General features: G+C 37.8%; 3 protein-coding genes across 6 annotated transcripts in view; all 3 read right to left on the bottom strand.

Moving 5' to 3' along the window:
• Positions 1-4,679: 4,679 nt before the first annotated feature.
• Positions 4,680-24,787, bottom strand: ENAM (enamelin). Of its 2 annotated transcripts, XM_015814644.1 has the most exons (8): positions 24,742-24,787; positions 19,179-19,247; positions 19,044-19,088; positions 17,895-17,936; positions 13,332-13,649; positions 11,428-11,469; positions 8,264-8,305; positions 4,680-7,932 (listed from the first exon to the last, which is right to left on the bottom strand). In XM_015814644.1, the coding sequence occupies exons 2-8, from the start codon at positions 19,230-19,232 to the stop codon at positions 5,362-5,364; spliced, it is 3,114 nt and encodes a 1,037-aa protein (XP_015670130.1). In that variant the 5' UTR covers positions 19,233-19,247; positions 24,742-24,787; the 3' UTR covers positions 4,680-5,361. The 2 variants fall into 2 exon arrangements, with proteins under 2 accessions (XP_015670130.1, XP_029139734.1); XM_029283901.1 differs by lacking the exons at positions 19,044-19,088; positions 19,179-19,247; positions 24,742-24,787 and adding an exon at positions 18,810-18,820.
• Positions 24,788-36,374: 11,587 nt separating this feature from the next.
• On the bottom strand, positions 36,375-52,285 carry AMBN (ameloblastin). Of its 2 annotated transcripts, XM_015814645.2 has the most exons (11): positions 52,179-52,284; positions 48,920-49,030; positions 47,727-47,777; positions 46,457-46,504; positions 45,093-45,209; positions 43,871-44,110; positions 42,698-42,736; positions 42,468-42,527; positions 40,792-40,836; positions 39,326-39,367; positions 36,375-37,325 (listed from the first exon to the last, which is right to left on the bottom strand). In XM_015814645.2, the coding sequence occupies exons 2-11, from the start codon at positions 48,989-48,991 to the stop codon at positions 36,849-36,851; spliced, it is 1,191 nt and encodes a 396-aa protein (XP_015670131.1). In that variant the 5' UTR covers positions 48,992-49,030; positions 52,179-52,284; the 3' UTR covers positions 36,375-36,848. The 2 variants fall into 2 exon arrangements, with proteins under 2 accessions (XP_015670131.1, XP_015670133.1); XM_015814647.2 differs by lacking the exon at positions 46,457-46,504 and having other exon boundaries at positions 52,179-52,285.
• Positions 52,286-65,234: 12,949 nt separating this feature from the next.
• AMTN (amelotin) overlaps positions 65,235-72,089 on the bottom strand; it is a 17,595-nt gene continuing 10,740 nt past the window's right edge. Inside the window, exons 7-10 of one of the 2 annotated variants that reach the window (XM_015814648.1) lie at positions 70,598-70,693; positions 69,275-69,310; positions 67,438-67,464; positions 65,235-66,640 (exon numbers count right to left, since the gene is read on the bottom strand). In XM_015814648.1, the coding sequence (XP_015670134.1) occupies positions 66,206-66,640; positions 67,438-67,464; positions 69,275-69,310; positions 70,598-70,693 (594 nt within the window). In that variant the 3' untranslated portion in view covers positions 65,235-66,205. The remainder of the gene's footprint in view (positions 66,641-67,437; positions 67,465-69,274; positions 69,311-70,597; positions 70,694-72,089) is intronic. The other variant, XM_015814649.1, reaches the window with a different exon arrangement.

Consider the following 72,089-nt stretch of genomic DNA (forward strand, 5'->3'; position numbering starts at 1 on the left):
AAGCGCTAGCTGGTGCAGGTTGGGGAAGCTCGTCTCCAGAGCGTGTTGGGCAGGACAGAGCTGTCTTTTGGCTGCTAGTTAGCATCTGGGCTCAATCCAAGAAGCTGGCACTTGTCTTTTAAATCCTACTTCAAAAAATGGCTATGCATACTTTTGGTTGATATGCCAGATGTGTTCAATAACTGGAAATTCAATATTTTTGAACGGAGTGTGATTTTCTTCTAAGTAAACATAGGATGATGTTAAGGCAGCAGTAGTTTTTATCTGTTTTTTAGATGGCACTTAACTCCTTTCTCCCTTGATTAAATTTTACATTAAGAATCCCCCCTTTTTTATCTTTTATCAAAATCGTATGTTTGTTTGGTACAATACAGGTAGCCCTCGACTTACAGCAGTTCATTTAGTGACTATCCGAAGTTATAACAGCGCTGAAAAAAAGTGACTTATGACCATTTTTCACACTTATGACCATTGCAGCATCCCCACGGTCAGGAGATCAGAATTCAGATGCTTGGCAATTGGTTTGTATTTATAACGACTTCAGTGTCCTGGGATCACGTGATCCCCTTTTCGTGACCTTCTGACAAGCTAAGTCAATGGGGAAGCCAGATTCACCTAACAACAGTGTTACTAACTTAACAACTGCAATGGTTCACTTAACAACGGTGGCAAGAAAAGTTGTAACGTTCACTTAACAACTGCCTCACTTAGCAACAGAAATTTTGGGCTCAATTATGGTCATAAATTGAGAACTACCTGTACTGCTAGGTATATGATAGCTGGGCTGCAAACAATCAGACTACCACTAGATGGTGATTTCTGTGCTCCTTATTGCCATCTAGTGGTCATCAAAATATTTGGTATAGTACTGTACGTATACTTTCTGCTCATCTGCGGTCTTCTTTGTGATAAGGAATGTGTCCAAATACGATAATGGAAGGTCAGTACTTCAGGTTAAATTCTTATTAGATATGCATCATTCCATTGTTCAATAACTGGTCAAGATAAGGCATAAAATGCCCATATTTTGTGAATTATATTTGGTGCAAAAGAGGGGAACAAGTGAATCTTCCCATCTGTCCAAGGCAAAACTGCTAATGGTGAGAGATGATGGAGCAGCCAGAGATATCTGAAATGCCATAGGTTCCATCCCAGATTTAGAATACAGATTTGGGGGAGAAATGTTTACTCAGAGATGCTTTTGAGTGTTTACTCAAGTTCGAACGATATTAACTTGGTTTAATTTCAAGTGCAAACATCAGATATTTGCTGACATGCCATCTTGTGTTCGTTGAGTGTCCAGAATTTATCGGTTTATTGATATTCTGAGAAAGTTGGGTGGAAAGTCCATCAAGAAGCCCTTTCCCCCAATGCCTTTCCCCACGCTTGCCATTATAACGAGGTTATTGACCACAGCATCTTTCAGAAGCTTTTAATTATAAAAGCCTAAAATAAATAAATAAAGGTAGCCCTCAACTTATAACAGTTTGTTTGGTGACTTTTTGAAATTACAACGGCACTGAAAAAAGTGATTTATAACCCTTTTTCACACCTATGACTTTTGCAGCATCCCCAGGGTCACCTGATCAAAATTCAAACTCTCGGCAACTGATTCATATTTATGACGGTTGCAGTGTCTTGGGGGGGTCACGTGACCCTCTCTTTTGTGACCTTCTGACAAGCAAAGTTAGTGGGGAAGCCGTATTCGCTTGACAACTGTGTTACTGACTTAACAACTGCAGTGATTCCCTTAACAACTGTGGCTAGAAAAGGTCATAAAATGGTGCAAAACTCACTTAATGACTATCTCATTTAGCAACAGAAATGTTGGGCTCTATTGTGGTCGTACATCGAGAACTACCTGTACACAGGCCTACCCTTGGCAGGAGCTTTTCAGGTAATCCTATTTCATTAGAATAGAGCTACTTGTCTTCATTGACTCTCTGTACAAGAAGACAAGAGAGAGAGAAAGCCTGACACCCATGGCTTCTGGACTTCTTTTGAACCTCTTTTCCAGCTATGGTAAAAGGGTATTTTCTTCTGTGATATAAAGTAGCACATGGCATCTCTGCACCTGTGTTTCTTCTCTTCCTCTGTGTCTCACTCAGTTTGTACACTGGGATAGCAAAGTGAAGGCAGCATAGACCCTGCCTCACTGGAATGGGACAACTCATCATGGCCAACTCGCCGTGGACGACTCCCCACAGGACAATTCAACAAATACAAAAGTTAAATTAATTGCAGTGGAACCATGGTTAATAATAATAATAATAATAATAATGATGATGATGATGATGATGATGATGTTGTTGTTGTTGTTGTTGGAAGGGACCTTGGAGGTCATCTAGTCCAACCCCCTGCTCAGGCAGGAAACCCTATACCATTTCAGACAAATGGCTGTCCAGTCTCTTCTTAAAAACTTCCAGTGTTGGAGCATTCACAGCTTCTGGAGGCAGGTTGTTCCACTGGTTAATTGTTCTAATTGTCAGGAAGTTTCTCCTTAGTTCTAGGTTGCCTCTCTCTTTGGTTAGTTTCCATCCGTTGCTTCTTGTCTTGCCTTCAGGCGCTTTGGAAAATAGCTTGACTCCCTCTTCTTTGTGGCAACCCCTGAGATATTGGAACACTGCTATCATGTCCCCCCTCGTCCTTCTCTTCATTAAACTAGACGTATCCAATTCCAGCAACCGTTCCTTATATGTTTTGGCCTCCAGTCCCCTGATCATCTTTGTTGCTCTTCCCTGTATTCTTTCTAGAGTCTCAACAACTTTTTTACATCGTGGTGACCAAAACTGGATGCAGTATTCCAAGTGTGACCTTACCAAGGCACTTTTCCAACACCAAATTTGTTCCCATTCTATTTAGTCTTCAGAGAATGGTCTTGATGCCTTCTACCCTCTTTATAAAATTTCTTTCTAATGTTTTTTGGGCTTTGAAAGAACAACAAATGTTATATTTCATTCCCTACTTCTTGCCTCCTGTTGCCCAAGAGAAAATGTTGATATAGCCTGTCCATGATCATACATATCCAGAGCAGCATGGTATTTTTTGTGCATGATTGCACGCACTCTTAAACTTAGCTTGAAACAATAAATTCATCTACCTTTTGAGGTGGGGAGATGTTAGTGCAAATAGAAAAAAAAATAAACATATTCATCATTCTGCAAAAGGATGAAAGGCTTTCCTTGTGAACAAGTGGACCAGAGGCAAAATGGTTGCTGAGCTCAGGCAGGTCTTAGAGAATGATGTGTCTCTCTGGTTTTTATGCTTATACTGTTAACATCAACTTCATCAGGCTATCTTATATGTTAGTTGAAAGGAATAGAACTGAGGAAGAGAATATCGTGTATGCTTGGTGGTTGGTGAACTGATATAAGGAAAACAGCCTAGTTTTAAATACCGAAAAACCAAAGAGATCATTGTCGATTTCAGAAAAGGCAGGCACAGCCACACTTCTCTGTGCATTAATGATTCATCTATGGAGATGGTTACCAGCATCAAATCCCTGGGTGTGCAGCTAACAAGTAGGCTGGCTTGGTCACTCAACAGTGACACTGGTGAAGCGGGCACAGCAGCGCCTTCATTTTCTGCGTTGCATGAGAAAAGCACATCTTCCTTCCCCTACCCTTACCACTTTCTACAGGGGGACGATCGAGAGCATCCTGTCATACAGGATCACAGTCTGGTTTGGAAGCATCACTGCTTCAGACAGGAAGGCGGTGCAGAGAGTGGTGAGGATGGCCGAAAAGATCATTGGCAGTTCTCTCCCTCCCATCCAGGACATAGCACAGAAGCACTGCTTGAGCAGGATCCATAAGATTATCTGGGACTCTACACGTCCTCTTCACGACCTGTTTTTCTTGTTATCTTCTGGGAGGAGGCTTCATGGTATCCATAGAAGAACATCCAGATTCAGCCATAGTTTCATTCCATACAGCATTAACCTTGTGAACTCTCAAGCTTCCTCCTTCCGTTATACATTCAAGATGGGGAATATTTAATATTCATTTGTTATGTATATGTAGGGGTGTGGGTCTATACATATGTTGTATATAGTATGTTTAGGTGTGTGTCATGTATGTGTTTCACTTTGAGAACGGGCAAGTAAATTTCATTTTTGATGTGTGCCGTTGTGCCCACAGTAAAAAAATGACAATAAAGATTGTCTTGTCTTATCTTGTCTTGTCTTGTCTTATTTTTAAATATTCTTTAATTGTCTTCTTAATGGTAGGAAGGATCATCAATGGGTAATCAGTTTTGCATTTTTTCAATTCTTTGCATGTACACTTTGCTTTAAGGTGATGTCTTTAGGATTATATTACATTATCAATAATAAAATAGAGAATACTGGTTCCTTGGAAGATGGTTAGTTAGCTCTGTTCCTGTAAACTCATCTTAAATCCTGCTGTTTTGAACATAAAACTAAAAAGATAACGACAATTTAATTGCCATCTCCTGGTAAAAAGCAGCACAGGCACATGAAAGGAAGAATTCTGCCCATAATGAATGCATTTTAATGTCAAAGAGCTTCAGAAAAGGAGTGAAAGTGCATTTATTTTAACCTAGTCATTTGTGCTCCAGCAAAAAAGAGTACAAAGTGTTATCATGTGCTGCTGTTTTTCTTTCTGGATAAACTGAGAGCAGAAGCACATGGAAAGATTTGCATAGACATAATATTTTGCTTGTAATATTAGCAGATATATTCATCTGAACACAGAGAAGCAGTTTCTGCATGCATACATATATTTACATACAAAATCAGCCATTAATCAAGTTGATTTGAACTTAAGGTGAGATACAGACATAGTGCTGTAGTCATATTTATTTAGTTTTCCTTTTGCGATAGTTGTAAAGAAAAATGAAACACCACAAAACATATACATTGACAGCAGGAAGAGCAGGACAAAAATGTTATGGATAGACTTTATCCATTTGTGAGAAGAAAGGCAAAAGAAAAAGAAGCAACCGGAATAACATGTTAAAAAATTAAAAAAAAAGTCAGATAGAAAGTTGTCTCTTTGGGTTTGATTGGATTAACTCTCTACAACTCCCTATCCCAAACCCAATTTCCTCAAGACTGGCTTAAGTTTGGCACAAGATTGGCTTAAATTGTTGAGTTATAATGTCTAAAAGCAATAATTGCAATAATCCCAGCCATTATTGCTTTTAGACATGTAGCCCAGATAAATCTGGATAGCCCCAAATTGGAGAAATATGATCTATATGTTTCAGCTAATAAACATCCGATCTATTTTGGAACAGCACAGATGTCTGTATTATATTTTACCTACATCTGCACTCTAACATCTGCATACAGGACACTCTGTTTCTGCAAATTCTGTAAAGGAGGTTCTTTTTAATGTATCACTCATGGAGGAGTAAACAATCTGTTGTCCTTTCATTTGGTTGTCCCACCTGTTCTTCTGGAGAAGTGAGTTTTAATTGATCTTCTCCTACATCTTGAGCTAGGACTGTGCTTGTCATTGGTTGGGGTTCAGGCAGCATGATAGGTTTTCCAGGCTGCATTGAATTCTCTGCATAAAAGATATCAGAAGATTGATCCACTAATGGATCTCCAGTACTAAATATATGCTGTTTTAACCAACTTCCAAAGCATGGTGTCCACCCAAACCCTTGTGTTGCACGGTGTTCCTTCCTATCAATTTCACCAATAGCTTCATTTCTTATGCCTTGTGGCTGTGGAAATGTTAAAGTTGCCTTTTCAAACTCTCTCTTGGGCTGATTTACCTCCACAATATGAGCAAGTACAGTATGTCCATCCCCTCTGATACTATTTTTAGAGCAAAGTATACTCTTGGAAGGAAATAATCCAGTTTCATAGATAGTATCATGATCACTTGTTTGGGCTAATAGAGAATTGGAGCATGGAGGACTCTTTCCTAGATCTGCTACTTTTTCCTCAAAGTCACCTGGATTTTCTCTTTGATTAGACTTCAAAGAATTGTTCCAAATATTAGACTGAATGCCAGCTAGGTATGCAGGACGCCTGGCATACAAGGCATGGCTGCCTTCAGGATACGTTGGACTACTTTTTTGTTCCCATGAAACCGCCCTGAATTGAGGTGCAATTCTCAAAGGTGCCAGTATATTTTCATTTGCCCCTAGGGACTCACCTGCACAGCAAAAATAGTTGATAGTAGGTTGGGAGGTAATGGTTTCATGTTCTCTTGGATATCCTCCCGTATTAGGATAATTTCTCCTTCCAGGAGCATTATTACTTGAAATGGGTGCACTGATATGTATGGTTCTCCATGTATCTTCAGTATGTGTTGGGTTTCTTCTGATGTTTGTGGAGTAAGGATTAAAGTAGGATGAAGTTTCTTTGGGAGCAGATGGGTCAGCCACTTTGGGGGCCCATGTATCTCTTTCATCATAAGGTGATCTTCCTTGGAAAAGATTACTAGTTTGTGGTGGAGGGTATGGTCCAGGGTATGGCAGATTCCTCTCTGTGTGTCCATGTGTATTGCTTATATGATATGGAATATGTTCATAATGTTCTGAACCATGCACTGGAGAATGTTCTGGGATCTGTCTGTTCATTTCCTCATATGGCAAATTGCCTCTTCCATTGGCTGGATGTTCTATAGAATATTTGGGATTTATATGGTGCTCACTTGGATTATAGGGAGGATTTTGGTACTGTATATCAGGATCAGCCAAATGTTTTTCATGGGGCCATATATTTTGCCTGGAATATAGTTCATTCTCCTGCTGAATGCTTCCATGATATTCGCTTCTGTGCATTTGATCTGAAGGCAAAAGGGGCGAATAAGAGCCTCTTTGCCCCAGAGGCTCTATTGTAGGCAAGTTCTCTTTGTCATCCCATGCTCTAGGATAAAAGGAAGGAGCTTGCTGGCTGTAAAAATTCTTGTCAGAATAAGTAGCATGTCCCCTTTGATGAAAAGAATCTGGGGAATACACTGAATTATATCCTGGAGGAGCTTCTTTAACCATCTCTAAATCTTTCTGATTCCACATTTGGTTTTGTAAAGATGGAAATTGCTCTCTCTGATGATCTGGATGAATAAAGGACGGTTCCTTCCAATCATTCTTATGGGCTTCTTTTTCAAATGGAATTCCCCTTGTATCCAAAAATGTTTCTTGATGGAATTGACCATTTGACTGTTGTTTTCTAGAAGGATGATACATATCACTGTTTTCTTCTACTTTCTTTAGAGAATGACTTTCTAATGGAGAACTAGGTTGTTTATTACCTCCATATGTTGGAATTTTATTCCACTGAGGTCCTGGACCAGAGCTAGGATCAGCTCTCCAACTTGATGGATTATTTCCAGGATAATGGGATTTCTCTTGTTGCCCAAATGTGTTTGGTCTATTTTTTGCTGTTGGGTGATTACTGTTAATTCTCTGCAGATTAGTTCTGTGAACTGAATTGTCTCTATAAACCCAAGGGTCTGCTGGGTTTTCAGCTTGTATCGATGGATTTCCTCTAGAAACTAAAGTGTTGTGTCTTGTATTACCCATATCTGAGTTGGGTTTATAAATATATGAATCACGTCCCCTGGATTGTTGACTACCTGGAAAAAAATTGTGAAAAACATTGGTATTTGTAGACTTAGGTCTATAATTTGATTGATCAATGCCATTTTGTGCTGCTTCATTTTGTCCTGACATATGACCAGTAGGAGAAGGTGTTGGGATTCCATTTCCATGAACAAAATTGGCCTCATTATTTGTTGTGCTGAGTCCTGAAAGATTAGCATTCCCTCCATGGCTGGCTGGAATGGTTGAATTTGTGTCTGAAGCTGTTGAGTTTGTTGTAGGATCTGATGCTGGATTCTCCTTAGGGGGTTCTTTTTCTTTGGGTTTCTCAAAGTCTTGTTCATACATCTCTTCAGAATAATAAGGAGGCCGATTTCCTAACCCGTGGTAGCCATATCCAAAATACGGTGTCTAAAAATGCAAAGGAGAAAATGAAACAGTATAAAATGTTCATGTCTTAATCAAGTTTTTTTCTGATTGTCCGAAAAGCCAATGATTCTAAACAGATCTTGACTCCTGGGTATAATTATAATGATAAAATAAATATGATTCAATGTGCATCAAACTTAAGCATTAGAACTAGCAAACATTAAACATCGATGTGTGCAACTGATTTTCAAGGTCTCTTTGAAAATCATGGTAGCTCTTCTCAAACTATGCCCCTTGTAGCTCATATATAGATTAGTGCATTTCTTTATTTGTAGCTCATATATAGATTAGTGCATTTAATTGTTTTACTTACCCCTTCTTCATTGCTGACAGGTGGCTGTCCAAATGGCATATGCTAAGGAAATTAATAAATAAGTCAGGAAAGACTGGGCAAATACAAGACAGAAACCTTAAATAGCTATGGAATAATAACTCAATGTTTATCAGTCAAGTATACTTATTTAAGACCTATCAAGAGTCAATCTTGTCTAGTGGTTAAGATAGTAGGCTAGAAATCAGGAGTCCATGAGTTCTAGTCTGACTGTAGGCATGAAAGCCAGCTGGGTGACCTTGGGCCACTCCTCCTCTCTTTCAGCCCAACACACCTCACAGCGTTTTGTTGTGGAGAAAGTAGGAGGAGGAAAGAGTATTAAGTATGTTCAGCACCTTGAGTTACTTATATTAATAATAAAGATGGGATAAAAAAAAAATCAAGATTCCAGTCATTACTTGTTTCCCTCATATTCCTTATCTTATTCTCCCTTGTAACTTTTTTTTTTTAAAAAATATGCCCATGTATCTTCAACCTTTTCTTTGTGTATCGATATTTTGTCATCTGAACATACTAATTCAACATTGGGAAGGGAATTATTTTATAGAGTATGAGTGTGCATAGGTGTGCTATGCAAAGCTGTTCTAGATTCCCTGGTGATGATAGTGGGTGGGACTATTTGAACTACATATGAATTTGTTCTAGAAAGTAGATATATATGATAGCTATTAATCTGCACACTTTAGAGAAAGTATTGTAGAGTGAAATGCATTTTGTCAGGATTTCAGACATTACATTCTCCTCTCATCTCTCAATTTTCTGATCCCTCTTTTCAACAGTCGATAAATATTAGTACTTGGGGGAATTGAGAACATTTTAAAAATATGTTGGCAGGATCTTTACTACTAATTCATACTGGTAGTGCATTGTAGAGTCATCACTGTATGATAAAACCACAATGACGACAGAGTTTATATCACAATGATGGCTGATGGTTCATGTTTGAAGATACTGTAAACCAAAGTTAGAAATCCAGCAATGGAGTAATAAAGTATATTTTATTCTGTTTATTCATTTGTTGAAGTGTTTAGTTGAAATCTTTTCTTCAGTTGCATCACACAACTTTAAGTACTGAAGCATTTCCCTTTATTTCACTGAATTGTTTGACATTTTTAAAATGGAAAATGTAACTAAGGACAAATTTACTATGAGAATTTCTATTAGTGTTTTTTTAGAATTGTTAAGAGTTTGTTTTTCATTAGTTTGCACATTAGGAGAATGTGTGAATAAAAAACTCAATAAAACCATCAACATATTAAAAACAGAATACAAAATTCAGAAGCAACAGTGTTCTTTGCCATTTCCTTAGTTTTTCATAATAAATAAGATGTACATTTAAAGTTTCAGTACTTATTTAGCATAGATCAACAGAATTATGTGGTATGAGTTTTAGTGGAGTTTTCCAGCTTATTTAAGAAATGTTCTACAGAATATTCTTCACATGCAATTTGTCATTGCATTGATAATCACAGTAATAATGGAAAGTTCACCTGATTGGTTAAGAGAAATCTGACTGACTGGCTCTAACAGTAATGATATATAAGTAATTATATATTTATGTCTTCTAGCAGATCACATTAATTAGCTTCTCAGTGAAATATTAAAAATGCTGCAGGGACCACGTATTTTATCAGAGAGAGACTGCATATAAGCTCTGGACTGTTCTCTCCTGTTCATGATTTTGGCTTTATTATTTTGAGAATAAAAATATCTGATTGCCCAGACCAAATTAACTGAAAGTTTGAGCTAAAAGTGGCATGGAACCTTAGTTATTCTGACTTGATCGGTACTGGCATTGTAGGTGAGACTATACAGTTATTGTAGCTGGGCAACAGGAAAAAAATAACAAACTTTTAAAATTTTCCCAAGGCCACCTCTACTATAACTGGTAACAACTTGACACCAAATTGTTATTTGTCACCTAATTTCAGTAGAAAACCAAACCACTGCAATTTAGTGGCATGACGAAAGGGGGATTGTTAAAGAGTTGGCTTGGTTGCTAAAAGAGATGGTTTGATCCTTTATCACAAGAAACAATAAGTCTCAAAACAGAATATTGTCCTCCCTGATAAGACCCAAAATGTTTTGGTTGGAAGCCTCTTGGACCAAAAAGCTAGACTAAAAAAGTGGTCAGATAGCTTTGATATTGTCATAATAATTAAATGTTAGCCATGTTTCACTTGGCAACTCTAAGACTTGTTGACTTGAACTCCCAGAATTCCTCAGCCAGCCAATTTTGGAGACCCCAGCCTTAAGGTGATGTGTCCAGGATTACATCATCAATAAAGACATAGAACATACTGGTTTCTTGAAAGATGGCTAGCTGTGCTCTTTTAAATCGTCAGTGGATAATCAATGTTGCATTTTTTTCAATTCTTTGCATGTACACTTTGCTTTAAATGTCTCTAGGATTATATCATAAATAAAGAAATAGAGAATACTGGTTCCTTAGAAGATTGTTAACTGGGCTCCTGTAAACTTATCTTAAATCCTGCTGGTGTGAATACAAAACTAAAAAAAAATATGACAATTTAATTGCCATCTTCTGCTAAAAAGTATTACAGGCACATGAACGGAACAAAAATTCATCCATGTCGAAAGTATTTTAATGTCAAAGAGCTCCATAAAAGGAGCACCGACGGGGTTTACCTCCTCCTTTTTATCTTCACAGCAATCTTTCAGGGAGGTGGCATTGAAGTGAACTTCATGGCTAAAGGGGAATACAATCTAATCATTCTTCAATTCATAACTGTAACTCATTGGACACTTTCCAAATATATGATCTTCAGTTCCCAGAATACTCTCCCAGATAAGTACTCCGGACTTGAAATCCACACATCTGAAGACTTCAGGTTGGCGAAGGCCACAGTAGTGATTAGTGTTTTGTAAGAATAATGCTGGGTTTAGTTGTATTTTTGCTGGAGAATGCATGGACATGTATGTAATATTTCCAGAACAGAGTTTGAATGGAGGAAGCATTTCTCCACTAAGGTGATAGGTACCACTTACTGATTTTTATATCACCATTTCTGTCTCTACCCCTGTCTCCCCAAGTCATTTTTTTTAACAGATCAAAACCAATAAACTACAAATCTACTGTATAATCAACCGACTTCAGATTTCTACATTAAGAATAATTGACTCACCTGTGGAAAATGCCAAGGTGGTTGCGGATATGGAGGAAAGCCCTGGAAAAGAAAAGGAACCAGTTGTTATGTATTTACAACATAAAAATAATTGCACTATCACTATGTGATGAGTGCAGCACAGTAACCTTTTAAGGCAGCCTTGGGTTAATGAAATGTCTACAAAGTATTTCTGTTCCGGTAGCTTAATTCTAAATAGTATGGGCAGCGCACCAAAGCTACACAATATTTACTTCCAGGCAATAGGTGCCATTTAAGCTGATGGAACTTTGCTCCTGAAAAGACACCAAAATATTGCAGTGTGTGTGATTTACAACATGAGGACTTGAAGTTGAACACATGAATAGTATAGAGACAACTCTATTAGGTTATAACCTGAAAATCCAAATGGAACTAGGTAACTGTGATATTTATTAAGTGAACAAGCCTTGGTAAGACCACACTTGGAATATTGTATCCAGTTTTTGTCACCACAATATAAAAAAGATATTGAGATTCTGGAAAGAGTGCAGAAAAGAGCAACAAAGATGAATAGGGAGCAAAAACATATGAAGAATGGTTGCAGGAATTGGGTATGTCTAGCTTAGTGAAAAGAAGGACTAAGGGTAACCTGATAGCAAGGTGCCGATATTTGAGGGACTGCCACAAAGAAGAGGGTGTCATCCTATTTTCCAAGGCACCAGAAGACAGGAAGCAATGGTTGGAAACTATCCAAAAAGACAAGCAACCTAGAACTAAGGAGAAATTTCCTGATAGTGAGAACAATAAACCTGTGGAATGGCTTGCCTTCAGAAGTTGTGGGTCTCCATCAGTAGAGACCGGACAGCCATTTGTTTGAAATGGTGTAGAGTCTCCTGCTTGAGCATGGGGTTGGATTAGAAGACCTCCAAGGTCCCTTCTAACTCTCTTATTCTGCTATGTCTCTGCAAACTTCCCTTCAATGCATCTTATTTTATTTTTATGCAGCTACTGCATGTACATATTTAATGGAGTTTCCCAGAAAACTAATTAAATAACACAATAAATGTTTAGAAAATAAATAGTGCCAATCAGCTCCAAGATTAAAATAAGTTTGCAGAGTGGTACTTGTTTAGAGCAGCTTAGTGATCTTTTACAAATGTGTGTTTGATTTTTGATCATAAATAAATGTCACATGTATTATCTATTATGCAGCTAAGCCAAACAAAAGATTTGTTGCTTCTTACAAACTAATAAATTTATTTGACATAAGCTTTTGTGGAGTCCATCTGAGAAGATACATGCAGTATTGAGTAAATTCATTATTGAGTAAATATTATATTTTGAGAAACATCTGAGACAGGTTCTTATCACACTATGTGTTTGTGTCTCTGTGTTACATAAACACAGAAATATGTTAATTATGTTTTGGTCAGTATCAGCTGGGTTTGTACACAAAGTAGAACATAAACTTAGTTGACAAATCATGGCTGATAATTTAGCAAACTAAATTAAGCCAAAATCAAATAACCTGATGCAGTTTGGTACAAACTGAACTCAACTAATGAACAGAGAAAACTTTTTCTCCTCTCCTAATCTCTTTCTTGCTCCTCTCTTTCTCCAAATCCTCTACCCCAACCTGGAAACTTTATTTCTCAAGAATAATAATTCTTGGTTTTATTTGATGCCTTCAGGATTCTACAATTACCAGTAGCAATAGCACTTATATACTGCTTCACAGTGCTTTACAGCCCTCTCTAAGCAGTTTACAGAGTCAATGTTTTTCCCTCAACAATCTGGGTCCTCATTTTACTGACCTTGGAAGGATGGAAGGCTGAGTCAACCTTGAGCCGGTGAGAAACGAACTCCTGGCAATGGTAATGCAGAGTTAGCCTGCAATACTAACCACTGCACCACCGTGGATAATCTCAAACCTACTCATTTACCTGAGGCTGTTGCTGTTTTCCCTCCTTAGGATGCTGAAAGGGCACTTGTGGGTAAGTCTGAGATGGGTTGGTTTTTTGTGGCTGTTTTGGCAGAGGTTGTGGCTGCTGATATCTTGGTTGCTGTGGTGGTAACTGTGGCCTTTGATTGGGCTGCTTAGTTCTTGGAATTTGTTGCGGCTTCTGCTGGGGAAGCCTAGAAGCTTGATGTGCTGGTGTTGCTGATGGCGGCCAGAGGAAAAATCTCTGCAGAGGCAATGTAGGCCACTGGGAAAACATCTGTGGGTAACCTGAAGGGTAGCCATAAAAGGAACCCGCAACCTGAAATAGAAGTTTTTTAAAATTAGTGTAGAGTTTCAGCACATAGGAATCAAATGTTTGCTGTTATACCTTGTTGCTCTTCTACTGTAGTTGATTTTTGCAACACTAAGAGATTACAGATACACGTATATGTTTGGCATGGCAAAAACGAACACAGATTTGGGGCTCCTACATATCAGCTTCTATGAGTCAGCGGTGTGTTGCAGCTTTCAAAAAAGCAAATGCCATCCTAGGCTGCATTAACAGAGGGATAGAATCAAGATCACATGAAGTATTAATACTGATTTATAATGCCTTGGTAAGACCATACATGGAATATTGCATCCAGTTTTGGTCACCACGATGTAAAAATGATGTAGAGTCTGTAGAAAGAGTGCAGAAAAGAGCAAGAAAGATTATTAAGATCCTGGAGGATAAAATATATGAAGAACCGTTGCAGGAGTTGGGTATGTCTAGTTTAATGAAAAGAAGGGCTAAGGGTGACATGATAGCAGTGTTCCAATAGCTCAGGGGCTGCCAGAAAGAAGAGGGAGTCAACCTTTCAAAAGCACCTGAAGGCAGGACAAGAAGCAACGGATGGAAACTAATCAAGGAGAGAAACAACCTAGAACCAAGGAGAAATTTCCTTATAGTTAAAACAATTAATCAGTGGAACAACTTGCCTCCAGAAGTTGTGGGTGTTCCAACACTGGAGGTTTGTAAGAAGAGATTGGACAACCATTTGTCTGAAATGTTATCGGGATTTCCTGCTTGAGCAATGTCCTTCATAACTCTGTATATTCTGCTATTCTGTCTGGTTTGACCCACTTTGGAGTCGTTTCTCAACTTCTACTCTTGCATGACATGAACTGACTTTGGAATCCCCTTGAATATCACTGTCCTCTTATTTTGGCTGTGTCTACTCCACTGTTTCAATAACATGCAAATATGGCTGAAACTATTGAGTAAAGTGCTGGTTACAAAACTGTCAGCATACGATGCTGTCACCATCACAATTTGTGAGGAAAGATGGCTTGGTAGCTTTGTACCTTTCTTAGTAACCCTCATATTTCCTGGAATATAGAAAGGAGCTGCAGTTTATTTGTGGATGAAGTGGGGATAAGGAGATTTCTGTTGTTACAGGAGCCATGCCTATTTAGGAGACAGAGTGGTGGCTGAATGCCATTTTTATTTCTTCTCATTTGTTTAGCTGGATGGACCATTGATGGGCTTCTGGTAAGCAAGTTCTCAGCACTTAAAGGTCAACATAACTGAATGTAATCAGAGAGCAGTTTTGATATGTGCCTTGGAGGGTTTAGGGACAAAAATTGGGGTGATCTGTAAATATACTCTTTAACAATAACTATCCAAGAATTTAGATAGTGTCTCAAGATTCTTCTATGCAAAGGCTTCCTGGAGGGGATAACCACAAACTGAGAATATTTGAATTATATCTTTAAAGCACTTTCTAAAATAATTTTAAAAAATGATGCCATTGGCAATGTTTTATTATTTATAATATTTAATCCAATTTATAAGATACCTGATTTTTAAAAACCCTAGGTGGCTAGCAAATGAAAGAAAATTATAAATTAATCCAATTTATAAAACTTGAAAACCTTTTGGCTAGCAAGTTAAAGGTAAAAAACCAAGCATAAAAGAAGAGAACATGGTTGATGAATTTCACAGAAATAACATCACTGATTAATATTTCTATTGTCAACGCTGCTAACATCGGATGTTCTTGCTTTGACAACAGATGGAAATGCAGCCATTTTCTCTGTTGCTTTTAGAATTAGTTGCTGCTGGGAGGGGGAATAGGGATGAGAGTCCAGCTAGTCATAACAATAATAACTTAGTCGTGAGAACCCGAGGACATTGGGCCCAGAGCTGATAGTGTTTTGGCGGGAGAGCTGGGGAAAAAGCCCGTGCTTCAAGCTAATTGGGGAAAGTGATTTATGACTGTTTATTGGAGGAGGAAACTGCACTTTGTTACTTTGTATCCAGGGGAGGGGAATTTAGTTTCTGGGTTCCACTATGTAGTGCCGATACTTTGTTTCTCAAATAAAAGGTAAACAATGCCTCGAAGTTCTTTTGAAGAGTTTCATCTGTCGGAACCATGACATCTATTGCATGAAATTTTCAGTAGATATTGCAACATTTAGACAGGTATGCTTGGATATAATTATAAAAGCACTACATTGCCTGGAAGAAATCTAACATTTTCCAAGGTGGAAAGCACAATTCACACTACAAAATGTGAGTTCTGTTCAGAAGGGAAACATATTTTTTGGAAGAGATGGGTTGTGAGGAAGCCCACGTAACACAGTATGAAATTTTAATCAGTATTCTCAGTAAGGACTCTTAAGTAGATTCCTCCTGAAGCCTACATATACAACAACAACAATAATAACAATAGCAATAATAATAATAATAATAGACAAAGAAGCAACAATGGTGCATTGGAAGATCTGCAAGAAATATCATTTGCCTGTAAGCAAGAACTGGTGGGATCATAAAATAGAGAAAGTCATAGAAAATGATAAAATTAAACTGCTCTGGGACTTCAGAATTCAAACAAACAAGCACCTGCAACATAACATCCCGGACTTAACAATTGTTGATAAGAAAGACAAAAAAGTCTGGATAGTGGATGTGGCAGTGCCTGGAAACAGCAGAATAGACGAGAAAGAACTGGAGAAGATAACAAAATACAAAGACCTACAAATAGGAATAGAGACTGTGGCAAAGGCAAGCAAGGGTAGTACCAATAGTAATAGGCGCCTTGGGTGCAATCCCAAAACAACTGGAGCACCATTTGAACCATTGGCATTGACAAATTTGCCATTAATCAATTGCAAAAGGCAGCCTTACTAGGAACTGCTTCCATCCTGCAACGATATCTGTAATACCATCAAACATCCCAGGTCCTTGGGAAGGACTCGATAGGTAGACAAAAATGCCAAATCCAGTCTGAACATCTGGCTGACTGTGCGATGATTAATAATAATAATAATATTAATAATAATATTAATAATAATAATAATATTAATAATATTAATATTAATAATAATAATAATAATAATAATAATAATAATAATAATAATAATAATAATAATAATAATAATAATAATAATAATGATGATGATGATGTTGGAAAGGACCTTGGAGGTCTTCTAGTCCAACCCCCTGCTCAGGCAGGAATGTTTGAATGCTTTGTACTGGATTTAAAATAGTAAACATGTTACCAGGTTAGAACCAGAATTGATTTTAGGACAGTGGAGGCAGGTAATATCTTAGTGATTAGATGCATATTTTATTATTCAGCAGCAAGTACCAGTACTGCTTAAAACTGATGTAGTGATATTACTGGAGGACATTTAACCTGTATTTTTTCCTAGAAATTTGGATTTATGTTTAGAGTACTTCGTTTAGAGTTTCATCCTCACATTTTGCTGCTCATGGTTGCAAAGACGCCTTTCTAACCATTGTCAGGAGACACATCCTCCCGCTGTACAACATTCACTTGCAGGACCTGCTCTCGAAAACCTAATTAGGATCACAGTTGGTTAGTAGGATTGTGCAATGTAAGTTTAAAAAACATTCTCTGGGACGTTTCTTTAATAAGACTCGGTCAGTGTTAGTGACTCCTGTCCTTTCTGATGTATCCTCTGAATTAAATCCAAAGCATTGAGCAACCCTTTTTGATTAGCACCTGGACGGGAGGCGAAGAAACTTCAAGGTTGTATGTGGGCAGAAAGGTTGATATGGAAGGCAATGGCAAATCACTTTCATATTATTGCAATGAAAACTACAGGGGCATGACCAACTGAGGTTGGCTCAAAGGAGAATTTACGCTGGTACAAGTAGAATGTTATGTCAGATCATATTTCTATGTCTGTCATGCTTCAGAAAAGCTGCTTTATAATTTGGCCTTTATTACACTCCTTTTAAAGCTGAAATATTGTTTTCAGCTACTTTTGTTTATGTTCCTTGCCTCAGAGGATATGAAGAACTGGCATATTCTAGTTTAAAATAAAGTTAAAAGTAAATAAAACCTGATAAGACCAATATCATATTCTTCCTATTTTCATATTGAGTGAGCTAGAAGCTTCTTAGCAGTGATAGATTTCTCTCCAATTCTTACAGTAACTTTTCAGAAAGTAATACATTTACATTTAAATTTCAAGATTCATTTGCATTTACTGCACATTTAATTGTGTGTAAGAATGCTGGTCTTCCAAGAAGAAGAAGAAAAAGACTTACTTGTGGTGAATTTATATAGCCATATGGACCAAACTGCATCATCTGTAAGTAAATACATTTATTATATTGTGTCTTCTGGGTAAATAAGAAAATCGTTCATTAGACTGAACTACTAATGGATGTAATAGATGGGAAGGGAAACCCTCAGGAATACTATCTCCAAGTCTCAGAGAAAAGATGTAAAGAAAATGCAAAAATCAGACCAACGAATAACAGCTGTGATTACAACAGATTTAGTTGATTTTTCCTGTAACTAATATATGAGTCCTTTAACAAATGTTGATTTGATTATATTACCAGCATCTTAGCAAGAGCAATAACGTTTAGACTTATATACTGCTTTGTAGTGCTTTACACCCCTCTCTAAGTGGTTTACAGAGTCAGGATATTGTCCCCCAACAATCTGGATCCTTATTTTACCAACCTCAGAAGGATGGAAGGCTGAGTCAACCTTGAGCCGGTCAGGATCGAACTGCTGGCAGTTGGCAGAATTAGCCTGCATTACTGCATTTTAACCACAGTAACATCTTGCCTCTTATCACTTAATTAAATTCTGAAAGTCCACACATCTTAAAGTTTCCAAATTGGAGAAACACTTCAGGACCATCACCCTCAGGGCTGGGAATAAAATTTATCATTGTCCATTCAAGTCTGCAAGTTCTACAGTATTTCAGAATAGCCCAGTTGGCTCAATGTTGAAAAAACATGAAATCATAACCTTAAATATAACCACCCAGAAATAATCCTAATTCATCCAGGTTTTTCCTCTTAAAGGAAAAGGGTGCTTTCTGAATATATCAAAGTTTTATTTTGGGTTTTAGGTATTTAAAAAGGTGTGTTGGCTCATCCTCAGCTAGATTATTCATATATCTAAATGGGTTTTATTTCTCATGAGTTTTCTCTCCATAATTTTACCTGTGTTAGATAGTGACTTCTGAGTTTTCTGAAGGCAAAATATGTCCTTCACCTTTGTCCTTCCCCTTTGAGTTTCCATACTTTGTGATCTTCAAAGTAGATAGTAACTCTGATCCTCCACAACTGGATTAAGTGATGGGAGAGAAGTTAACCTGCAGGGTTAGGGGTCATTTTTGCTTGAATTAATAAATCTAAGGCCTCCTTTTCAGGGGGAAAATTGGAAAATGTACTTACTTCTTCACTTTTGCTTCCATATCCTGCCCTGCGTGGTTTGCGCAGCTAGAAAGAAGAAAGAGACAGATGGATGACTGAATTATCACAAGGAAAGAATTAAAAAATGAAATGCAATAAGTTGTCTGAAATACTCACCGGACCAGCATAAGATATGCCCACAAGGCATAAATATAGGAGGATTAACTTCATCCTTCAACTTCTCCACTAAGTAGAGATAAAACACAACAAGCAGTCCATTACATACTTATTTTAGCACAGCGGTTTTAGAGATCAAATCAGGAAAGAGTATCTTCACATATTCCTCATGTTATCATGAGAGATGTCAATGGGCTTGAAATGATCACTGGGGAAAAAAAGTTAATTCTTCTCACCAGCGCAAAGCAACCACAGTTGACTTGGTGAACTAGGAAACCAGTTATGTATTTATTGTGAAAAACTAAACTTACCACAGTAAGAAAACCCCAAAGGTTCCTCTGCTATAACTTCTGCTGACACAACACTTGAACTGTAACCTAACAGACCAAGGTATTAACTTGGCGATATCCTATACCACTTCTGGATGTTTCTTAGATAAACTTCAAAACCTTCAAAAGTATTGATTTTTCAGTAGTCCCAGGGCTTTCCAGATGTTTGTATGTATGGATATTTATCTCTTTGACACAAAAACAGACCCTTTTTTTCCCTCTTTTTCCCTAATTGTATCATTGTTGCGGTGACATTACGGTATCAAAGCTATAGGACACAGGTTGTTCTCTTCTTCCTATTTTTTCATGGTAGGTCAATAGAAACTTTGTAGCAAGGAAGAACTAACATTTCATTTCTATAGAAACAGAGTAGCAGTGTTCCTAAAAGGCACAAAAGTCTTCATTTAAAGACTTTTATGGGAAAGAGAAGGGAAAGTATGTGGTGCTCTGAATGGTGATTGGGGTGAGGGTGGGGGTTGAGGAAGCATGCATCATCCAGACTGGATAAAAACAAAAAGTGGGAGATGCAAGGGTTAAACGGAGAATGAGTTTCTAGAGTTGTGGAGAGTTCATTGACTTAATAAGACATTATTATATCAACCACAAAAATCACCTGCTTGTTTTTTTTTAAGAAAAAGAAAAATCAACTGCTGACCAATAGCTGCCCAGAGCAGCAATCAGTCACTGGAGGAAATGGAGCAAGACACTGCAGCCAATCAGACCAAGGAGTGGATGGGTGGGTGGGGCTAATATCAGAATGAAAGAGTCAGAAATCATTCACTCTAAAGGGCTTAGGGAGAGCTTATTTGGTGTCGTAATTAAGGGGTAGGCAACCTTGGCTCTTTTATGACTCGTGGACTTCAACTCCCAGAATTCTTGAGCCAGCATGGGAGTTGAAGTCCATGAGTCATAAAAGAGCCAAGGTTGCCTACCCCTGCACTAGGCTAAAAACTGGGAGACCTGAGTCCTGCCATAGTCACAAAGCCAGCTGAGTGACCTTGGGTTAGTCACTCTCAGTCATAGGATGAAGACAATGGCAAATGCAAACCACTCAGAAGTCTTGCCAAGAAAACTGCAGGGACCAGATGCCACCAGATGCCAACACTGACTCAAAGAGACAAAAAAAAAAAAGGCTCAGGTAAGAAAGTTGCAAATTTTAATCGAATCTGGAAAACACAGCTGGAGAATGAATTTGAAATTGTCTCAGAGTGAAAGTGAAAGGACATTGTTATCCATTCCTGCATTCAGGAAGCAGAGAGTAGCTCCATAGTGGCAAGGGGTCACTTTGCTACAAAGTGTTTTACCTTCTATACAAAGATTTAATCAGGTAGCTTTTTAATACAAAATGCCAGGGAAAGCACAAAGATCATGGCTTCTTTCCAACCCCTTAATAGTAGCTACACTCTGGGTCATGTGACCAGAAGGGAGGCGATGGGAGCTTAACAATGAGGGTGGAGGAAGATTGGGGGAATTTCTCTTCCTCTCCATATGCTGGGGCCTGATCCAATGTTGATTTCCTTATGTTGGCTTGTTCTGCCATACCCCATTTGGTCATATTCATTTTTTTTAGAAGGTTGTCCTGCTGACGGAGACCTGAGTCTCCAACTTTCCAACTTCCTGTTGGTTTGTAAGGAAGGAATTAAAAAGAGTGAAACATAAACACTGCAGAAAGAGAGGCTGCGTACCTAATTTATACGGGACCTATTTGCATAAAATTCAGTTTGCATTTGACCAAGAAATATTTTACCTCTAATATTTGTCTGCCTTTGACAGAGTTATAGCTCATGTAAGAGCGCCAAACAAAAGTAATATGAACTAAACTATAATTAGGGGGATATGGAGTTCCTTTTATTATGGTTGCTTTGAACAAATACCACTTTATGTTGCTACTCATTGTGTTTTTAACCCTAACCTTTACAAGAAACTCAGCACACATGCATGTAACAAGAAACCTGGAATTCTGTATTTTATTCCAATCTCCAACTTCTGCTTGCTCAGTGGAAAAATTGAATGGAAGCTTCTGTGTATCCACCTTAATATATTTGGTTTCCTAGGACTTCTAGTCTGTCATGGACAAATAGAAAAAGGTACTTCCAGGATGATAACATGGGTTTTTCATTCTATTTTCCACAGTGTCCTGCCAGGTACTGAATGTCTATCACAATGAGTACTTAGATATGACAATATAAACCCCAGAAAATAAGCTTTTCCTAATATTAAAATAGAAAATTCCATTCATCTGGAAAATGAACATGGTGGTATAAACTAAGGGTCAGCAAACTATGCCCCATGGGAAAAATCCACCTGTTTTATATGGCTATGAATGGATGGGCAGGTAATAGGCAAAGGGCAGGGCCAAAGATCAGGGAAAGTACAACTTGAGTGGATGTGGCAACCTATCAGCAACCTCCTTACTGGTGTCCAGTACTATCCAATGGCTGCCACACTCGTTAAGACCTGCCAGCTGCACCCGTGGAGATAGAGTAAGATTGAGATCTGGCCCTTTAGAGAAAAAGTTTGCCATTACACTTTGGTTCAATCCAGTTGAGCTGTACTTCAGGAGATCTGATAGTTTACTAGGCTTGGGAATCTATGTCTAAGACTCAATGGATGGATGGATGGATGGATGGATGGATGGATGGATGGATGAATATCCAAAAGTTGAGCAGACCAACCAGAATGCCTCAAGGGAATGGGGAAAAATGGGGCCTAGGAGTTACAGACATTACCCATGAAATCTGCAATTTAGAATGACTAGCAATGAAAAGATATGAGCATACCTGCTAGTGATTCTGTTTTGCAAGTGTTTCCACCTTTACCAAGAGGCTACCACATTACATTAGGCAAGAAGGATCTCTCTAGGGCTAGGTAGCAACAGCAAGAAATTATTGTATTTTCAGTTGGGATATTCAAGGCAACAAAGCTTTTTTTATTGATTCATTATCTCAGTTTATTTAGCTGTCCATCTCAAGTACATGACTCTGGGAAGCTCACAACAATTAAAATTATATAAAAACAATTATAACACACACACATACACACAAACAGTATAGAAACATTATTTCAAAAACCCTATACCCTGAGGTATAAGGTATGCCCATAACAATCGACAAAGCCACTGACCAGGCTGTATGTACATAAGCTCATTATAGATATTATGCATTTTTTTCAGTGGAATTGGAAACATGCCTTGTCCAGAAATGTCCCAATAAGTGGAACAAATTAGTTATGTCAGTTATTTTCAGTATAATTGTAACCATGTACAGTATACATGTTTGCAGTGTAGAAATTATGAGGGGAAATCCCTGTCGTTTCAACTGTGTCATGTTTATAGATACTTCTGTTCCCAAAGTCTATTAGATTATGGCAGCATCTAGTTGAGCTTGGTTGATTTTGAAAAGTTAAGCAGAGTTGGACTTGTCTAATACTTAGGACAGGGGTAGGCAACCTTGGCTCTTTTATGCTTGCTCAGGAATTCTGGGAGTTGAAGTCGAGTCATAAAAGAGCCAAGGTTGCCTACCCCTGACTTAGGACATTACTAAGAAATTCAAAGGTTAGTTGTTAGACTGGAACACCCAAAAAAAACCCATCACTGGACACTTCCCTGTTGTTGCCAAGAGAACCACATTGAGGTCAACTTGAGTCAATCTTTACCTTGAACTCCTCACCATGGAAAAGTCTCTCCCTGAATCCACAGAACTTTCATGGTTGCAAGTTTTAAAGAAAAAGCAAATTAAAAGTGAAGCCTAAACTTTGCCTTATGGTCCGTCTTCCACTTTAACTAAAAAGGATGCCCCCAAAGGTCACAGCAACACTCTACCCCTCTGCCATATTACTAATCACAACAATATGAAATCAGAGCTGCCAGTTCTTTAGTGGGTTTTGGCTTTTATAAAAATCAAGTTCTTCCCAAGAACCTAGGGTGTCATCATGTGTTGACCTAATATATATGCAGATCCAAGCAGTTGGCCTTTTGTAATTGACAGGTGGAAATTTTGTCAAAGGGCAGATTTTCTAAGTGCCATTCAAGATTTTTTGGATGGTACCCAGTTTGTTGATAATCACTAGAACCACCATGAGTGGTTTATGCCATAATTTTCAACTTAAATTTTCAGATCTTGATAGTTGATCTCCTTGATCAAGTATCTTCTTGAGCTTGATCTTCTCCAATTCTTTGTCTTCTTGTCTGCTATCCCTTGGTATTGCCACACATCAATTACCCACACTTATTATTTCATCTGAAAAGTCTAACTATCCTCTTTTAAAGCAAAGATTTCTTCCTGGTATTTCAGTTATAGATCTTCAGTTTATAATTTTTGAAATGATTTATTTAATCATGATTTCTGGAATCAAAATAGATTGTATAGAGATTATAACTAGATTCTGCAGATGTCTTTACACTATGAATCTAGGGAAAGTTGTTTTTCCTACAACATTCAATAATAGCAAAAGTGGGATTTGCTACTATCAAAATTTACAAAGAAAAATGCCACATATATATATTCAAAATAACATGTGAGAAATAATCAATGCCTCATCTGCTGCCTTGTTGCAATTTTCTACTGTCTAAAAATTTCAAGAAGTTTTAAATTTTAAAAATTAGCATTAGATTGCAATTTTCAATGCAAATAGGAAAATCTCATCAGGTAAAACCAAAATCAGTCTCGCTTAGATTAATGAAACTAATGTCTAGTTTTCTTACACTCTTTATCTTACAAATTGACATTGGCCTGGGAATATGTAGTAGGAATTAGCAAAAAACATCAGAGACCATCATTTTTGTCCTGTAACAACAAAAGAAACAGGAAGCCCATACAGCCACCATTCTAATTTCAATATTTGTAACAAATTTGGTAGGACCTGCAACATAGAGTTTATTTGCTATGCTTAAGCTTCATTTGCATACATCACCGATTTACCAGTTATCTACTTGAAGTTAATAAAGTTAATAAACATTTAATTTGTAATCATACTGAAGTAAAATAAATGCCTATATTTTCCTACAAAGTTTAAAAAAAATTCAGTTCTGGTTAGATTATGGTTTAAATTTTTAACTGGAATGCAAAATCCCAAAACATGGGATTGCAAACACATATATTTGCAAGATAATGTTAATGTCTATTCTTGCTGATTAACATTTGCGCCCATCAGAAGAGTAAATGTTTAAGTTAAAAATAAATTATAGAATAATTATAATATAATAAAAATGTAATATAATATAACAATACAATTACCTCTTTAATGTGGGGAAATAATCTTGGGATCCTCAGAGGAGTTGAGGAAAAAAAAAACACAGATAAAAATGAAAAATGAAAGAATTGGCTCTCCATTCTAAAGTCATTGGCAGGACAGCCTTTAAATGTTGTTTTAGAATCTTAGAACCAATCAAGGCTTATAAGACCTTTGACGTCATTCTGAACTCTAGCCTCCCAGCTGATACAGTCCATGCAAGATTTTGGATATGTTATTATAAGAGCTGAGAAACCTCAAAGTCTCTTATTATGTTTAATAACAAGTTGGGAGGGGGAGCTTACACTGCAATCCTTCCTATATATACATCTACTCAAACATCGCTCTACTTCAACCAGGTGGTTTTATTTTTTACTTTTTTTAAAATAGTGTTATAAGTATCAAATGAGGATTCACTAGTTGTTACTGGAGAAACAGACTTTGAGAACTATATTCATACAGGCCCTAGTATCTTGATCGGAAAACTCTCCAATAAGACATAGTAAATGTGTAATACCCTTCCTTAATATGATACCTTCTGGGTGTTTAGACTACAATTTCAGACAGTCCCATCCTGGTCTGGGAATTGTAAGAATTCCAACTTATCTGAAAGGCAACAGAATGGGGAACATGTGAATGAATGAATGAATGAATGAATGAATGAATGAATGAATGAATGAATGAATGACATACATTACATGCCAAGAACATAAAAATTAGTTGTATGTAATGTAATAGTACATGATGATAGTCCTCACTATGAATGATTAAAATACTGAAATTTGAAAAATATATGTAGTATCTATATGTGGCTGTCCTACATACACATTTTATTATATTTCAGTGTACCAGTTTAATTTGGAAATATGGGAGTCAACTACCTTTGGCTAGCCCTACAGAAAGAAAAGAAGACTCAGTGATATCTGTGGATGACTATACTTAAAAGCAATAAATCATGTCTTTTCATGAGACAGATTAGTTTAGCAATCTTGGAGATTCAGACTTCAGAGCTTAGAAGCTTTTGAAATGGAAGAATTTTGATCACATAGATCAACAAGTTAAGAGTATTCCGCACAGGTCTATTTTTAATCATACTTTCCCAGGGAAAATGTTTGCATATAATTCTCTCATGCAGAAAGAAGCAGTTAAGTGTTTACAATTGATATGCATATCTAAAAGGTTAAACTGAAAGGAATAGATCTATCTACTGGGACAGAATTTCAGAAAGACAGTTTTCATATATTACAGAAGAGATTTCATGATATTAATAATGCCTTTCAGCATCTGAAAATGCTTGCCAATTAGATAATTCGAAAAGCTATGGGTTCTTTGATGAATTTTGTCTCTGCATGTCACAACAAAAATTATGGCTTAGCATCAGTACTCGGTACCCTTTAGCAAGTTCTACAGTCCCAAAGAAGCCCATCTCTGGATGAAAATTCATGCTATTTTATAACTTAAAAGATAATTTTTATAAAATGAGGTACTGTTGGCATATGATGACAAAGATAGTCTTGAATGTAGCAATAGCTATAGCACTTAGACTTATATACCGCTTCACAGTGCTTTACAGCCTGCTCTAAGCAGTTTACAGAGTCAGCATATGGCCCCCAACATTCTGGTTCCTCATTTTACTGACCTGAGAAGGATGGAAAGCTGAGTCAACCTTGAGCCGGTCAGGATCGAACTGCCAAGCTTCTGGCAGACGGTAGTAAGCAGAGGTAGTCTGCAATATTGCATTCTAACCACTGTGCCACTGCTGCTCTTGTATCCAGTTACTTCAAGGTTGTGTTGGAAATGTGGGCCATATGAAGATTCATTTTATCATGCCTGGTGGACTTGTAAAAAAGCCAGACAATTTTGGGTTCAAATACACACAACGATACAAAGATTTTTAAAACTGAAAACAGGGTGGGTTTTTTTTTGTTTGAGACTAATGGAAAGTCAATTAGAAAATCTGGAATATTATTTTTAAATGTGATACTGCTGCAAAAGTACTACCGGTAAATGCACAAAAATGGAAAGACTTGGAAATACCCATAATGGAAGAATGGTTGATAAAGATGACAGAATTGGCAGAGGGCAAAACTGAATTGTTTGGTTAGAAAAGGATCAAACTACATTTATTATTGTCTGGAAACCTCTTATGGACATTTTGCTAAAAAAAGAAAAATGAACTTGTAATTTATGGGTATGAAGATTGGAAAGGGTAGAGCAGGGGTAGTCAACCTTGGCTCTTTTATGACTCATGGACTTCAACTCCCAGAATTCCTGAGCCAGCCAGAATTCTGGGAGTTGAAGTCCACGAGTCATAAAAAAAGCCAAGGTTGACTACCCCTGGGGTAGAGTATAGAAAGAAAAAAACTGATGTAACCTTAGAGAAGGTAAAATATAAAGATATACAATCACTGTTAAGAAGATTGCAAGCTGGTTCCACTTTATAATCTTTTCCCTTTTCTTCCCTTTCTATTTATATTTCCTTTTTCTGTTGTTTGTCCTTTTTCTGTCTACCAATAATATATATATTGGTAGACAGAAGCTACCAATATATTTATTATTATTATTTCATATATTGATGTTTGATGTTTCTTAAATTGTTATATGATATTAACTGTTACTAGGTTTGTAAGACACCCAGAGTCACATTTTATGAATTGAGTGCCTATATAAATGTGTTAAATAAATAATTAAATATATATTGTATTTGTTCATTTGTTCTTTTTTTAAAATTTGCACACCACCTTTCAAACTCAGATTTTCCCAAGACAGCATCCAACAATTTAGAACAAATACCTAAAGCATTAGGTAATTATTTCATTGTTGTTTGCTGCCCAGTGTTCCTTTTTGTGAAATGGGTGATGATATAAATTGGCTAAATAAACAAACATAGAATTATACATAGTAATTAAAGCACAGGATGATAAATAACAGTGAAGCAATAAAGCAGCACACGGAGTATTTTGAAAATTTCTCAGATTATCGTATCAAGTGATTAAAATGCCTTAGAGAATACATTTTATTTACTATTGTTACCATAGACTCCATAAAATTACCTTATTATGGGCCAAATATATTATAACTATGTTTGAGTTTTCAGAACAACTTAAAGCCATCAAACAAATGGGGGAAAGAGCTGGACAATTCACTTTTGCTCATAGAAAAGAGGCCATCACAAGTAATATAACTAGCCCTGTCTGTCTTAGAAAACTTGCAGTTGCAGCATAATTCCAATTTATTTTTGAGAACTTCCTGCTGAATCCTCCTTGGTGTAGCTCAAAGAAAAGGTAATGCAAAAGGACCTCTTCTACTCCAGAAAAGCTGTTTGCGATAGTCAAATTTTCCCAGTATGCCACTGATCTCAACACGATTAGGAAAAATGAATATACTTCCTACCAAGACAGCCTGCTCACAATTTCTTCTGCCATCTCCCACATCCATCAATTTCACTTAATCTGCCTTATTTACATTCAAGGAAAATATCCAGGTCTAACAGAACTATCTCCATTCACAGGAGGGAAAGGTAATTTCAGCTCAAATCTTTCAGTCAACTGAAGAAAAAAAAAACCCCGCTAATAAACTGGTAAACAGTTGTCTTTCTTTAAAAAAAAGAAATCATTTTGCTCTGTGCACTCACCCACAAAATAAAACAAAGCCACAACTGCCAAACATCTTATTCAAAGAGGAACGTGTGTTTTGTTTTCATCTTTTTAGAAACCTTTTCTAAACATATGCATGCTGCTTGCATTATCTAAAAGGAAAGTATGCTTCCCTATTATCCCCTACAAATGTATAGAGCGATGCTTCTCAAACTTGACAACTTCTAAGATGTATGGACTTCAACTCCAAAAATTCCCCAGCCAACCTTTCAGTTTCTTGCTGGCTGGGGAATTCTAGGAGTTAAAGTCCATGCCTCTTAAAGTTGCTAATAAGGTTGAGAAACACCTTAGAGAAGTAGAGGTACTCCTCAAGTTACAACCATTTGTTTAAAGGCTGCCCAAAGTTAGAACGGCACTGAAAAACGTGCTTATGAACACTTCTCACATTTACACCACTGCAGCATCTCCACAGTCAGGCGATCAAAATTTGGGTATTTGGCAACCGGCATGTATGTATGAAGGTCGCAGTGTCCCAGGGAAATGTGATCACCATTTCTGACCTCCCCAGCCAGCTTCCAACAAACAGTCAATGGAGGAAGCTGGATTCACTTAATGACTGTGTGATTCACTTAACAATTGCAATGATTTGCTTAACAAACATGGCAAAAAAGGTGGTAAAATTGGGACATGACTCACTTAAAACCACCTTGATTAGCAATGGAAATTGTGGCCCCAATTGTAAGTCAAGGACTACCTACATAGAAACTGAGTTGATCAAGAATCTAAAATCATACGTTGTTCAACAAAGTTGTCATCAAAGAGTTAATAGTCCTATCAGTGAAGGGGAAATTGCATGCTTCTATACCACTCCACTCCCTCCAAATGCTTCAAAACCTGCAGAGATTTCTAGATAGGCAAATTGGCCTGGAAATTTTCCCTAAATGTAAAAGCTAAGGACATAATATTGCAACTGTTGGCCATGGTGCCTGAGAATTACTGGAGACGTAGTCCAAGATTTTGGGGAGTACTTTGTTGAGAGAGTTCGGTATTGCACTGTGAACTAATTTTTTTTTAAAAAAAAATCAGGTTTAATGACTAACAGATGTATTATGATATAGGATTTTGCAGGTTAGAGGCCTTATGGCTGTCTTCCTAAAATAAATATGGTGAATTTATTTGTATTTTAAGGCACAGACAGACTGGGACCAATTTTATTGTTTTTTGGTGATAGTAGGAAGTAGTAGCAGGATCTACTGCGAAAACACTAATGGGGCAGACCCATTAGAAAAATAATAATAAATGATGCATTAATCATTAACTGCTAACCGTGATCAAATATTAACTGTCAAATATTGGACATGAACTAAGCTACCACTGGGAATCCAAGCTGGGCACCAAAAACACAATTGCACAAAGTCAAGGGAATATCTACTATTACCAATGCCGCAAAATGTATCATCAAGGAAAGCAAATCTCTTTCAACACAACCATAAGGGATTCCTAAAATCAGCTAGTTTGACATGCTGCCCCATCAGTTGCCCTTTGTTCTTCTGCTGATCTTACAGAAGAAAGCCGTAAGTGATGATTGCAGTGTCTGCTATGGGTAGATATTATAGCACCGGTGTATCATTTTGCTCTGCCTGCTTGTGTCAAACCAAACACCTGTACATAAACAACAAATCCTCTAGCCTTGAATGTGATGGGAACTCTTTATGTAGACCACATCTTCTAGTTACAACTCCCTTCAGCTTGTTAAGCCTAGGTTTAAAATTATCCATCTAAGAACAAAGCAAAATCGAAAGGTTGCTGAACTGTAATGAAAGATGAAAAGCAAATAGGAGAATCATCAGCAGAATGGGTGTAAACATCGTACTTCATGATTATTCCTTTAGGCTCAGGGGGTTGGAACTGCTTTTGCACTGTCTGAATTCTGTTCATGTTTTCTTTGTTTCCCTTCTTGCAACGTATATTTATACCAAGGATCAGAAAGTTCAGCATCATTGCACATTTTGGGGCAAGGTTCTGGTCTGGACATTCACTATCATGTGATGTCTGGCATTTAATGGAAGGGTCAGTGTTTTGGGGGAAAACACAATTCACAGCACATTTTGATTGCAGGGGTTGTTTTCTCGTGGAAGGCAGAAAATATCATGGAAGCAGACGTGCAGATTCCCAGATGACTAGTTCAGGATTTTCAGAATTGCATTCTGGAGAAAGGTAGGGTTCTTCAGTGTGAAGACCCTTGTCCATTTGTAATGGACAGGCTTCCTTATTGTCTGTGTATCCCTCTGAAATAGGAAGTCTTGGGGGGAACACGGAAGACGCCATGGCTTAATAATCTTTCCCTAGTTATTCTACTGCTTGGGAGTGGTAGAAATTCTTAGGTAGAATTTCTATTGCTTCTGTTAGTTGAGAACTCTAGAGTTGTGGTTCTAACATGTTTGGAGAATCCCTGGTTTGAGAAGACTGGCTTAGTGCATGAGCAGGGAAATGACAAGAGCCAAGAAGCTTTGCTAGAAGTATATGTTTGCTCTTTGCTCCCCAAGCCAAAGACTGCTTTGCAGTCTACTGAGATTGAGCAGCATATGAGTTGAATGAATTGTTATTATTAAGTAGCAACACACTTCAGGATTTTACAATATAGAAATCAATGTAGAAATGTACTGTTTTGGCTGGCCATGACAGTGACCAAATCCAGTAATACAATCCTGTTAAATGTCAGAGGCCAATGACAAGTGCTTCTGCATTGTTGTCAAGAAAGCAATATTTCCATGTCTATGTGGCTACCAGGAGCAAAGGCATCTTTATTTTGAACATTATGTGTGGGAGCGCTCCATGACATTTCCTTATATCTTGATCTGCTTTTGTAGGCTCAGATGGAACAGACACTGACAAAGTGATGGCTTCCAGGTCTTACAATTTCCATAGATTCCAGTCCAAATGGCCATTAGTCAATGTGTAAGGGACTTGCAGTCCAAAACATTAATAAGACACCAGGTTGCTTATTTATATATTGTGGCTGGCATCTGCTGTGTGTTAATACCGACATGCAACAGAATAAATATAGTATAGAACCAGAATCACACAGGGGTTCAGTCCTGCTGGAAGCTTTCTGTCCTTATATCTATGCTGATTATTCTACATTAACATTCTTTGTGGTCTCCCTCCTAAAGGTTCTAGAATGTTGAAATATCATAACAGGTGGCTTTGCCAAGAACTTCAACTTAAATAGAAAATTGGATTGATGGCTAATTTAGTTGACAAACATGGCATTAATCCAGTTACTCATTTTGTTGGATAGGGCCTATTGTTCAAGTTTGTCAAGATCTTTTTGAATCCTGAGCTTGTCTTCTGGGATATTGGCTATTCCTGCCAGTTTAGTGTCATCTGCAAATTTGATGAGTTCCCCTTCTATTCCCTCATCAAAGTGGAATCATAGGTTTTCACCCTTATAAATCAAATAATTAGACCTTGAGGTTTTCACACTTTTGAATCAATTAATTGGTGTTTATAATTATATGTTTTGAATAGTAATTCTTCGTTGAAGATACATTAAGAACAGAGAAGGAAAATGGTTTCTTGTTCATAATAGCTGAGACAAAATAAGGTAGCAACTACAATAATGAATTATTTGGGGATAATTCATAGTGATTAGATAAAAATTTTCTTTCTGAAACTTTAAAAATGTTATTTTCCATAAGTATACAGTATATACTGTATATGGTCTAGTGCAGGGGTAGGCAACCTTGGCTCTTTTATGACTCATGGACTTCAACTCCCAGAATTCCTGAGCCAGCCTGGTCTAGTGGTTAAGGCGCCAGGCTAGAAACCGGTATAAAGTGGCTTCTAGTCCTATCTTAGGCATGAAAACTGGGTGACAATGTAAGAGAAAGGAAGAAAAAAAAACAAGTCTCAAAATGTTACTGAAAAATGTGGGAAATGCCACTGACTAAGATAATACATTTGCCATTGTGTTTTGATGAAAATTTTCATAAGTACATCTTTGGTGACATCATTTGTTGGATTGTATGAGTCTGTTTGAGCATGAGAAATTTCAAGATTTATTTTTAATTGTGATGATATTTTTACACACACACACACACACACACACACACACACCATCTGGTTGTTCTTAGAGTGTTCTTATCTCAGTACAAAGAATATGCTGTTTCACTAAGATAAACTAAAATAATGTAATCATTAATTTCAGACAGAGAAATTCATCAGATTTTTATTCGTACACATCTTTATTTAATCTGTTGAAAGGGAATTTGTTTTATGAATTCTGTCAAAAAAGAGAGTTTTGGAGATATTCTAATGGGAGTAGTATTCTTGCATTGATTTAATAATAAGATTGTATAAACAGTGAATGTTCATTACAAACTCATCTTCTCAGTGTCTATGTCACTGAATGCCTTGGGGGTTCAAATGAATGCCAGCAGAAGGACAACATGAGGGAAATTTCATGATTTGTTTGTTTTCAGTAATGGTGTAAATAAAGAAGAATCTGTCCTTCAGAATGTGTTTGGAAAACCTCTCCTTCCCTTAGGAAATTTCCAAGAAATCAACAAGCCAATTTCTCTGCCCACAGATTAGGTGAAGAATTTGAAAGGCCATCTGGGCCTTGCTCCACAAATTGCTACTTCATGGGCCCACTTATCATAGCTGCAAATAGAATCCTGGGAGCACTTCTTGAAAAAGGGCACTCCTTGGAATGAAATATGATCATATGATATGATATGATATGATATGATATGATATGATATGATGTGATATGATCATTCTTCTAATTGAAATCTATCTTGATTATAGATTTCATTCTAAAACTGAAATTCTTTTATTCCACCTTCCTGGAATGCCAGGTATGCTGAGTTGAAAATGTTGATCCCACCAGTGACATAATTTACTACCATTTACTGCTTAGAGTCATTGCTTTAAGATAGACAGCCATATAAACTGTCCAAATAAATAAATTCCCAACTTGAGTACTCTTCAGAAATACAGTATAATCTTCATCTAAGTTCCTCTACAGCCAAGAAAACAAACTGATGGATATTGAAGAAATGAACTCAGAGTTTTCATTTGAGGCACAAATAAACAAATTATTCTCTCTTTTTTTGGGGACACATTATGGAAAGGCCCAGCTCTCTGTAAAAGGCTCTGATTCTGTGAAAGGTACAAGGAAAAAAGAGGAAGAACATGACCAGCAGCAAGTGGATGGACTCAGTTGTGGTGGTGATAAGTGCATCATTGGGAAACTTGAAAGAACAGATTATCGATAGAAGAGAATATGTGTCATTAAGGGTTGAACTAGGGGTCTTTGATGCTCTCTGAGCTTGGTTATTTGCTTCCAGATGTTTCATTACCAAACTAGGCAACATCATCAGTGCTAGGAGGGAGTAGCCTTGTTCTTGTTTTTATATACTAATGGCTTAACCTATCAGTGCTGGTGGAAGTGTTCTTGATGGTTCCTTGTTTGTGAGCTGAGTTGGTACCTCCAATAGGCACATAAAGATAAACAACATCTGGATACCATTCAAAAGAGACAATAAAAAAGCCAAAGAGGAAACAAAAACCAAAACATCTCCTTACCAGCAAGCAACACCCAGATGAGCAGTGATTAACACCAAGTTTAGAACTAGACCAACAATCCAGAAGTAAACAACACCCCAATCAAAGAAGTATGTATTATGTATGGCCACTGCTTTGAGTTATTTATAAAAAAATAATAAAACGACAGATAAGAAATAGATAAACAAAAATAACCATAGCTTGGGTGTCAGAAACATATATTGTAGCAAACAAGAACTGGGACCTGTGTGCTTGGACCATCTTCGGAGCAACTTCCGTCCTAGATGTTTTTTGAGCCAAACAAAAGAAAAACCTGAATGAAGCATTTGTGTTCCTTTTCCACACTCACAGTGGCTCCCATATAGAATATATGGGATGTCTATACAGGAGCCACTATGAATGTGGAAAAGGATCCTTTTTTAGATGGCAAAATAATCCTTTCCTTCCATTTACACAAATATTTGAGGCAATAGGATATTTCAGAGTGCTGAATCAACATAGTTCCTTTAATTAAGAACTGATTCATCCAGGGCTTGAGATTCTTTCTTTGCTAGTTTGTTCCATCATCCAGTTCTAAAATAGTGGCAGAAACTGGCTTCCTTCCATTCTGATCCTGCTAGTTCAAAACAGGTTCTTCCTGTTTCTCACACTGAAATGATCAAAGTATTGGTTTTGGATTGCCATTCTACATTCAACTCTTCTGCTTCCCTGCCTGTTCTTGAATTCAACAACATATGCCTGGTTAGAATAATTGGTATTTCCCTTTCCTGTTCCAAAATGGCATAGAAATAATTTCTGTTTGGGTACAGAAGTAAAAAGGAGAAGCATGCAAATTATATTCATGAATCATAGCATACTGTCCTTCCCCAGTCTGGAAGGCTACAATTAGTTAGGGGATAAAATGAACACTTGCAGCAAATCTATCTTCAGAGGCCAAAAGCAACCAGGAGAAGCTGACTTTTCAATAGAAAATTGGCACAATGCCCACTCTAGATCAAAGGAATGCTCCAGACCATGACCCATATCTACTATTTTCTTTATGATAACCCATGTTTGAAATATATGACTGATGTGATGTATGCTTGGAGCTCAATATCAGATGCTGGAGCAAAATGAGGAATGGCTGTAATTTTTATGTCTGCCTGGAAGTTATTGGACATAGAAAACATAAGAGATGTTGAGATAGCACTGATCCTAAATTCTGAGAATGCAGCAGCTTTGGAGCTTTGTAATGTCAGTCTTTACATTACAGTAATAAAACTAGATATTAAGGGCAGAGTTCACCTGTCCAGAGGGGGGAAGGCTGGGGGCGTGTCAAGAGGTCCCTTCGTTGCACAAGACTTGGTGTCTCAGTTTTTCAAGCAAATAAATGAGTAAAGCAATTCAAAATATATTTTTTTAAAAAATCCATTGTAGGGAGTTACCAGCTCCAAAGCCATGCTATGCTTATATCAGCAGGGTAGAAGATGGGAGCTGTCTGGGTAGAAAATAAATCTTCCAGTTTCAGGTCTAATATATTTCCTTCCTACCATATTCTGGGTGTCATGTAACACACCTTGAACATTCCTCTTTTTGGTTTCTGCCCCACTACATACCACCCATCTATTTTCTCATTAATAATATAATAGTACATCTATTTTATTTTTTAGCATTAGTAGGGTTGAAGTACAGGTGGTCCCCATTTAATGACCACAATTGGGACTGGCAACTTGGTCATTAAGCAAAGTGGTTGCTAAGAAAAACTGCAACATTGCTTACAATCTCTATTGCTTTACAGGATTATGAAGATCGTAAATGTGAGGATGGATCACAGAGTTATTTTTTCATCACAGTTGTAACTTTGAATGGTTGCTAAATGAGACATTTACTAAATGAAAACTGCCTGTAAAGATGACAGAGCAGCAAAGCAGAAGAGGATTCCATCGCTGCAACCAGAAGGCTTATGGGGCTACATCTTCCCACATCTCAATGTCTGTGGAGATTCTCAGTCATCCAGGTCATGGTTGTCCCAAAGGTGCTTTTTCCAAAAGGCAACTGGACTTTGTTTTTCCTTGAAGATCTTTCACATCTCATCCAAGAAGCTTCTTCAGTTCAGAACTTAACTGAACTGGATGAGAAGCGAAACATCTTCAAGGAAAAACAAAGTCCAGTTGCCTTTTGGAAAAAGCACCTTTGGGGCTTCCCACACCTACAACCTTCCTTTCTAAGAAGAGTAAACAGAGTTTGCTCTGTTGTATGTTGCTTGGTCGATTTCCAAAGAATCATAACTTAGCTATCAAATGAATGCCCCAGATAAAAAATGTATATATGTTACTTGAACATACATATTTCATAAAGAAGGTGCAGGATGGAGGTTATTGAAAAGGGAAATATGAAAGAAACAGATTCCAATTAGTTTGGAAACAGATTTTGCATAATCTTCTCTCGTGCCATCATTTTTTTTTTAAAAAAAAGGAAGCCACAAAAATCAGTAATGTGGTTAAATAAAAGTTTATTTCATGCTGCCTAAACAACTGAATGCAATAAAGTGAGTCATCTAGTCAGAAGTAGAGAGGCAACCTCCAGATCAATATACCTCCTTATAAGTCTTGAATGGAATCTAAAGCCAAAGGGTTCATAAATAATTTGTATTAAAAATATGAGTCAGGCAAGGTCCTAAAGCACAAAAAAGCTAGAGAGCTTAAACAGGCAACGGATCACTTAAGCAAATGGGAAATCAAATTTAGTTTTTAAACCATTGATCATCTGGCACCTCCAAAACCTTCTCAAAGATGAAATGTTTTAAAAAAAACCTGAAGCAAAGCTTATGGCCTCCCTGCAACAAGCTACAGTACATCCATTGATTCATGCGTTGGATGTTTTGGTTCTCATTGAATAAAAGATCATCTCAAGCCCAAAAAAATACCTAAGGAGTACACAAGCAAAAATGTGTTCTTCAAGGATTCTCAAGGCTCTTGCAGATGCCAGTTGCTTTGACTGACTTGTGGCTGGCCTGGCTCATTTCCTGCACTGGTTGAGTAAAAGAAGTCAGGAAACATGGTAGGATCCAAAGGCATGGGAGTGCTAGTTGCCTCTAATGGAGTGAAGCTATCAGGAATTGCTGGAGGCAAGGCAGTGGCTTGAGGTGCATTTGGTTGCCCTTTACTCTGACCAGCCGGGTTTAATAGATTGTTATGGGCATTGGGCAAGGCAACCCTTGGGTTGCTATCTACAGGGATAAGATTGTTCCCTCTGTCTGAAGGGTTGGGCCCTCGATTAGATCCTTTTTGAACTTCAGGCTGTTCTGTAATGCCCAGTTGATCATCTTCGACTGTGTAATCTCCTGGTTGGCCTCTGTTCAATGGCATATTTCCAAATCTGGCATCCATGGGAAAGACATGGGGGCCTGCTGCTCGATAGGCTGGTGCCCCAAATCCTCCACCCTGGGGAAAAAACAAATTACAGTACATGAATGGCCATGAACCCTCTGAAGATCCAGATGACAATCTTATGAAGAGAGAATATGTGATATGAGTGCAAAGTGTTGGCTTTGGTGCTTAGCATGCTGACCTAAATGTAAACTTGAGGAATGAAAATCTAAACTGTTTTTTTATGCAGTAGGAAATGTCTCAGAAAATAAATACTGTGTTGACACTGAAGCCTTAGAGGACAAATGACAGATGACATAGCTTGGCTGAGATGGACTTTGAAGTTGGGCCAGCTAAGAGCTGGTTTTTTGGGGGGGGGACTGAATAGTAGTAGTAGCAGCAGGAGGAAAATCATTGACAATTTTGAGAATAAGAACTGTGGAAGCATCAAAAGAGCAAAAAAAAAAAAAAAAGACAGCAAAATCAGAATCAGGATTCATTTGGGGCTCAGCCAAATCAGTTCCTGAGAAACAATTGCATGAATAAATGCAGCCCTGCTGTTTCTGTGAATAAGTAAACTTAAGTATGCAGTTCTTATTCTCACATTAGGAAACATGCTGTTCAGTCTCAGTAAACTTTGGGTGTCTTTGGCAAAAAAAGTATAGCAGTGAATATAAGAATAATAATAAAAAATAACAGAGAGGGGAGAAGTTAGCCTCTCTGATGCTCATTTATAGAGTGCTTTGGGATGAGTCTTCTCCCTATTCTATGAAACATCTACTTGAAACTACTGGGAGGAATCATTCACCAGCTCAGGGTGAGGTATCATCAATTCACTGATAATACCTAGTTCTACAGCTCCCTCCTGAACCCAATGCAAGATGCATGCTTGGAGACTTCTGGGTTTTGGATAGGAAAAAAAAAATTGAACCTCACTCATTTGAATGTTGCCAAAATTGAGAATGGGCTACAGAGTGCCTACTAAAGCATTCCCACGTTCCAGGGGGTATCAGGAGGGTCCCAGTGTTTATCTGTTTATTAAATTTTTAAGCCACCCATCTCCTGTATAAGGTGACTCTGGGTGGCTTACAAGTTATAAATGTTAGGGGTTTTCAGTGGCAACTCCCCTCTTATGGAATACTTTCCTCCTCAACAAGTATAATTCCCACCCTCATGATGGTAAAAACGTGGGGTTTTTTCAAAAGGTTTTTGAGGCTGATTCTATACTATATACCTACAGTGTGTGTGTGTGTGTGTGTGTGTGTTTTATGGACATGTATATTTTTTTTCTTATTATTCAATATTAAACATTATAATTTTGTTTTGAAGTTTTAAAATATAATTTTATTGTTATTTTAATATCTATAAACTGCCTAGAGTTCATGAGGATTGAGGGGGTAGTTAAATTGCGTTTATAAATACATTCTGGACCTTTTTTCATCTTGATTATGTTTATACCACTTTTATTTATTATTGCTTTATTTGTAGGTGAATTGCAAACATTCTAAACTTCTGGACCATTATATCCATCCATCCATCCATTCCAAGGCAACAAATACTTTGGATTCCATCATTTCATTAGAAGAAATTAGCATGTGCTAAATTCTGCAGAAATCAGTGGAATATAATGATGTTTATCAGTACTCGAGCTTACATATACCAAGAAAATGTTTGTCTTATACAAGCTTTCTTATCAATGCTGTCCATGGAAATATTTTATATTTATAATAGCGCAGCCCATTTTTTACCTCAGGGAATTTTTTAAAGGTGAAGGACAGAGGCCCTTCTTCAACTGCATGTTGCATAGAGTTCCCACCCCTTTGGAGCAAAAGACTATCTTCGCTTTTCAGAATTATTCTCAGTTAAATATTTATCCTTGGCCATAATACCTTCCCCTTCCTCCACTATACTTTACGTTCACGTTACTAAGGCTAAAAATCAGATCAAACTAAAGTTTGATCTGCATATCCGCTGTTTCTCAGCTTTGGGTTGTATGATTTGTTATCTTTAAAGAGAAAGTCGATTTTTATCCCTTCTTAACCGATATGTAAATGATTACGATGTCCACAACTTACCTGCATTTCTTCTGAGCTTACTATTCCTAATCTGGCAGGAGCCTAATGGAACATGTAAATAAGCAAACCACATATCAGGAATGAAACATGCCAGTCTAATACCAAACACAGTCCTAATTTTTCAGGATCTATTGTTTCATTGCATGTAATAATGCTTTATTCCTGTATTACCAACAACAACATCAATACTCCTAAATGCATTTTTCTTTTCCTTTGAAATATTTCTTATGTTTTTTTTAAAAAAAACTTAGGTATTTTGGTAAATTCAACTTTTCTCCATTTTAAAAGCTGTAATTTAAAAATCTGAAATGTGAGCCTTACAGTGGCCACAATAACTTGGATAATAATCATTACCATTTGAACAGCTGGATTCAAATGTGTTTATATATTAATATGTAGGTCATGTATTACAGCTTTCCCCAATCTGACCAACTTCTAAATGTATGAATTAATTTCCAGAAATTCTGAACAATGGATATGTTGGCCAGAGAATTATGGGAATTTAAAACCACATGTAGTATTCTGTGGCTCAGTATGAATATAGACAACTCTCTTAACACTCATCTGTAAATGATGTGTAGTAACATTATTATTGTGACTAAATGTTAGGTGGGTCTGGGCCTATGTTGAGAAAAGTGTGATCTATGACTAAATCACTTTTTTGCTCATTTTAATGTGACCTATAAAATAATAGGTGGGAACACAAGAAGCACATTAACAGATGGGAAGGAAAATACAGAGATGGCCCAAGTTTAAGATTCTGCCTTCTTTATTTTTCCATATAATCCTTTCCATTCCTATGGGGGATGTGGGAAAATGTTTTGTTGCACCGAAGAATACTTTTTCAATGGAGATTTAAGCTATTCCTTAGATCTAATTTTGGGTGTTCAAATCTCAATTGTGATGGCCCTGGTTCCCACTATTTCCTTTATTTTTGTATTAATTATTTTTAGTTTATTCGAAGAAGATTAAAATACAAAATATTTTTTAAAAATCCAAAAGAAAAAAACACAACAAAAAAGACATTAATAAAAAAGGGTCTTTAAAAAAAAACCCTAACACATACACACATAACATCCTCCCTAGCTGAATGCTGATTAGTATAATACAGCAATGTTGGTTTCTCAGCCCTTGCAAAAAGAATTTTAAACTGCTAAACTACTACATCTACTTACAAATTGTTAGCCTGTCATCTATAAACTAGACTAATAACAAAGTGGTTAACAGAAAAAAAAATAATAGTGAATATATCATATAAAATATTATAGTATTAAAATTGTGAACAGTAATAAAAAAGACAAGGTTAAAATTCCAAAAAACCCTGTTAATGAACTGTTATTGTAATCAACTGGTTCCCACTATTTCTATGTGGTATTTTATACAGAATACACAGGAATACATTTATTTATACCAAACATGGTAAGTCTGAAGGTTTCATTAGGGGTAGATTAATATTAAGTACTTACTCCTTTATTTGCTACATAAGACATATATTGCAAATTGGGATAAATCTAGACAAAAAGAAAAGAAAGAATTAAACTGATTTTAAAATGCTTGTTTTGTTTTAATTTATATAAAAATAAACCTGAAAGGAAAATGTCTTGTTAGCCAGAATAATGACTCATCTTTATCCACATCCTGGCTTTAACAGGTATCATATAAATATTTCAGGCCGCAGCATGTCAGCAACTGGGTGCAAAAAACAAGCAAAGCCCCATCCATGGGATGCAGGCAGTACATTAAAACAACGCCCCCTCCAGTCCACGGAAAAACCTCTCTCCACGGAACCGGTCCCTGGTGCCCAAAAGGTTGGAGACCTCTGAAATATTCTTTAAGGATTTTCCTCACTATTTATTTTATTTTATATTCTGCCTTTATTATTTTTATAAATGACTCTAGGCGGCTAACATATTTAATATGTCTCCCTTCTCCTATTGTCCCCACAACAACAATCTGTGAGGTGGGCTGGGCTGAAAGAGAGAGAGACTGGCCCGAGGTCACCCAGCTGGCTTTCATGGCTAAAGTGGGACTAGAATTCATGGACTCCCTGTTTCTAGCCTCATGCCTTAACCACTTGACCAACTGGCTCTCATTATTAAGATTATGCCATTTCTGCAGGAATCCACAAGAACTTGGAAACTATCAGGATTATGTTGGAATCTCTTAATTTAATAAACCCACAGGTCAAGTTCTTTCTAAGGAAGAATGACATTTGAGAAAAAGGTTTTTTTTTTGTTAAATATGTTTGCATTTCAGAGAAATAGAATAGAATAGAATAGAATAGAATAGAATAGAATAGAATAGAATAGAATAGAATAGAATAGAATAGAGCTGGAAGGAACCTTGGAGGTCTTCTAGTCCAGCCCTCCGCTCAAGCAGGAGAACCTATACCATCTCAGGCAAGTGACTGTCCAATCTCTTCTTAAAAACCTCCAGTGATGGAGCGCCCACAATTTCTGAAGGCAAGCTGTTCCACTAGTTAATTGTCCTCACTGTTAGGAACTTTCTCCTTAATTCCAGGTTGCTTCTCTCTTTGATCAGTTTCCAACCATTGTTTTTTGTCCTGCCCTCTGATGCTTTGGAGAATAGTTTGACCCCCTCTTCTTTGTGGCAGCCTCTCAAACACTGGAATACTGCTATCATGTCACCCCTATTTCTTCTTTTCTTTAGACCAGCCAAACACAAGTCTTGCAGCCGTTCTTCATATATTTTAGTCTGCAGGCCTTTGATCATTTTAGTTTCTCTTCTCTGAACTTTTTCCAAGGTCTCAACATCTTTTTTGTAGTATGGTGACCAAAATTGGTTGCAGTATTCCAGGTGTGGTCTCACTAGGGTTTTATAAAGCACTACTAATACTTCACGTGTTCTTGATTCTATGCCTCTGTTTATACAACCCAGGATTGTATTAGCTTTTTTGGCTGCTGCTGCACATTGCTGGCTCATAGTCAAGTGATCGTCCACTAGGACTCCAAGGTTCCTCTCATAGTTCCTGGTTTGAGCCAGGTCAAAACATTTGAAGCAAAAATTAATTTGCAAATAAGTTATGTCTACATTTGTGCTGACATTTAAGATGGAAATGAAATTCCAGTGGTAGAAATTCAGCTGCATTAACAATAAGATTTTAGCTTGAGAACCAACTTACAGATCGCTGCTGTGGTTGTTGGGCTGTGTTTTGCTGGGTTCCAAATAAGCCAGGGTAGATCTTTGCAAAAAGAAAGAAAAAGTTGAATGGGATATCCAGAAAACTATGAGAGATTATGATATACACTGCCTTAAGAAATAATACAAATTCCAAAGAATTCATCATATGGCACTCTGATTTTGTGTGTGTAGCTGTTTTGGTTATAATTCTCATAGTCAAAATCTACTTACCTGGCCCAATGTCCCTGAATAGTCTTGTATGGCAGGTAACTATAGTTAACAAAAGAAATTATTAAATATCATTAGCTTGCCAACATGTAGAGAATAAAGAATAAACTAAGTAAAGCTTTCAATCTAAATATAATTGTGTTATAAGTGTTTAAATTCTTGGAAGAGGCTTAAAATCTAGAAGAAATATTTATATGTATTTTGCAGAGAAATTCAGAAACTGATACATAAATGAACCACAAGTAATTTAGGAGATTAAATTTTTAAACTAGGGAATTTGTTCGTAGTATAGATTTGAAATAAATTGTTGCAAGATCACATTCCAAAGACTCTACATCAGTCAATTTATTTGCTAAATACGATCTTCCAATATTTTCTTTCATTTGATTGTAAATGTGTACAATTTCATGCAATGCAGTCAACATTTCTTTCAAAATGTTTATTAAGGAAAAAATTGCTGGAAAGTGCACATATTAATTAAAGACCCAAAATGTATTATACTAGGAAAGGCTATTTGTAAAAAACTTTATATGTGGTTAAAAAAAAGGGCAAACAAAAAGGAGAAATGTGCATTAAAATACATACACATTTTAGATTGTCCCCACCCTGCAAACTATGCAAAATCGAAAAACAGAGAAATCAGAACTGAATTATTCATTCAGCCTTAGTTAATCTTGTGCCTTCATATGTTTTGTAATTAATAGTTCAATCACAACTGGTTGCTTAGTGACCATTCAAAATTATAATAGATGCCCTAAAAGCTATTTATGACCCAATTTTGAAGTTGTCACGGCCTCCCTCCCTCCACCCCCATGGTCATATCATTACATTTTTGACACTTTGCAACTGGATCGCCTTAGAGGCAATTTGCAGTGTCCCATAATCACGTGACTGTGATTGTCAACTTTTTTGCCAGCTTCTGATATTTATTTCCAGTTTCCGGCAAAAAAACAAACCACCCACTGGGTAAAATGAATTCATTTAATGATCATGGCGTTCGCTTAACAACTGCCACAAAAAAAATGCTAAAACTTTGGATCCAGTTATGTGATGCCTTGACTTACAACTACAAATACTTACTACCATAATTATGGGCTGAATTATAGTTATAAGTCGAGGAGATGCAGAGAATTCCTACTCATATTAGAAGTGTATCAATTGCTTGTCCAAACTGACCTGTTGAGTCTGTCTATCCAATGATAGCTGTTGCTGAACATCTGGCTGATTTCCTTCTGATGGAGAAAACTGTTTCGGCTGAAATGCTGGCTGGACATCATAATGTTGTATTTGGACTTGCCTTGTAGGAAGGAAATGTGTGTAATGATAAGGAGGTTGCTCTTGTATCCCAGGTTGTTGTAGCAGAGTGGTTGTTTGAGATGGCAATGGAGGAGGGTGCACTGGCATTGTGTATTCATACTATAGAGTGATAGAAGATGAATAACCAGAAGGGAAAAATTAAAATCATGAATGAACCATTTTCAGGCATACTGAAGGGCTGCATGAACAATGAATCTGATGAATGAATTTCTGGCTTACAAAATTCCATGCCGTAATACATTTATTTGTCTCTACGATCAGGTTTCTCATTTCTCAGGGTCATCAAAATTCCCTAACAAGTTCCATGTCTCACCTAATATTATTATGATTCTTTTAATACAAGCATGAATCACTATGCCACTATGCCATAGAGAAAAATGTCAACATTTAGCACCTCATCAATTTTGAAAAATGTCCCAAAGGTGATTTTATTTTAAAGGCAACTGGACTTTCTGATTTTTCTTCAAGACGTTTCAGTTCTCATCCAAGAAGCTTCTTCGGTGCTAACTAACTGGTGGGGTTCCAGAACTGAAAATCAGAAAGTCCAGTTGCTTTTAAAATAAAAGCACCTTTGGGACAAGCCTGACCTGGATGAATGAGAACCTCCGTTGACAATTTTGAAAAATGATTCCTGCTATGTATGATTTCAAAGATTTCCTTAGATATTGAAGAAGGAGACAACTGCAACTCAGTGCTCTATGTAAAGGAGAACCACAAGCCCAGGATAAATATAAATATAAACTGAGAGAAGTGATAGAAAGCATGTGGGAAAACTGGGCTAAAGAAATAGATTGGTATTTTAATAAATGGGAGATTTGAGATTGGCCATGTCATACAGTCATTCTGGGGGACTGGATTGAGACTGATGGTCACCATTTGCATGCAAAAGATAAGGAGGTTATGCTGCTGAGGATCCAGGGAATTATAGTTCCCATGAAAGACCATAATGGATGGCATGGAATTCTTAAAGTTGTAATCCCAGGATATCCAGAGAAAACTAGAAAACCAGGGAAAATTTCCTAGAAAGCAAAAAGAATAGTTCTGCTTCAATTCTGGTGCTATAACAGCTTAAATTGCTTACCTGTTGAGTTTCATGTTGAGGTCTTTGCCTTATCAAGTAGAACGATGAATGCGATGGTAGGAAATTGTGCATCCACATTGAATGATATGGATCAGCGTAGCTGTAAGTCTGGCCATACTAAAAGTGGTATGATTAAATACATTTATTCTGAAGCTATAGTTCAGAGGCTAGTGAAGTTAGAACAGGAGTTAAATTCAAGCCAATATTACCAATCAGAATTACTTCATAAATAATAAATGTTGTAATGGGTTTTCCGCTTGATTTCTTTATAAATGTATACCAAATATATATATATTCCTTTATTTGATAATAGATCCATAAATTTAGCTAGAGAAAAAAGGGCAGAAGAGAAGGAAGAGGCACTACATATCTATTTATTAATCATTCTGTCTTTTGGCAACACACAAGTCTCAATAAGGAAACAAACGAAGTCAACTTGGAACCCTTTCAATAAATATTATATAGTCAGTTTAATAGACATCTTAGAACAGGGGTGTCAAACTTCTGGCATACGGGCCGGACACGTCATCTGGAAGCCGCGCCCACCCCATTGCCAGCAATGGCAAAACCGTCCCGATACATTGCACAACGTCATGTGACGTCGCGAGTTTGACATGTCTGTCTTAGAAGATCACTACAGGATATTTAACACAACAATAGCATAAGATTCCAGAGTGCCTTCAGGATTACTATATAAATAAGTGAGGGGTTTTAATAACCAGCAGGATAGAGTTAGGTTATGATTAAAATCACACTGCAGTGCACAATTGCTTGACAGTAAGAGTCACTGAGTCTAGTAGTATTTGCTGTTGAACACAGTGCATTAAACTGAGTTGCATATCCAAGAAAGCAATTGTATAATTCTGATTTATCCACACTTTATTATTATTATTTTAAATTTATCGGCCACTGAACTCCCATAGAGATTTACTTGGGACTGAATCATAGGGAACATCATAGGATTCTTTGAGAACATAAAATGTAACTTGTTTATTAAGAAACATATCTTATTGAACCTGATTAAAATAATTGTACATAGAAACATAGTCTTTTCATGCTGCTCTATTGGCAAAATAAATATTTGTTTCGATTGTAAACTTGGTCAAGACCCAGTTTACCCATCAATAAAAGTGAGGGATGGGAAGCCTCTTGATTTTTAGATTTTGTGAGGTTTGGGCCTAATTCCCTAATCAGCGATCATTTCAGTACAGTTAATCAGTTCCAATTCTCTCTAAAGTCAAAGGTTCCTTGCTTTGGATGTAAGTAAGTCAATAAATAGAATAAGTCTGGAATAGCATCATCAGCTTATTCTCATCACCATTATTTTTTTTTAAAAAGAGGGTATGTGGCATAACTGTGATTACCTGAGGGAGTACCTTTGATATACTTGGTCCACCCAGCTGTCTCATACCCTGTAAGGCAATATTTAAAATCCTCAGTGTTAATGTAATCAGTATTTTCTAATTTTGCTGTATTTACACAGCTTTTCAGGGAGCTCACACAAAGAGTAGTTAAAAATAATAGCTTCCACTCACTCTCCACCTAATGCATACAATACAGAATTGTACTGCCTCTGTAACAGAAGTGTCTGATTACAGTAACATTTACACAAATTCTATTACATTTATCCAATCTCCTTTTACCAGGCGTCTTAGTTCTTTGCAGTCACAAGGGGTTAATTATGGGCTGTGTGAAGAAGCACTTTCTTTTGCCTGACCGGAATCTAATGCCAACTAATTTGCATGGATGTCCCTAACTTTACATGTATAAAAAGGGAGAAAAAACTCTTTCAGCTGTTTGACAAAACTGACTCAAACGATTGCTGTTGAGGGAGCAGAGTTATTCATACAGAGGTATTGCAATTGGTCTGTCTATGTGAAAATTGCTTCCAAACTTTTGCTTTAGAGGATGGATTTGATTTGCACAACTAATGTGAACACACTAGACAACATTTTCAGAAGCGGTTTGCCCTTGCGTGCCTCCTAGGGCTGAAAAAGAGGGACTGGTGCAGGATCACCCAGGAAGGACTAGAACTCACAGGTTCCTGGTTTCTAACCCGGTGCCTTAAGCACTATACCAACTCACTCTTATTCAATGGTATAGAACAGTGGTGGGGAACCTATGGCATGCGTGCCAGAGGCAGCACTCGGAGCCCTCTCTGTGGGCAAATGTTGCCCCAGCCTCGCCTCCCCCGTGACCCCCTCCTCACCAGCAGCCCCCCTGGAGAAGAGTCACCCCCAAGCATGGTCCACACAGAGCAGCGCAGCCAAGGACATGGCAGCCAGGCAGCGTAGACAAGACTCTGCCCTCACGCTCCATCCCACACAGTTGATGCTGCGTGGTGTGGGCAGAGGGCGTGGCCGCCATGGCGCTGCTGAGCTGTCTGGGCGATCTGCGGCGGGCCCTGGAGGCGATGAGTGGCCCTGCGGGCAGGCAGGGTGGGGGGTGGGGCAGAGGCAGGGCAGGGGGTGTAGTGGGGGCGGGGCCAGTTTTTGGGCACTTGGTCTCTAAAAGGTTCGCCATCACTGGTATAGAAACATTATAAACAAAATAATTTAGAAACATAGTTTGAAATACACACACACACACACAAAGATTTAACACATAGAGACACACAGAAACACAAAGACATACCTCAAGGCTTATACTACCCATTCCAGGAATCCCAGCATGATGGGGCAGTATCTATAAATATGCAAGATAAAGAATAGTTTATGTGATCAGAGATGACACTATTTACAAGAATATGAATAATATTACCGAAAACTGCTCTTGTGGGCTGGGTGGAAACACGATGACATCATTGGAGGATTGGGGTATGACATTGAATATGATTTCTTCTTTGTTATTTTTCCTTCTCCTTGGTTATTGGAGGAAATTGCTGTCATATTTCAGCAATCTAGAGTAATTTGCAGGGCACAAAAAAAGAGGAAAGCTGGCAATCCACTGGCTCAGTTTAAATTACTAAATGTCAGGATGAACTCTGGATTTTTAAAGTATCGGACTTCAGGTTTCCATCACTGGGATGAAATATTTCAGACTACAGATTCTCCTGCCTTCTTAGTGGATCTTTAATTAAAACAATTAGGAATGTAAAACAGGTTTAGAAAATGAGAACTCATTTACATATTGAGAGCAACTGATGGAAATTTCAAGTAAAGTACTCTAAAGTAGAACGTTTATTCAAAAGTCCCCATTACAGGAAATATAAAAAATGTAATTAATGCTAGACGTACAAAAGAGCAGGACATTGTAGTAAAATGCCTTTTAACAATGTTTTTTGGGGAACCATGGTAATATATTGTAATTTTGATTTGAGAAAGAACCCAAACTAAAGATTTGGGAACCATATCTGGAGACTATTAGATTGGATTTAAAAAAAAAATCTCCTAGTACTCTTTCTCAACCTTGGCAACTTTAAGATATGAGGACTTCAACTCCCAGAATTCCCCATAAGCATACTGTCTAAGGCAGGGGTAGATAACCTTGGCTCTTTTATGACTCGTGGACTTCAACTCCCAGAATTCCTGAGCCAGCATGGCTCAGCTTGGTAACCTCTCCCTTTCCCCTCAGCATGGCTGGCTCAGGAATTCTGGGAGTTAAAGTCCACGAGTCATAAAAGAGCCAAGGTTGCCTACCCCTGGTCTAGGGAATTCTGGAAGCTAAAGTTCACACATTTTAAAGTTCTCAAGGTTGAGAAACACAACCTGGCACAAAACGGATGACCACATAATATTTTTTATTTCTGGTGTTTTTTTTAAAGAAACTGATTTATTTTAACTTTATTGGCCAGAAGTAATTGTTTGAGATAAAGTTGTAAGAATTACCGGTAAAGCAGAACATGTTCTTAAAAGGCATAATGCAAATATCCATTGTTTCATAATTGGAATGTGGCCCATAAAAGGGGATTAGAAGGAACCGTAGAGGGTGATGAAATCCTGGAAGGAGAGAAAAACAAGACAATATAGAATGAAACAATAAAATCACCAATATGCAAATATCCTATTATTATTTGTCCCACTCTTACTACTAGTTTGATATTAGGATGGAAGATGAATATCTCCCATCAACTATTCTGTCACATTAAAATTCTTAATTGCATTAATAATTCTGTCACAGTAAAAATTACAATTGAATGGCAAGTTGGGGGTAGCTCAGTTAGTGCATTTCTGATGTCAATCAAAAATGTTTTTAAGTATTTAGTGGAGGGCAAGTGCTCTGGATAGAAAAAGCAATATTCACAGCATGTCAGTTTTAGTATTCACAGCCCATCAGTTATATCAGCTTCTCATCCTTAGAAGATGAAGCAGGATTATTATATCCCATAGTGTAACTAAGAGACATTGGAGCTAAGAAAGGTCTGTGGGGGGGGGGTCCTCTAAAAAGGATTTTTTGTCTTTATTGTCACCTCAACTTGGTTATAAATTGGTTGGCATGAAAAGAAACAATTAAACCATGACAGGCATGCTCTGGGCATGCTTCCTTCCAACAGTGATGCAAACAGACCAGGCCTTTGGGGAGAGGCTTCCAAAGTTTCCTTGACTCACTGCCAGAAAGTGATAGGAGATGGCAGGGAAGGGAAGGGCAAGTCACACAGGGCTACGTGACTACACAAGTGCCTGTTGATATCTCTGCAATCATAGCCATGGATCTGTATTGTGCAAACTAAGATATTTCTTAGGGTGTACCTTTGAACTTAAGTTTTATTTATTTGTATCCCATCCCATTGTGTGAGGTGACTTGCGCTGAGAGAGAAAGTGATTGGCCCAAAGTCACCCAGCTGGCTTTCATGGCTAAGGTTGGACTTGAACTCATGATTTCCCGCTTTCTAGCCTGGTACCTTAACCTCTAGACCAATCTGGCCCTCTTAATGATTTCTTCCTCACAGTTGAGTGCCAAATATCTATATTATCTTGAGCTGGCACCAAATTAGACCAGCATAACATTGGCTGCACTGCAGGCAATGCCTACCCTCCACAAACACAGTGCTGGTAAATTATGCTATCCTTGTCTCTTGCAGTATTGCCCAGAAGTTAATTTACTAATATAGTGCCCTTATTTATGGTGCAGGACATATAACCGATGGGGAATAGTGGATTCCCTGACCTTCTATCTCTCTAATCACTCTTCCAGCACAGGTTTACCCAATTATGAAAACCTGGTCTGATGTTGCACATTTTTGGTTGTTTAAAGGAAGATTGAAAATCAGCTAATAGTCAATGTCCTTTTGGGCATGGCTTATGTTGGGATAGTATTATTCTGAAAGAACACTATGTCTGCATCTAAAAATAGCCCAAATAATACCTGGAACAAGAAGTCAGTCAGTGTTTAGGCTCTCTCAGATTTTAGATCTGAAAAAGAGCTCGGAGACCTATAAGTAGCAGGGAACAGAGAGTCTGGCTGAAATAATAGGTATAGGGTCTCCTGCTTAAGCATGGGGTTGGACTAGAACAAGGGTCCCCAACCCCCGGTCTGTGGACCAGTACCGGGCTGCGGCATGCCAGCAACCGGTCCACACAAACAAGCCCCAGGCAGCACACAAAACCATGCACTCTCCGGTCCATGGAAAAACCTCTCTCCACAGAACTGGTCCCTGGTGCCCCAAAGGTTGGGGACCTCTGGACTAAAAGACCTCCAAATTCCCTTCCAACTCTATTATTCTGTATTCTACTCTGTAAAGGGACAGTACTACTGCCCAAGATAGAATAACTCAGAATCAGCACCAGCTTAATGTCCTATATATGTGATGGGCAATCCCAACCACCCAGAGAGTCATCTGACTGCAGCATTGACAGAATCATTGACAGAGTATATCTGCAGCAAAATCTGCACTGGAGTAAAGAGGAAAGCACTAGTTTAACAAAGGTACAGGAGGATTTGGCATGAAAAGAGTTGGCATAGGTCAGTGGTGGGATTCAGCCGGTTCGCACCACTTTGGCAGAACCAGTAGCTAATTTTTTGTTGCCCAGACCCAGAACGGACTTTGGGAAGCGGCATCCACACAGAGAACTGGTTGTTCACATATTTGAATCCCACCACTGGCGTAGGCATGCTTGTGCGAGAGATGGATGCAAGGAAAAGCCCTTTAAATGATAACGTGCATGACTTAACTTCAAAACAAGATGTGGCATCTTCATTAAAACTGGCGGTCCCTTTCCTAAACAGACTCCTGTTCTTCTGCCACAAGACTTATCTCAGTGACAACACAATTCCTTCCATAATTGATGGACACTTCCTTTCAGTTATAAGGAAGCATGGTGATTTCCCTTTCTTTTCCTCACCAACAGACAACTGTCTCAGCTTCTGCTGTGCTTATTGCCTCCATACAAATTCAGTTATACTATAAAAATAATTCTGGTTAATTTTTTTCAGGCATTGTAACACCGGTAGTTAACTTCAAGACACAGTAATGATATTTTTGATAAAACCAACCAAATCATGCCATATTCATCCTGTGCCTAGGATTTTCAGTGCCTATGAGATATTTATAGGCTGTCAGCAAAAAATTAAAAAAATATGTTTTGAGTTTCACAAGCTGCAAATATAAGAAGCAATGATAAGAAATTAGGCCTACCGTGGTTGGGTTGCAGTGATCCAGATGATAAGGTTTTTCGCACGAATGAACTAATCCCACCAAACCAAAATCTCCCATGCAAAGTTGCCATGTTTCACAATTTGGAGGCCTTCCAGACAAAGCCAAATCATCCTCAAATTCACTTACAGTAGAATCAAAGAATTTGGCAATTCTTTGACATACCGTTGGACTTCAGTCTTAATGCTAGCAAGCTTTCTTATGGATCACATTTCAGTAATCATGGTAACCTTTGCAGGAAACCATAGAGTTATTTGGAACTCTTTTAAGATTAACATACTAACTGAAGCTTTGTCATAGATCTATACATCTTTAACTTGTGGCAAAATAAAATTTTGGAAGTGCCGTGTTTCCAATTACTGCAGTGAGAAGAAGAAGAAAGGAAATACACTTGTTTCAGAGAGGTCTTAAAGAGGTAGAAGCCCATCTGAGACAAGATATGATCATCTTAAAACCAAGCTTGTCCAATGCTGGATATTGAAAATAAATTTTACCTTCAAACCGTCTGGAAATTTCCTCCCAATACCTGTTGAGCAATTCAAGAAATCTTCACAAAATAAAGCTTTCACAGCCACGGGAGCTTCTTTCTCCCACTCTAGAATATAAACCTGATTGAAAAGACTGGCTAGCCAATCAAATCAAGAAAGAGGGCAAGAGAATTACATACTTCTCATTTCATCCCACCCACCCTTTCTGTGCTCACAAAACCTGCAGCTGTAACATCTTATTATTTATAATTGGATTCTTAGGCCTGTATTTAGGGAAACTATTTTCTAGCAGATAAAAAATGAGCCTCAGAATAGAATGTGCAACAAAACAACAGGGTGATAGTCTGTTTATGACACCATGTCTCAAGATAGTCATTTTACCTGCTGACAGAGATGGCACATTTTTAATAAATCCCTAAAAGGCTAGAATTTCACATGTAGGTGTCCAGCATCTCTAGAAGAATTAGCCAGTAAAATAACTGCCTGTCATGTTTCAGAGGTTGTGCCAGGAGAAATATGAATGAGGGGTGGCCCTGTGATTCTGAAGGAAGCAATAATGTACCCCCGCCTTAACTATCATTAGCTATAGCAATGTTAAACAATTTCTGATCAATCTCCAATCTGGTGGTCAGGTTTCAGAGACTCCTGAAAGAAGTCTGTATCATTTCTAGTTTGCTTTCATGCCTGGTTATAACAAAGATACTGCATTGATTGTACTTGTAGATGGTTTTTATGGAGCTGATATGGATGTAATATAACTTTGAACCTCAATAGTGCTGGATACCATCAATTAGTGCTGGATACCATCCTGACTTCAAGGATTAGGAGTGGTGGGCCCAGTGCTACAATGGTTCCTCTTTTTCCATGGTCGGTCTCTCCTATTTAACATCTAAATGAAGCTGCTGAATGAGATCATCTGACAACACAGGGTCAGTCCATCAGTATACTGATGATACCAAGTTGTATTTCTTGACCCAGAGTCAATCAAGCAATATAATCAAGATTTTATCTCAAAGCTGTTGGAGTCTGGATGGAGAGGCTATTGAGTGTCAGCGTTGTAGCCTTAATTAATTGAATAGTGGCAAAAACAAAGTCGAAGCAAGTTACAGGGATTCCTTGTGGTCTCCTTCCCAAGCATCCTGGAATGTTAAAAAACAGCCATATTTCAAGGATACCCTAATAGGTGGGTTTCCTGAGCACTTAATCTTTCGATGAAAGATGGACTGATGGCTAATTTAGTGGACAAATATTAAATTCCACCAGGTATTATATGCTGTCTGATTTCTTTTCTTTCCCAAACTCCATCCAATATGCAGATGAATGCTAGGCTTAGTATCTTGAGAGAGAAAGACAGAAATGTCTCCTTGTTCCCTTTCATCATGTCATGCATGATTTTATACACTTCAGACACTTTTGTTACACCTGAAGAGCCCTTTGAATCCTCTGACCATTTGAGCTGCCTTCTGTATTTCTTCCAGCTGTATTATAATCTTTTTCAAGTATGGCAATACGAATTGTATTCCTGATGAGGATGAACCATAAATTTGCGTACGCGTCCTGGTTGGTGGGATTCAGGCAAGAATATGTTGGTAGGTTGGATTAAGGTAGGTTAAAGTTCTTAGTTTACATAGAATAGTGACAGCATGCTTTGATACTGGCCAAAATGTTCCCAAACTACCAGGACTGCTCTTTTTGTTATCAGGAAATGCTGCATAAGGATAACAAGGCGGGTAAACTTAGTTTTTTCTTTCTCTATTTAAAAAATATTATGTGAAAGCACAAATGGAGCTGTGCACATGTGCGCAAACACTGCTGTTCGTGCAAATGGAGCTGCACACGAGTGCTCGCTCATCCGCTGCTTGTGAAACCCGGTTCCTTGAAGATCATGCTTGTTGCCTAGGCCTTTGGTGAGGATACAATGTGTGGGTTGCTTTTCTTTGTTCTTATCTGATTGTTGTCATTCTTACCGTTGTTATTCTTCATTCTTCTTTTTTCTAATTCTTAATGTTTTAAGCAATTTGAAAACCACCTAGAGTAACTGGGAGTCAGGCGGCCATATACATCTATATAAATAAAAATGTAAATGTTCGTTTGTTCAAAATCTTAAATCTCTGAAAGTTCTTCACCGATTGCTTTGAAATTTTGACACAACATTGCATTCGAATATGCACGTGTTTTTATATACCTATTATATAGATGTCACACCTGTGACAGGTAAAAACATGCTTTTTTTGAAAAACAGCGCCATCTGTTGGACATAAAAGCAAACCAGACAATCTCTATATCTGCACAGACAATGGAACAACAAAAAATATTGTATACCCACAAGCATTGTGAAATTAAACATATTACAAACGTGCGCTTTCTCTTTTCTTTCTTTTCCATTTAACCAGACTGAGCCACAGCAACGCGTGGCTGGGTACAGCTAGTTTACTATATTACTGTTGCTGTTGACGTTAAACATGGACGGGGTTTGCTTATGCAATGGCAATGCAGTTTGTTTAATGTGTGTGTCAAGCCTGCATCTCTGCTTGTCAGTCAAAGAAATGTTCCTATTCTTCTCTGTAGAATGAACAACATTTACAAGGGGAGTAGCTTGTTAAGAGTGCTTGGGAAGTGTCTAGTAGCATTCTGATTGAAGGTGTACAAGAGAGGATGAAAGATTTTAGTCTAGAGAGCTTTTTAATGCAGAGCAGAGGATGTGTGTATCACATTTTTGTTGTTCAGCAGATCCTTGAGAAATGTATGAAACAGAGAAAGTTTATCATATATTTGCTGATTTAGAAAAGTCATAGGATAAATGAGTTTGATTTATGGAATGCCTACAGTATATAAATATGATATTGAAGTTTAATTGCTGAATATTATAAGTGTCAGGCCTAAAACCAAGAATGACACGTGCCAATTCTTCCAAGCTGACTTCATTATTGTTTTACTCCTATAGACAAAATCTTACCAGACTGAAGACTCTACTTAACTATCTGCATCTACAATTTACTCTGTGAACAATAGGAAGGTGCTGTCTTCACCTCTTTCTCTCACACATAATTTCTGGGCTGAGGTGTCTCTTAAGCAAGTACCTCCTCTCTCCTCCACCTCCTCATCACATTTCATCACATTAAGAGTAATGTACAGTGGAAATAAAATATGAGTGACAATAAATAAAATGGTTAAACCCGAGCAGGGTATAAGACAAAAATGTGTGATATTCACTTGATTGTTTAATGTTTTTGCAGATAAACGCAAAAGTTTGGAGTGATATTAAAGTGTTCATGATGTGAATATTTGTGTACTCTTGTGTGCAGGGAATATTCCATTGTTGGCTAAGAGCCTGGATGATTTGCAGCAAATAATAGATAGTTGTACAATGCAAAGAGAAATGTGGATCTGAATATTAAGATATCAAAAATCAAAGCATATGTGAACAAATTACATTCAGCGATGTGATAGACTTAACTACAACGTTTAGCTGTTGTACTTTTTTTCTGTGCTTGCCTGGCAAAAGAGAGACCATGATCAAGGCACTTATGTCTCAATCACAATTTGTCACCTGATGACCTGATGACCTGATGACCTGATGTAGCAATAAGGGACTCTGGACAGTGTAGAATAAAATATTAAAAACATAAAAACAGTATATAAAATTTCAAAGAGGCAATCCCTGTTAAAAATTTGTTAAAAGGCGGCAAAAGGGTTTTCATGGCACTAGCCAGTCAATAAGGGCACTGTTCCTTAAAAACTAAACTAATTTTTCATTTATGTCTGATAATTCTTTACTGCACTTATATCCTACCTTTCCATTAGGAGGTCAACACAGTATATATTGGGGGGGGGCTCTCATTTTAATCCTCATAATCCTTCAACCCTATGATATGCATTAGGTTGAAAGACAGCAGCTGGCCTCTCATTTCAATTATATGCAATAATCCAATATAAGAAATTGGTTCCATATTTCTCTATTTCCAATCCAGTTCGTTAGTTATTCCAAAGTATTAACACCATTCTAACTTTTCCTGCCCAAAGATAAGTTACAAACGTAGAAATGCCATCTATCTAAGACTCCCTTCAATACAATACTTACCAAAATATTTTAAAGTCAAGATTTATGATGATAAGTCCTCAGTGTGTTTTAAATGGATGACTATATACAAATTAATACTATTTTTCCTTCTATGGAATATGAAAGAGGAATATTTCTGGCAAGCAAAGTTGAAAAATAGATGCCGAGAAATGAATAAAACTTAAAAAAAAAAACCTGCCTTACCCCGTAAGCTTTTGAAGGCTTGAAACTTGGAAAGATAATTTTGATTTCAATAAGTAACTGATAAATAATTCTATTTCAATAAATAAATAAAGCTCCTTCTATAGCACTGTTTTTCTTTTCCGAAACTTGTTGTACTTTATATCAGAAGAGACAACCAAACAATCAGGTTTTTGTCCTCCAATGTGGTTTGATTTAATTGGCTTTTTATATTTCATATTTTTATTAAAGGGTTAATGTGTAAATTACTTTCTCTCATAGCCGGATTTTCAAAGAACCTCTCAAACCAAAATCTAGAAGATCTGGGATAGTGAGTCTCATAATCTTCGGATTTTCCTATGAACCCAACTATTATGGTGCTCATAAATTAGTAAGGGCTTGTAGTACAACATTGTGGCAATTATTTGGGTAGCTTACCAATTTTTATAATGATAAAAACTATAAAGGTTCTAAGAAATACACTTTTTTAAAAAAAAATCTAAGACCTTTAAGATCACGGAGGAGTCAATATCATCTTCCAGAGTTCACTCTGGTGATCTTTAGCATCACCTGATTAGTTTGTTCTAGTGAACAGCCAGTTTGGCCTAGTGGTTAAGGCACCAGGCTAGAAAGTGGGAGTCTGTGAGTTCTAGTCCTGCCTTAGCAATGAAAGACAGCTGTGTGACCTTGGTCCAGTTGCTCTCCCCCCCCCCTTGTTGTTGTGGGGAAAATAGGAGGAGGAACGTGTGTTGGATATATATTTGCTTGCCTTGGGTAATTTGTAAAAGTAATAAAAGATGGGATACAAATAAATAAATAAATCTTCTCAAACTGCATCCTAAGACCCTCATAAAATACGTGGTTCCCCATACCAGCTCACCCACTCATGGGAAACATACTGCAGCATTACTTGGGTGAGCACAAGATCCATATTGTAGCTCCAGTCATGTGACTGAAGAGGAAGCCATGACAAGGGAAGAGTCTAGAAAGATCTGATAAATTTACTTTTAGTTAATCTTGAATGCATGAGCTATAAACAAAGATTTATCCTAAACTATTTGACTGGGGAAGTGTCAACTCTATAGGAAATCAACAACAAATCAGGTGAGAGTGTCCTAGCCACTTGATACTTTTTGATAATTATCAAAAGAAGTCAGTCTTCCACCCATCACAAGCTTTGGGTTGTGTTTCTCTGCCATCTGAATGGTTCTTATATTCATTATGGAAATTATAGAAACTGCTGAGCCTGTGTGAATATCTCAATTAGAACAGAATGTCTGCTTGTCTTAATCTCTGGGTAACTTTTAGAAGGCTGCATTCTATATAAACTGAAGTAGTGTCTCAGATCAGAATGATGAGGTAAGGATTTCTGCAGCTTTGGCAATATTTCATCCAACCAACTGTAATTAAAATGGGAGCAGACAGGGAGCACAAGGTGAAATTGCTTGTAATGGATGTTGCACAGCTTGCAGGTACAAACAAGGATGATCTATGGTGGTTAGAAAACTATCAGTTTGTCTGTATAGCATGGCAAGTCAGGCAAAGGACTGGCTAGACAATGGAAAATTCTGAATAACTTGTGGCATTTGCGGCTGTCTAGCTTCAGGTGAAAAATTCCTGGAAATAAGTGAGATGCTGGCTGAGAGATGAAATCATAACATATTCCAATTGTTTTCCAGAGAAAGCTTCAGTCCCCACTTCCCACTCACTCGGTTTGAAATGAACACTGTTGCCACCAGCTAAATTTCAGTGGATAGTGGCAAGGTGGAAGTGAAAAGTCAAAGTGATGGAAAGCTGACCCAATGCACATCTCTTATGATCCTACTGTAGTTTGTTTCTGTGGGGCCTCAACTCAATGGAAACTAGGAACACAATATGATGACACTTGCCTTGCTAACACACAAACATACCATTGGATTATTAGTTCTTTTCTTTTCTTATATCTTCTTCTTCTTTATATACCATCACAGGTGGTCCTCAACTTACAATGGTCTGTTTAGTGACTGTTCAAAGTTGAAATGGCACTGAAAAAAATTGACTTATGACCAGTGGTGGGATTCAAATGTGTGAACAACTGGTTCTCTGTGTGGATACTGCTTCAGGAAGTCCATTCTGGGCCCGGGCAACAAAAAAATAGCTACCGGTTCTGCCGAAGTAGTGCGAACCAGCTAATCCCACCACTGCTTATGACACTTTTTCACACTTAGGACCCTTGCAGCGTCCCCATGGTTACGTGATCAAAATTCAGATGCTTGGCAGTTGACTCAAACTGATATCGGTTACAGCGTCCCAGGGACTTGTGATCATCTTTTGTGACTTTCTGACAAGCAAAGTCAATGGGGAAGCCAGATTCACTTAACAACCATGTTACTAACGAAAAATTTCAGTGGTTCATTTAACAACTGGTTGTAAAATGGGGCAAAATTCATTTTACTGTTTCGCTTAACAACAGAAATTTTGGACTCAATTGTTGTTGTAAGTCGAGGACTACCTGTATAATTCAAGCAAATTCCTGGTGGTTTACAACATATAAATCATTAAAATATTCACAGCAAATAAGAGATGAGTATAAAACAATTTAAATATAGCCATCTTCAATTCATTCATCAGGTCCAGTCTAAGTATATAACTTTGTTCTGTGTTACCAAATCACAGAAATTGGACTAAAACAAAGGCCTTTCATGTTTTTATTTTAGCAGCCATTATAAAAGTACGAATACTCAAAATATTTGTGATGAGAACAATACTTCATGGTATGCAACTCCATATTAATATTTTGTTCCTCCATGTTTGCGTGTCACAGAAAAGTCTCAGAATCCTGACCATTCAAATGTTTTAATATTTTATTTATTTATTTTATATAAAAAAATTATGCTGCCTATCTCCCCTACAAGGCAACTCCAAGAAGGACAGTCATTCAATGATGTCATGTCCCAAAAAACTAATTCAGATTCTCATTTGGTCTTCATCTTATTTGACAGCCCACTTTGAAAAGACCAGGGCTGGATTCACAATAACAGGCAAATAAATGGACCTTGGAGGAGAGGGAGAAGAACTAAATGAGCAAATTCTCTCATCTATTTATGAAGGAATGAATAGTCACAAACACTTGGATACTTTCTGAACCTCTAACATACAAATAAAGTATTTTACATTAGATACTCATCAAGATTGTCTTTTATTGCTAATAGTACATTAGTACCGGCTAGCGTTTAAAATGCTCATTACTATTGCTATGTATTAGCAACATAAGATTCATAGAAACATTCCTTTTGGCTTTGAAATGAAAATAATTTAACCACTAAATTAGTTCATTTGCATATTTCCTTGTAATTCTACATGCTAGGCACAGCCTGTTAGCAAATTCCTAAAGAGGAGCAATTTATTTAAAAAATTAAATAAAGATCACACTAGATTCAGCTGCACTTTGATTTTTCTAATCAATATTGATTAACCAGGGGACACAGTGAAGCAAATATTCATTATAAACAGCAAAGATTCTAAAGATGAAGAGCTGCTATTAACAAGTTAGAATATTAGTACTTACCCAGGAGATATCTCATGGGTACCCAACACATGTAAATGGTTCTCAGACACACCAGATGGGATTATTGGAGCAAACTGGAAATCATATTTAGCATTACAAAGACCTTAGAATCACTTGCATTTGAATTCCAGGAAACATTTCCAAGGCAGGCAGTTTATAAATCACCATAATCTGCCAGTATTTCATAGATTCACTACATAAAATGAGTTTAGGAAAGAAGAATGAAAAGAATTTAAGGATCAGTCAAAAATGAAAGGGATAACCCTGGCAATTGGGGTTGCTTGGGAACTTTCTGCTTCCAAGGGAAGTTCTCTGTTATTAAATTATGCTATTCTCTTTCACCTAAACATTCCATTGTTCCTCCGGAAACATATGGCTAGAAGCTGGGTAATGTGAATCGTAGACTAAATGTGAGATTGGGAAAAATCAGAGGAGAATGAATGGGATGCAAGAGCAGACAGATGGTGGGGGTGGCAGACTGGATGAATACAGCACAGAATTGCTTGTGAGGAAGAAGTATACAGTGAGCAGCTACCATCTCCCTCATAAATGTAACCACGCCTAAAGTGGGACCATCTCCCTCCTCACTGAGACTACTGGTTCCCTCCCTGTGAGGAAGAGAAGCAGAAACACATGTTTTGGAGATGGTAGAGTAGTGTAGACTTTCTAGACCAGCGATCCCCAAACTTTTTGACACCAGGAACCAGTATTGTGGAAGACAATTTTTCCATGGATCTGGGGTGGGGGGAAAGAAGCACATAACCTAGAACCCTCACACCCCCCAGTTTACAGTAGGGCTCATGCTCCTATGAGAATCTAATGCATGATGATTTGAGGTAGAGCTGAAGCGGTGATGCTAGCATTGGGGAGCAGCTGCAAATACAGATGAAGTTTTGCTCACTCGCCTGTGTGGTCGGGTTCCTAACAAACCATGGAATGGTACCAGTCCATGGCCTGGGACTTGGGGACCCCTGATCTAAACAACCCACTTCTACCAACAAATCATCATAGGAAGGCTGAAGCTGGCTTTCCCTTTCCTTCTGATTTCTTTCTGTGCTACATCAGTGTAGATTTTAAGACTGACAGCAAAAGCTATCTATTCTTACTAGACCTAAATACCATATGTGCATGATTACTGCCATAAGGTTATTTTGGCATCTGTGGGATGAATTAGTTTGGTCTGGTGGTTAAGGCACCAGGCTAGAAACCAGGAGTCTGTGAGTTCTAGTCCCACTTTAAGCATGAAAGCTGGCTAGGCCAGTCCTTCTATCTGAACCCAACCCACCTCAGGGTTGTTATGGAGGAAAATAGGAGGAGGAAGGACTATTAGTTATGTTTGCTACTTTGTTTATACAAATAATAAAGCTGGAATATAAATAAATAAATATATATATATATATAAATAGCTTTTTGCTATACCTATTTATAAGAGGAGGTAGATCACCCGATCTATTCAAAAAGTGTATACAAATGTGAAAGTATAGGAAGAAATATTATCATTTCTAGAGATCCAGCGACACATTTTTATGAGACTTCTTGGGAGAATAATACATTCCATTCCTAGCCCCAACAGTGGAAGGCATTTAGATGAGCAAACAAATATGGTGATCATGCTCTGGCTCTATCTTAATTTTCCTGTCATTTGTGCTTTAAAAACACCCACCTAACGAACTCCAGGAATAAAGCCATCATATTTTATTAAGTCTTTCTTCCTTTAAATTAGTGACACCCTTCAAAAAAGCTGAGCTGGAATTTAGACAAATTGTACTTTTGTTGTTGTTAGTTGTGAAGTTGTGTCTGACCCATTGCGACCTCATGGACAACGTTCCTCCAGGCCTTCCTGTCCTCTACCATCTTCTGGAGTCCATTTAAGCTCACGCTTACTGCTTCAGTGACTCCATCCAGCCACCTCATTCTCTGTCGTCCCATTCTTCTATTGCCCTCAATCTTTCCCAGCATTAGGCTCTTCTCCAGTGAGTCCTTCCTTCTCATTAGGTAGCCAAAGTATTTGAATTGTACTTTATTTAGTATTAATTCATAATTGTTCCAAGTACATTCTACTTCATTCAGCCTTCAGAACCAACTACAAAATCCAGCTTCAGAAATAACACATTTCCATTCAAATATCCTTTCATATACATACCTACATTATCCCTTATCTGCTAAAATGAAAAAAAGAATTAAACACTTGTCTCTTTCAAAATTCATAGTTTACTTTTTCATGTGACCTAATGAATACTAGTGGTACAGATTTATAATGATATTTGGGGCAACGTTCTTCTTTATATGACCTGCATGCATGTAACCCCTGAATCCAATATCTTTACTGAATCCAATATCTTTACTTCTAAGAAAGTTTATGCTACAATATAGCTGCTTGTCTTAAATGTGAATGTAATTATTACATATTCAGGTGGGCTGCCTTTATACATGGCTGAATTGCTCCCTAACAAAAAGTTTGTAGAGATTAAACCATGCACAAAATAAGATGCCCTAAAAAACCAGCAAAGTCTTCAACATCAAGGGAGAAATGTACTCTTTAATTGGACAAGACAATAGATTATCTTCCTTAAGAAGCAGAATTTTTGCTTTGGTGAAAAAAGACAAGAAAGCTACTGTGCAATAACATCTAAAAAAATATTTAGAATGTATAAATTCCACTTAGGTTCTAGAACCTGATAATGCCCATAACTTGCAAATAAAATTAGGGTGATTTTGCTAATTTTATTTGAAATTCAGAGTAGTTATTCAAACACTTCGTTAGGTCTTTTTCCAAAGGAACTCATTCTTTATGTGTTTAATGCTAAGCCTGCATTATTTTAAAGGGAAATTCTCATTAAAACAATCCTCACTTGATTCAGAAACAGATGATCCTTCAGAGAATTAATATCTTCAAGCCATTGTCCTGATTAGTTAGACAAAGAACTCCAGGTAAGGGAAGGGAAGGGAAGGGAAGGGAAGGGAAGGGAAGGGAAGGGAAGAAGACCCTTATTGAGGTTCTCCATCCTCAGAACAAGATCCAGGGGCTAAGGCTGGCAGGCAGAACAATTGCAATGTTGTTACTATGATGGAAGCCTTCCATGATGCAAGAGAGTGAGGCAAACCTAGCCACAGTCTTAATATTAATGGTGTGTGACTTGTCACCTTCTAACAGAGCCTAAAAGTTATGATGATGATGATGATGATGATGATGATGATGATGATGATGATGATAATAATAATAATAATAATAATAATAATAATAATAATAATAATAATAATAATAATAATAAAGTTGGAAGGGACTTTGGAGGTCATCTAGTCCAACCCCCTGCTCAGGCAGGAAACCTTATACCATTTCGGACAGATGGCTGTCCAGTCTCTTCTTAAAGACTTCCAGTGTTGGAGCATTCACCGCTTCTGGAGGCAGGTTGTTCCACTGGTTAATTGTTCTCACTGTCAGGAAGTTTCTCCTTAGTTCTAGGTTGCTTCTCTCCTTGATTAGTTTCCATCCATTGCTTCTTGTCCTGCCTTCAGGCACTTTGGAAAATAGCTTGACTCCCTCTTCTTTGTGGCAGTCCCTGAGATATTGGAACACTACTATCATGTCCCCCCTCGTCCTTCTCTTCATTAAACTAGACATACAAAATTCCAGCAGCCGTTCCTTATATACTTTAGCCTCCAATCCCCTAATCATCTTTGTTGCTCTTCTCTGTACTCTTTCTAGAGTCTCAACATCTTTTTTACATTGCGGTGACCAAAACTGGATGCAGTATTCCAAGTGTGGCCTTACCAAGGCATTGTAAAGTGGTATTAACACTTCATGTGATCTTGATTCTACCCCTCTGTTAATGCAGCCTAGCACTGTGTTGGCCTTTTTGGCAGCTGCAGCACACTGCTGGCTCATATTGTCCACTAGGACTCCGAGGTCCCTCTCACAGTTACTACTGTTGAGCAAGGTACCCCCTATACTATACCTGTACATTTGGTTTTTCTTGCCTAAATGTAGAACCTTGCTTTTTTCACCATTGAATTTCATTTTGTTAGATAGTGCCCAGTGTTCAAGTCTGTCCAGATCCTTCTGTATCTTAAGCCTGTCTTCTGGAGTGTTGGCTATTCCTGCCAGCTTGGTGTCGTTTGCAAATTTGATGAGTTCCCCATTTATCCCCTCGTCCAAATCGTTGATGAAGATGTTGAAGAGCACTGGGCCCAGAACAGAGCCCTGGGGCACCCCTGGGGCACCCTACTACACACTACACAGTTCTGGAACACCATTAAAGATGGCCTTTTATACTGAGAGTAGAGGAGGGAGAAAGGGAGAAAGGAATGTAAGCTTCATAGACTGCTCATAGTACCCACCTAATTGTGCTTGAGGAAGTTGAGTTTGAGTTTAGGATCACCCAAATAAAAATACAGTATCAAAGGAAGATTAATTCAAAGCTTCTGCTGACAAGGATATAGGATGCACAGTAACTGCATATGTGACATTCTGTGACCAATGCCAGAATATAGAGAATTGCCCCAATAAGTCTAACATTGTTTTACAATTTCCACAGGAGATATTGTGGGCCAATGCATCCAAAATTACCAAGGCCAAGTGTGCTGCCTTGACTTTATTATATTTTGCCATTCTGTGGCCATGGGTGGTGTAGTCTAGAGTCTGTGTCTCAAGCCCAGCAGATATGTTTGCTAGGATATGATGGTCAGCTGACATTGTCACAAATCTTGGCACAAATTTCATGTTAGGAATTGTAACAAAACTGTGGCTATGTTGTATTGTAATATTGTTATATTGTAATAATGTATGTAATAATGTATGTTCCGCAACTTGAGGTGCTGAATATGTCAAGGGCCCCATTGCCTGGCTTTATTGGTAACGGTCAAGTATCTCAGCTTCTATGTATATTTATTTTGGATGTTTTTATTTTTTGTTATTGTTTTTAAATGTTTTTGTTCTTTAATTGTAATCTATTTTTTTGAACTGTAAGCCGCCCAGGGACACTGATTTAAGTGGGAAGCTATAAAAATTGAATTTATTTATTATTTATTTATTAATTGAATTTGTACCCCGCCCTTCTCCTTACGGACTCAGGGCGGCTGACAGCCTGATAAAAACAAATACAAAAATACCCCAATAAATAAGTAAATAAACAAATACATAAATACATATATACACAGAGTGATTTTGGTGCCAAGTGTCTGTGCTGTACTATCATAAGATAAATAGTTCAGGGGAAAAGTGTAAGGATTATAACCATAAATGGGAATCAAACAGAAAATTCAAAGACATTGGAACTGCATTGGAAAATACCTTTATTGATATAATGTTCATAATGCATTGCCAGCAAAAATGTAAAATATATAGCATGGCACAATTAGATTCTCAAAGGAAAAAAAACAGAAAATTGATGGCATGTTATCCCCCAGTCAGATCAAGCCACAGAATATAATGAAGTGATTGAAACAACAACCTCTAATTATTTGATGATCTTAATAAAATTCATTTCACATGGCAATCTTTTCTTTCTTTTCTAATAAGACATTATGGTACATAAAGTTTTGTTCCAGATTGTATATCCAGCTGGAAAAATAATCATATAGCTCAGATAAACTATACTAATCCATTTGATTTGGGGGAAGGGGGAATATAATCTCTCTCATTGCCATTGAAATTGTCAAATTCCCTACTATGGAAATCGCCCAGAAGTTAAAAAAAAAGAGGCAGCTAGAATTAAAACAGTAGTGGGAATGCACAAAGAAGAAGCATTTGAAATATTGAGATGAACTCCAATACTCGTCATGATCTGGAAAGGGGTTGGGAAGCGTAGGAGGATACGCTATTTGCTATTCATATTTTTTAAATGATGCCACATCCTCTTTCACGCATGTCTGGAGCAGACAGTTCTGCCTTTGTGCTATTATATGTTTTTAAAAACCATGCAGGTTCAGGCAGTTAGTATACATTATCTGAAAGATGCTAGTATGGAGAAAACTAGTTTATAGCAATGGGTATGTAGAGTACTAAACTGGCCAGATATGTTGCTAAGGAATAAATGTGAAGCTAGGAAACCTTTTCTCATAAAATAACAATTCCAGATTATTAAGGTCTGACACTGGAATTATATACCTGCTGTAGTTGTTTTGGATGTCTGATCTGGAAACGCCCACATCTTTTAAAGAAATCATGCTGTATTTCTTAAAGGCAAAATAAAAAAAAACTTATTGCCACTTCTAGCCCGAACTGAAGAGCTGCTGTCACCCCCTCTGTCAGGGCACATTCAGAGGCTTACTAGCCACAGTGTTCATTGGTATGGGGCTGTCTCCTCTCACAGGTGATTGAGAGAGATTATGAGGACTCTGCATGTTACCCATATCGAATTTTACAAGAGAGGTGGGTGGTTCACGAAGCTCACTTGGTTCCATATTGATGTCGGCAGTGGGTTCCACAAACATGTCACTTGTCCCGGCGTCTGGCTGTCTGAAGCCAGAGGGAGTCGGGTACAACTCGCCTGGAATCTCACTCAGTCCATCAGTGGCTGTGGGGAAGACCTTCTGGATACCTGCTGCTGTGCCTTCAGGATTGGCCTGGCCCACTGGAAGAAATCCATCTTGACCTTCAGGAGGGGGCTCAGCTTGGCCTGAAGGGAACATAGCTCCTTGCATGCCAGGAAGGAGAAGCCCAGTGAAGAACTGTGAAGGTGACTGCCAAGGCAAAAAGAAAGTAAGAGAATGTGTATCAAAAAGTTAAAGGATCTCATGGAGCACTTTGGACATTATAGAGAAAGAAAGAGGAGAAAAGAATGAACAGAGAGAAAATATAGAGTAGTATTTCTTGTTTTCAACTCCTCCATAAAAAAAAATGCAAGGAATTCAGCATCTCCCTCTTCCCCTGGTGAGATCTGAAAAGCCAAATTCTGGAAAACGGAATCCTGGATTCCATAACCTATCCATATTTTGAACTTTAGCCCTACTTGTTAGAGGACAACAATCCTATTGAAAACATTCTCCACTCAAAGGGCTTCCCAATCTAAGTGCAAATTCTCAAGACGGAGAACCATGTAAGGGCAAAGCAAGACCCTGAAACATATAGAACAAGTCTTGTTCATGTATAGTATTTTTAAATGACCAACCAAAGCCATAGCAATTGTTTCTAGATTTACACCCATATATCTAAATTAGCTTCTGTAAAATTGTATACAGATCTTTTGTCTTCCTGTTTTGTCTCTTCAAACTGTAGTATAAACTCTAAAGCATACCAGGGAGGGAGGGAGGGAGGGAGGGAGGAAGGAAGGAAGGCCTAATTTTTTGATAAGAACCCAAATGAAATATCTTGGCCTCACCAATGAGAATTGGTGAGGCCTTTGGTCCCCCTAATGGCATTTTGTCTGACCCTGTGAAGAAGCTGTAAATCTATCACACAGTCTGGATGGTTTAGAATTGGGCTAGTTGATGATTCTGAAGATCCCATGAAGATAGAAATATGTTAGTAAATTATTTACCATTTCCTCAGAGCTGAGCACTGCACCCTAGAACACCAATCAGAAAATGTGGGTTTGAGGGAGCAGAATGGAATAAATAAACATTAAAGGCATGGAACAATGATTTCTAAAAAGTTTATAAAATAGTGGTGGTGGTGGTGATGGTGGTGATGATGATGATGATGATGACGATGATGATGATGATGCTACAGTCTTATTAGGGTTGATACAGGGATGTACATAGGTGTTCCAAAATCTGCAGGACTATGGGCATGGAATAGTGATCAAAGCTCCACACCTTTAATAATGAAGCCCATCCTGCAGATCTTCACACACACACGCACACTTTCAATAAGACATTTGTGATAGGCTAGGTCTGGAAACAGACACTACAAGAATACACAACTTTATTATTCTATGGAATAATGACAGGATATTGAAAGCCTGACAGTTTGTTTCTCTCCATTTGTATACTAAACATAATCAAGACAGGGCAAGCTTGATCTATTTCCTCATCACTTGCTATCCATTGCACAAGCTCATATTCATATTTTCCAAGGCCATGGATGTTCCCCTTCCCATGGATGTTGTTGTGTGTGAGAGAGCAATCTGGGGTTACACACAACGCTCCCACAATCACATCCTACAGAACATCACAGAGTGAGTAGGCTAAGAGTTTTGGTCCTTTTGTTGGATTTTGGCTTATTTGTATTTTTTTAAGAAAGCAATAACACTAAGACATATATTGCTTCACAGGGCTTTACACCCCTCTTTAAGCGGTTTACAGATTGCCCCCAACAATCTGGGACTTCATTTTGCCAACCCCAGAAGGATGGAAGAGTGAATCAACCTTGAGCAGGTGAGGATCGAACTTCTGGCAGCCAGCAGAATTAGCCTGCAATACTGCAGTCTAATCACTGCACCAACAGGGCTCGTATGTAAAAGATGTGCCTTCTAAACTTCTAAAACACTTTTTCCATAAAACCCTTTAAACCCCTACTTCCCACAAAAGGGGAAGTATGCATAATTGAGGACCCTCTGGAAGTGCTCTGTGGCCCTTAAGAGTCCAAATACCTTTCCTAAAAGAAACCTCAATCCTCTTATTTTTACAAAAAAAAATTGGTTTTGGTAGTACTAAATCACCGTTGTGATTTCACAAGATTAGTCAGAAGAGTACAAACAAATGTTAGTCCGGTACTGCTTTGAAGTGGATTAGTGAAAGATAGATAAATCCATTTCCTGTGAAGTGGATTTCCACTTCAGTCAAGCCTGTTAGCAACACCATTAATGGTGCCCCAGTTCCTCATTTTTTAACAGAGTCCAGACCCTCCTGGAAGAGGATACTCTGCCAGATATGATGCTGAAGAAAAGATTATCTCCCCAAGTGTGTTTCACACCTGGTAGGAATGTGGGAGAAAGCGTTGTTTTATATTAAGCCAGCCCACTGTTCCATTTCATTCAGTCCCATTAAGATCAAAAAGCTGGTTGCTTCAGATGTTTCAGAGAGATTGCTTTCCTAGACCTACTTGCAGATGCTAGGAGACCTTGGGCACGCAAAGCACATAACGGCAAGAATGTTTGGACAGCCAGTGATCAGGATCACAATTGGATCATGTTTCCTCCATTGGAAAAGGGTTGAATCAAATGATCTTTAAGGGAAACAGATTTATTCCTAATTTATTCATACCCACTTCAGGCAATGGACATTTCCAATAAATGATTGAACAAGCACTGCTGTTCCAGCGAAAACAAGGCAGACATCCACTTCAAAAAACAAAAAACAAAACCAAAACTATTCATTATGCAAAAAAAAAAAGAGCCTGAAAATCTCAAACAGACTTTCTGTCTCTCTTCTTACCTGTGGTCCCATCTGTGTAACTATAATTGGCAGCATCTGCAAGACAAGTAGTAATAATTGCATGTATGTTATGCCTTTAGTTAACTACAAGTAAGACTGAAGGAGGAACTGGCTTTTGCGTTAGTTTGTCTTCTAGCTATTTAGCTATTTGGTATTTGTAAAACATGCTTCTATTCTGACCTTGTAATCCTTTGGATCATTAGACAACCTTTTTTTAGATTCACTTTATGTTACACTTTCCACAAACATTTTTAAATTGGCAAAATCAATGCAGACACTGTGACGATTCTGCTTGGACTCTCTTCCCATAATGCTAGTGTAATGCTAATTCTCTTGCACCTTTGTGTGAAGCATCTGGTACAACTTTGTGTGAAGCATCTGGTACTATTCTTCACTGGTTATACCAGGATGAAGCTTTCTCCAATCAGGTGCCCTCCAATTTGTCTGACTCCAATTGCTATCAGCTCTAGCCATCACTGGGGAAAAATGAGCATAGGACAGTGATGGCGAACCTTTTAGAGATCGAGTGCCCAAACTGCAACCCAAAACTCACTTATGCATCGTCGGGTGCCGGGTGGGTGTGGCCCATTGGGTGGGCATGGCTGCGGTGGTAACAGCAGACTGGGTGGGACTAAAAAGTTCAATCAATCAATTCCAACTTTGCAAGAACTTTTTTTTCCCCGCGAGAAGTTGAAATTGACTGATTGATTGAACCTTTTTTTTTTGTACATGACGGCGGAGGCCTAAAGCGAAAAGGTTTTATAAAACCCAGCTGAAGGCCTAGGACTGAGTGTCGCCTCTGGCACCCGTGCCATAGGTTCGCCACCACTGGCATAGGAAATCAGTTTGCAACGAAGGCTGCATAGGTGCAACCTTCTCAATATTTAGAGGTGTTAAACTACGACTCCCAATATCCCTTTGATCATGCTATCTGGAGCTGATGGGAACTAGACTTCATAGTTGTTTTGGAAGGTCATTGCCTATTTTATTCCTTTAATGTTTCTCTCCTACCACCATTATTTGCCTTTCTGTAAGTTTAACTCTCTGAAACAATGTACTGTATTTAATATTAAACTGTTATGCAGAGTAACAGTATGTGAATATACATCACATATAGACACAGATGATTACAGAAGCTGATTTAAGGGAATTAAGAAGTTGTTTATGTTTACTATCCAATGTCTAAGTCTGGAATGTGAATATATTTGCTTCCTAACGATGTTGAGTTAGTTAGGTTTCAAAATGGAGAAAGATGAACGGTGGAAACAGATGAGAATATTAGCCAGCCATATTGGATTCTTAGAGGAGTTATAAAATACTTACTGCTTGCCCTGGCGGTAGCTGCTGTGGTACAGTCATTCCCCCACCAACTATAGGCAATGTCTGCATTGTGGATAATATTCCTAGGAGAGTAGAAAGCTGCATGGAAAGTGGATTAGAAAATGATTAGAAAGAAATACAGAAAGAAAGAAAGCGACTTCCTTTGCATTGGGTGACATGATTAAAATAGTCAACAAAGATAATACTTTTTCTTTGTTTCTAGTGTCAAATATAGCACAAGAGGACAACAGTTTTACCACCATGCTCCTGAGCAAGATGTGTTGTGCTTCCCACTCACTCATGTCACTGATGTTTCAAATGTCAGGCAAAGCTCCAGGATTTTGGCACCAAAGTTAAGGATCACAGCCCTTTGGCTGTTCTGCAACATCTGAAGACTTGCATATTTTATCAACAAAACAGGGCAAGAACCCTGTGATCTTCCAGATGTTTCTAGATTCACATTCTAAACCATCCCTGACAATAAATCGTGGTGGTTGGAGATGGGGGCTGTTGGGGTACAGCTGGAAAAAAAATGCCACTTTTATGAAAGTGCTATTTAAAAGCCAACCACAGTTGGGTACTAAATGGGAAACTAGAAAAGCCGCCCACAGTCGGCTGGCTCATTATAAAATGTCCATCTTTTGCTCTGGCAATCCACCTAGATCTTGTGAATGATTCCAGTTGTGTATTCTAACATCATCATGACTGCTCTTTTAACTACTTTTTCCAACTCCTGTGGAAATTTATCACTTCCAGTGTTCTACTTGTATTTTTGTTATTGCCTTTCTTATATCAGAATCCCCTTATCTATGTTTACAGGATTTATTGATTGATTTCTCCCTTATTAGCATTCATTGACTGATTATATGCCATTACGTCATTGTTGATTCTTAGCAACCACATCAATAGATTTTCTCCGGGAGGATCTGTCCCCAACCCCAGGCCTTTTATGAGCATTATGAACATTATGAACATTATAATTATTCAATTAAATTTATTAAAATTATATTATTAAAATTATTATGAAGCAAAACAGAACTGAATATACAGATTCTAAAGCAATAGAACAGGAAGGGTCCTGCATAAAAATTCATCCTGAATGCCATCTGAGATGCTGTTTTACAAATCAGGCATAATCACAAAGGCATCCTTTTGTCTGCTCACCTTCAAAAGTGTCAAAACGGAGAGTGGGGGGTCCTGTTTTGACTCTACGAAGGCAAGAGGCTTAAGGTGAAAAAGAAACACGACAATGTTTCTTGCCTCTTTTGGATTTTATTTACTGATTTTATGCTTTTAATATGTTATTGAACACCACCCGGAGATGGCTGGTTCTTAAGTATAATAGATAGGTGATAGGTAGATAAACAGACCGACAGACACAATGTTTATAGGCAGCTTGGTCCCAAACCTTTGCAAATTATAATCCTTTCAATTGTCCTCAGGAAGCAGTGCAGATACAAAACAGAACCACACATTCCACAGAGTGAAAACCCAA

This window comes from Protobothrops mucrosquamatus, unplaced genomic scaffold (genome assembly GCF_001527695.2).
Source record: "Protobothrops mucrosquamatus isolate PMUCROS unplaced genomic scaffold, P.Mucros_1.0 scaffold270, whole genome shotgun sequence".
Classification (NCBI taxonomy): Eukaryota; Metazoa; Chordata; class Lepidosauria; order Squamata; family Viperidae; genus Protobothrops; species Protobothrops mucrosquamatus.

Coding starts and splice junctions, on each gene's coding strand:
- ENAM (XM_015814644.1), bottom strand. CDS start 19,232: ATGAAGTTAATCCTCCTATATTTATGCCTTGTGGGCATATCTTATGCT. Junction 17,937..19,043: donor ATGGAAGCAAAAGTGAAGAA/GTAAGTACATTT, acceptor ATTTACTTACAG/ATGATGCAGTTTGGTCCATA. Junction 7,933..8,263: donor CTGTCAGCAATGAAGAAGGG/GTAAGTAAAACA, acceptor TTGCATTTTTAG/ACACCGTATTTTGGATATGG.
- AMBN (XM_015814645.2), bottom strand. CDS start 48,991: ATGGGCCACATTCCAATTATGAAACAATGGATATTTGCATTATGCCTT. Junction 47,778..48,919: donor GAACATGTTCTGCTTTACCG/GTAATTCTTACA, acceptor GCATATTTATAG/ATACTGCCCCATCATGCTGG. Junction 42,528..42,697: donor ATTCAGGGACATTGGGCCAG/GTAAGTAGATTT, acceptor CTTTTTGCAAAG/ATCTACCCTGGCTTATTTGG.